Source organism: Rhinatrema bivittatum, chromosome 14 (genome assembly GCF_901001135.1).
Source record: "Rhinatrema bivittatum chromosome 14, aRhiBiv1.1, whole genome shotgun sequence".
In the NCBI taxonomy this organism is placed as follows: Eukaryota; Metazoa; Chordata; class Amphibia; order Gymnophiona; family Rhinatrematidae; genus Rhinatrema; species Rhinatrema bivittatum.
This window is the reverse complement of record NC_042628.1, coordinates 49,402,060-49,463,007: the sequence shown is the minus strand read 5'-3', so window position 1 is coordinate 49,463,007 and position 60,948 is coordinate 49,402,060. Positions and strand designations below refer to the sequence as shown.

At 46.4% G+C, this 60,948-nt stretch overlaps 1 protein-coding gene across 2 annotated transcripts; it reads left to right on the top strand.

The window, feature by feature from the left end:
* The first annotated feature begins 579 nt into the window (after positions 1 to 579).
* On the top strand, positions 580 to 39,566 carry LOC115075976. 2 transcript variants are annotated; one of them, XM_029576986.1, is made up of 7 exons: positions 580 to 983; positions 24,337 to 24,451; positions 32,079 to 32,429; positions 33,079 to 33,285; positions 33,904 to 33,983; positions 34,635 to 34,676; positions 37,756 to 39,566. In XM_029576986.1, exons 2-7 carry the CDS (start codon positions 24,394 to 24,396, stop codon positions 37,801 to 37,803), a joined length of 786 nt encoding a protein of 261 aa, XP_029432846.1. In that variant the 5' UTR covers positions 580 to 983; positions 24,337 to 24,393; the 3' UTR covers positions 37,804 to 39,566. The 2 variants fall into 2 exon arrangements, with proteins under 2 accessions (XP_029432846.1, XP_029432847.1); XM_029576987.1 differs by lacking the exon at positions 34,635 to 34,676.
* The last annotated feature ends 21,382 nt before the right edge of the window (positions 39,567 to 60,948 follow it).

Here is a 60,948-nt window from a genome sequence, read left to right as displayed (position 1 = left end):
GCCGGTCTGGGGACGCCGAAGGAATCCGGCAGGGAGATACCGCGGCAGCCAGCCGTCCTTCAACCCCGGAGGGAGTCGCCACAGATGTAAAGAGGGCGGAGTGAAGGCATCGGGCAGCGACGGTCGCAACAGTGAGCTCATCAGGATACAGCGCTGGGCTTTTCCCGTCGGGCCCTTTAAATTCTTCAGCGTCTGGCACGCACATGCCTAAGGAAGAGCGTGGTGGTACGGAGTCAGCGGCATCTGACCATGAGATAAGTTGGCAGCATGTTGCCGTGAAAAGGAGTGGTGACCTGCTGCAAAGAATGCCGTTGATGTGTCTGGGGGGCCCGGCCGGAGAGGTGAGGGTGGCGGTTCATTGGGTTAGCCCGCGGACTGCCGAACACAACAGGAGGATTTCCTCCATCTTCTCCTGCTCTGTTTTATTTTCAATTTGGAAAGTTTGCTTTTCTTGATTACTTAAAATTCATCTGCATCACAAGTGTGTCATCATCCTCTAAGTTCCTCATCAGGTTGTCAACCACAGAAGAGGAAACAGCAAAGAAATGAGGGGATGAGAGAGAGATTGAGTGAGAGACAGCCCTGTAGCACGTAAGAAGCTTCTCCTTCCAGGAAAACATTTTTCACAGTATTTGATTTCTGTTGGTTGGTGATAAAGACCTCCAGGGATTATTCCCACTAGAACCTTCTCTTCTCCCCGTGAGGAAGCTACATGAGAGTGCATGTTTCCTGTTCAGGAAATGGTCTTTTTTTAATTTAGGAGTAGAGGAGAGCTAGGTTGGTGGCTGGGTGTGTGCCTACTACTGGCACTTCCTGGGCATCTCCCAGCAAAGGAGGAGAAAGAGATTAGGAAGAACCAGAAATTCTACTCCAACGTGTTTGCACAGAGCTGGAATATCCTCTGCAATCCAGGGCTAGGTCAAGCCGTTCCATCACACAGCCCTGGGAGCTGTGACGGAGACAGTCTCAGTGAAAGAACCTCGGTAAGTGCACGCCATGTTTGTGTATTATTTCATGGTCCTTTTGATATAAGCTACATGGACCAAGCAAAGAAGGCATTTATTCTTGGGGAAGGCACCAATTTACCAAAGATTCACATACCACACCGAAAGATGGTAAAGAGGTCAGGCGGAGAGAGTGATCCTAGTGGTCAGCATAATGGAGTGGAGATCCAGCACGGCGGAGTTCAGTCCATGTTTCTCCCACTGACACCGCTTGCTACCTCAGGCAAGTTTAAAGCAATCCATTCTGCAACAAAATCCATGGGGTATGCTTTATCTAAGGACTGTGCCTCGTTTCAAAGCAAAAGTATACCCATTCTTTGTGCTTTGAAACTTACCACAGGTACTTTGTAGCCATGGTCACTTTTATCTGTTTTTTGTGCAGGTGGAATTTAGTGGAGAGTTGAAAATGCGACCGACCTACATGTGTGCTTTTCCTCACACCACATCACACCCCCAATGCCTCTCCAACCAGGAGCATGTCTTCTAAATGTGTCTTAAAGTATATGCACTCTGAGACCCCACACGGGGAGGACACTGGCAGATATATATCCTCGGCTGCCCTTAGGTATACCGCTCTCTTCTCCCTTCAAAAAGAAAGTTATTTGCCTATTCCAATTTCCAAACAGCCAATTTGCACAGGTAAATCGCTTTTTACTCAAGTAAATGGCTCTGAAAATTGCCTTTTTTATGTCCTCTCTATTGCCCCAAGAGCCTATTTAGATTGTAAACTCTTCAGGGCAGGCACTAAGTGTGCTTGTGTGAAATTAATTGTTACTGCCCTGGTTAAGGTGCCATGTAAACATTGAAATAAATAACCAAATGTGCGTATGCTGAAAGGGTCCTGATGTACCTTATGTTTAACCCTGAACCACCTGCACAAGGAGTATTTGCCATCAGCAGTGGCAGCAGCCTCCTGCACTTATTTCACGCTTTTCCGGCCAAAGTGTTCGAGGCGTGCTACAGCAGGCTAATGTTTGCATTCACAGTGCAGTGTGACACAGGATATTGGCAGCCATCCTAATAGCCTTGTTAAGAAAGGCAGAGGGAGCATCAATACATTTAGAGCTCCACAAAATAGCTGGGGAAGGCATAGGACAATGATCGTGGTTCTAATAGCATGGGTGCATTCGTGAGCTAGTGACGGTACAGTTTCATAAACGGATAAAAACACAGTTCCAACATCTCCAGGAGCGGGGGGGGGGGGGGGGGGGGGGGGCATCAGTACATTAAGAGGAAAGAGGTCATCCTCAGGTCAGGAGCAGTAGTCAGCAGGGAGTTTAGATTACAACTAAGGCTGTGGCTGTAAGCTGACTGCTGTTTGAAAGAACCATGTTTTTAATAGTTTTCTGAAAGCTAGTAAGTCTGGGGTTTGTTCTGATATTTGTTGGTAGAGAGCTCCATAGGGTTGGGACTGAACCTCGAAAGCACTGTTCCTTCTATGCTCTGAGGCAGATTTTAAATCTTAGGCCTGATTGTCTGCTTTTAATCCCATTAAGTAACTTCCTTTTTCTTTTTCAATCATTGTCTTACTTTATGAAATGCCCCCAAGTCTCTTGTGCAATATGTTTGTCTTATTAGACTGTAAGCTCTATGAGCAGGGACTGTCTTTTTTTTGTGTGGTTGTCCAGCTCAGCCTATGTTGTGTAGCGCTACAGAATTGTTAAGCAGTAGTACGTGCGGGAGAGAGGAAAATGGAATGGAAAGTAGAAGAAATGATAATGAAAAAAGAAGGAAACAAAGTGGAGAGAACAGGCTGAAAGAGCTTGGGTCCCTAGTGGTGGGCTGGTGGCGGCGGTCAATGGTGGGGCCACAGCAGAAACAGCTTTCAGGACAGGGGCAGGTGACCAATGGGAGAGCACACCTCTCCGGGCCCCAGAGAACATTAGAGAGGTCCTCTTTCTGGTGCTTACGAAGTGTAGTTCCTTGAGGGCTGGAGCAGCTAGCCGGGCTTTTGACAGTGAGACCAGAGGGAAGGAAGGCAGACGTGGGATGAAGTGACTGCTGAGGCAGAGTGGGGACATCGCCTTAGAGGCCTTGCAGGCTGGAGTCAGGATTTTAAATTTCACACCTGCCTCGCCCTACATGTCCCTCAGAAGCTCCTGCCTTCCCTTTCCATGTTCTTGGGGGAGTCCATGACATTACCAACCCCTAAATTCAGCTGTAGCCGGGGTTCCACTTTGCTCCTTTGGAAACAGACTCTGTGGCGGGGATGATAAAAAGGTGACTTCGAGATCACGTGATGTGGTGAGCTGGGAAGGTGGGATTTTTCCAAGCTCTGAGGGCCAGCTCCGACAATCACCAGAAATCCTACGTCTCTCGTGCAGAATCTTTTAATTTGGACATCCTAGATCAAGGGTCATATGTCCATAGGGAACTACATGCCGCGCACTTCACCCATTATCACTACCAAGGGAAATAAAAAAGACAAAGAAAAATCGCGAGGACCCAAGCCCAAGATGGCGCCTACTACTGACTCGGCAAAGGGGAGTCAGAATGCGGCTGCAACACCCGCCGACATTAAAGAGGTAATTCACGCCGCTTTGGATGAAAACTTAGCACACATTGCGACCCAAATTACCGAAGTTAAAAACACACTGGCTGAATTAAGCCTGCGACTTGAGCACCAGAAGGCAGAATACACCTCCTGGAAGACGATTCCCTCGCTAGCATGGGGAAAATGGTGGCGCATGAGAAAATAATAGGGGAACTCCGGGATAAACTGGAAGATTTAGAGAATGGCGCTCAAATATCCGGTTCCTAGGGTTCCCCAAGACATTAGAAGACAGAGAGTTAAAGAATATATTAGAAACTTGGTTTCCCAATGCGCTACAACTTCCGGATTTAAAGGGCTGCGTAACCATTGAAAGGGCTCATCGAACTGGTGCCAAACGTGTGAATCTGAACAAACTGAGGCTTGTCATTGCTAAGTTTTTAAATTATCAACATAAACAAAAAATTTGGCTTGCCTCTCGGAAACAGCCAAAGGTCATTTATGAGACTCACGTGATATGCCTTTTCCAAGATTACTCGGTTCGAGTATCGGAAGCTCGTGTTAGTGTTTGAGGTAGTTGTGGGTGGATCCTTGGGCCGGTAGCAGATGACCACGCCCCCGGGGGAAAATCCCGAGAGGGACCACCGGTCAGGCTCAGAGTATGGAGACAGACACACACTAGTTCTTTTATTAAACAGTATATTGAACCACCAGAGGTGGCAGTAGTGAGCTGAAGTGCCCGGCTGGGCTGTAGTCCTTCAGATACTGGAACAGCGATCCTGGATAACTGAGCTGTAGAGAAACTGAATATAGTGAGTAGGCAGGGTATGCAGAGTTCAGGAACAGAACCTTGATGGTAACACTCACACAATAGTTTCTTGGAAGCAGCCCAGGGTCTGGGAGAAGAGGGCCTCGAGGAGTGAGTACCTGGTTCCAGGGAACGCTCTGAGAGAGGGAAGGTAACTCACTGATGTTGGAGGCAGCGATGACTTCCTGGCAGAAGCAATTCCGGGAACGAGGGCCCTCGAGGAGCGAGTACCAGTTCCAGACTGCAATCTGAAAAGCAAAAGAGAAATGAGGCCCCCGAGGAGCAGGTACCCCTGGTAAGTTTGTGGAGGCAGAGTAGCTTAGGTAGAGTAACCCGTGTACCATAACCTTTGCTAACTCGATTAGTTAGCGATTTCAGAGACCTTATATATCCGGTGCGGATGACGTCACCTCAGGGGGACGTCCCTGAGGTTCGTGCCACTACTGGTACATCAGTCGGGGCCGCACCGCGTGCACGCCCTTACGTTCTGAGGAAACATGGTGGTGTGCAGCGTCTAGGCAGTCTGGGGACGCTAGAGGAGGATGGCAGGAGGACGCCGCGGTGGCCAAACATCCAACAGGCAAAGAGGGAGTCGCCAAAGCGGTAAGTTGGCAAAGTGGAGATGTTGGGCAGCGATGGTTGCAACTGTACCCCCCTTCAAAGGGCGATTTCCTCTGTGGGTACCACGCTGGGGTTTTGAAAGATGCGTGAGGTGAAACTGACGAAGCATCTCTTTGTCCAGAATATTGGTCCGAGGCTCCCAAGAGTTTTCTTCGGGGCCGAAACCTTCCCACTCAGAAGGTATTCAAAACTATTACCTCTTTTACGAACATCCAGGACCTCTTCAACCTTGAATTCTAAGTCGTCTTCTGCATTGATGACAGGAGGATCTTGATGTCTGGAAGAAAAATCGCTGAGTATGAGTGGTTTCAGAAGTGAAACATGGAAAGCGTTATGAATGTTGAGCCCGGGCAGTAGTTTCAGACGGTAGGTGACATTGCCAATACGTTGAAGGACGGGGAATGGTCCCACGTAGCGAAGAGCAAATCGAGCTGAGGGTAGTTTAAGTCTGAGGTGTTTGGTTGAGCCTATGTCACTGCTTGGAGACTGGAGCTTGCGAATGGTGCGCATCATAGTACTTTTTAGCACTGTCACTTGCTTTGATTAGCATGTCCTTTGTCTGAACCCACAGATTATGGATATCATCAGCAGTGGATTGGGCTGCTGGGGACGTCACTGAGAGTTTCAGTGGAAGCAGCAGTGTTGGGGAACGTCCATAAACCACTTCAAATGGTTTATGCTGAATGAGAGTTGTTGGCGAATTCAGCCCATGGAAGCAATTCGGCCCAGTTGTTCTGTTGTGACGTGACAAGGGCTCGAATAAACTGCTTCATTGTATGATTCATCCGTTCCGTCTGGCCATTCGACTGCGGATGGTAGGCTGAAGTGTAGTCTAGAGTGACGTCGAACAACTTGCACAAGGCCTTCCAGAATCGTGCAGTGAATTGGGACCCATGATCAGATATGATGTGTGAAGGTAGGCCATGGAGATGGAATATGTACTTCATGAAGAGCTTTGCAAGCTCCAAGGCTAAAGGTATGCCAAGAAGTGCCAGGAAGTGTGCCATCTTGCTAACTCGATCCACTCTCACCCAGATGGTGTTCATTCCCCCGGAAGTAGGTAAATCGACTACAAAGTCAGTAGCGATGTGCGACCAGGGCCGATCTGGAACTGGCAGTGGTTGCATCTGACCCCACGGTTGTCCAGAAGCAGGTTTGTTCTTAGCACAATTGATGCAGGATGCCACGTAGGAATAGGTATCCTTTTTGATAGTAGGCCACCAATATAGCTCCTGTATCTTGAGCAGGGTACGGCGTTGGCCAGGATGGTCAGCCAGCTTGGAATCATGCGCCCAAAAGAGCAGTTTCTTCCTGAGACTTTTTGGAATGATGGTTTTACCAGCGGGCACAGACTGGGTGAATGCCAAGAGGATTTTCTTTGGGTCAATTATGTGCTGTGGCTCATCAGGCGCATCCTCCGAGTGAAAAGAGTATGGCAGAGCGTCTGCTCTGGTGTTTCTATCTCCAGGGTGAAACTTGAGCACAAAGACGAACCTATTAAAAAATAGGGACCATCTGGCCAGTCTATAATTCAGGCATTGTGTGTGACGGAGATACTCTAGATTTTTGTGATCCGTGAATACAGTTATTTGATGTTGAGCGCCTTCGAGCCAAGGCCGCCATTCCTCAAATGCAAGCTTTATAGCCAAGAGCTCTTTTTCACGGATCCCATAGTTTTTCTCGGCAGGAGAAAATCTTCATGAGAAGAATGAACAGGGACATAAGGCTTTCAAGTCTCCTGTTTGGCTTAACACAGCCCCTACACCCACATCTAAAGCATTAACTTCGATGATAAAGGGCTTATTGGGGTCTGGATGCTGCAAGCATGGTTCTGTGGAGAAGGCAGTCTTCAGTTTCTCGAACGCGGAAATGGCCTCTGCTGACCATTTTGAAGTGTTGGCACCCTTGCGGGTCATTGCAGTTAAGGGTACGGTTAAGGAAGAGTAGTTCTTTATGAAGCTTCGATAATAGTTGGTGAACTCCAGGAATCTCCTTAAAGCCTTCAGGCTGGTAGATTGGGACCAATTCTTGATACTTTCAAGTTTGTGAGAGTCCATTTGGAAGCCTTAGAGTTTGGCGTACAGTCGGTGCTCGTGGAGACGGTGAAGTACTTGTTTAACGTCTGCAATGTGGGCATCTAAATCCTGGGAGAAGATGAGAATATCATCCAGGTAGACCACAACGTTCTTGTACAGCAGATCCCGCAAGATGTCGTTCATCATATTTTTGGAAAATGGCAGGTGAATTGCACAACCCGAACGGCATTACCAGATACTCAAAGTGGCCGTCTCGCGTATTGAAGGCTGTTTTCCATTCATCACCGCTCCGAATGCAAATGAGGTTGTAGGCCCCCTTCAGGTCAAGCTTTGAAAATATCTTGGCCCCTTGCAGCCGGTCAAACAGTTCCGAGATTAACGGCAAAGGGTAACTGTCTTTAATCGTGATTTCGTTTAGACCTCGGTAATAGATACATGGACGTAGGGTACTGTCCTTCTTCCCCGCAAAAAAAAAGCCTGCGCTGGCCAGTGACTTTGATGGTCGGATAAAACCCTTCTGGAGATTTTCTTCAATGTATTCCGATATTGCTTTATTCTCAAGAGCTGAGAGAGGGTACACCCTACCCTTTGGTGGCTCAGTGTTGGGCTTCAGTCTTATGGCACAGTCATAGGGCCTATGTGGAGGGAGAACATCAGCCGCTTCTTTGGAGAATACATCCCCGAAGGATGCATATTGGGGCAGCAGTCCTGGCATCACTGGAGTTGTAGGCATGCACATGATAGGCGAGATCTCCTGAAGACACCTCCCATGACATTCTGGGCCCCAGCAGAAGAGATCCAAGGATGCACAGTCAAATTGGGGTTGGTACACTTGCAACCAGGGTAATCCAAGGACGATAGGGTGCATGGCCTTTTCCAGTACAAAGAAGGAGAGTGATTCCGTATGGAGAGCTCCGGTGCAGAGAGTAGCTGGTACAGTCTGGCAAGTTACGTCACCCGGTAAGGGCTCTCCATGAATGGATAACAGTAGTGAATCTTTCAACTTGATGAGGGGAATCTTCAAGTATTCCACTAGACTTCTGAGAATGAAGTTGCCTCCTGCCCCTGAATCCACCAGGGCAAGAGTCTGAACCGTGACTGGTCCATAAGTCAAAGAGACTGGAAGAGACAGCAGAGGAGAGGATGCGGTATGGCCTAAGAACAGTCCTCCTGCAGGACTTAGGCCCGTCCATTTTCCGGATGAATGGAGCATGTACAGACATTATGGCCGGGCTGACCACAGTGCATGCAAAGGCCACATTTCTTCCGAAGTCTTCTTTCTTTAGAGGTCAAATGTCCATGACCAAGTTGCATCGGTTCATCTTTATCAGCAGTAAGAATTACTGGAACCATCCGAGGTATGGATATAGAACTAGCCTGAGTTCCTTCACCTTGTCCCGGAGCCGATGATCAATCCGAGTGGCCAAGGCTACTAAATCGTCCAGTGAGTTAGGTGTTTCACGAGCAGCCAGCTCGTCCTTTAAACGGGTATCCAGGCCTCTGCAAAAGAATGTTTTGAGACATTTGGGGTCCCAGCGGAGTTCTGCCGTAAGAGTTTTGAACTTGATGGCAAATTCAGCCAATGATCTGCTGCCTTGCTTCAATTCCACCAAAGCAGAACCAGCTACAGCAGTTCGAGCAGGGTCATTGAATATGGATTTAAATATGTCCATAAATCCTTCTATATCCTGCAAAATGGGGTCCTTGTGCTCCACAAGGTAGATGCCCAAGACAAGGCCCTACCATCCAGGTATGAAAGGATGTAGGTGGTCTTGGAAAGAGCTGTAGGAAATAAAGATGGCTGTAAGGCAAAATGCATGTAGCACTGATTTAAGAAGCCCCGGGCCTTCTGAAAAGCGGACTGGAGCCGCCAGTGGTACAGCAGTTTTTAAAGTTACCTCCTCTAACTGACCTTCTTGGTTGGAAGCTGTGCCTTGAACCTTCTGTGTGTGTAGCTGATGAAACGCTGAAATAAGTTTCTCCAAGGCGTCTTGCTGCTCCACAATGCGCTGGGCCAGGCCCAGTATGGCCTGCAAGGCATTGAGCTGTGCAGGATCCATGGAGTTAGCAATCTGTTAGTGTTTGAGGTAGTTGTGGGTGGATCCTTGGGTGGGTAGATCCTTGGGCCGGTAGCAGATGACCACGACCCCGGGGGAAGATCCCGAGAGGGACCGCCGATCAGGCTCAGAGTATGGAGACAGACACACACTAGTTCTTTTATTAAACAGTATATTGAACCACCAAAGGTGGCAGTAGTGAGCTGAAGTGCCCGGCTGGGCTGTAGTCCCTCAGATATGGAACAGCGATCCTGGATAACTGAGCTGTAGAGAAACTGAATATAGTGAGTAGACAGGGTATGCAGAGTTCAGGAACAGAACCTTGATGGTAACACTCACACAATAGTTTCTTGGAAGCAGCCCAGGGTCTGGGAGAAGAGGGCCCTCGAGGAGTGAGTACCTGGTTCCAGGGAATGCTCTGAGAGAGGGAAGGTAACTCACTGATGTTGGAGGCAGCGATGACTTCCTGGCAGAAGTGGTATTCAGTAGCAATTCCGGGAATGAGGGCCCTCGAGGAGTACCAGTTCCAGACTGCAATCTGAAAAGCAAAGAGAAATGAGGCCCCCGAGGAGCGGGTACCCCTGGTAAGTTTGTGGAGGCAGAGTAGTTTAGGTAGAGTAACCCGTGTACCATAACCTTTGCTAACTCGATTAGTTAGCGATTTCAGAGACCTTATATATCCGGTGCGGATGACGTCACCTCAGGGGGACGTCCCTGAGGTTCGTGCCACTGCTGGTACATCAGTCGGGGCCGCTCCGCGTGCGCGCCCTTACGGTCCGAGGAAACATGGTGGTGTGCAGCGTCTAGGCAGTCTGGGGACGCCGGAGGAGGATGGCAGGAGGACGCCGCGGTGGCCAAACATCCAACAGGCAAAGAGGGAGTAGCCAAAGCGGTAAGATGGGCGTAGTGGAAACGTCGGGCAGCGACGGTCGCAACACCCTGGTGTCGCTGGTATTAAAGTTGCTTATTAGTTTCAGAAATGGTTTGTCAGATAGTTTTTTCTTCACTATGAGCTGATGCGAGCGAGAGCTGACAGGTAACAATGGCTAAGTGAGCAGGATTCCTATAAGACTATCCAGGAATATAGGGCCGACATTGATTAATTTCAATTTTTTGCCCCGAGCATGTGGGGGTCTCTTCGACTCAAGTGATGGAAGAACGGTCTCATTATAAAACAGCTTGTATTAGGGTTAAGCAGCAGCCTTAATAATTTATTGGACCTTACGTGGAGAGGAACGGCAAACATATTGAGACCGCTAGGGACATTTTCCTCTCCCGATCCAGAATTAAATTAATGATATGGCCCCATTGAGGGCCTCGGATGGTCATCTACAATCCTACAGGCCCCGGATTATTGGGGTGCCTACAAACAAAGGAAACACTGGTAAAACACCCTGATTTATCCAGATTCTCAGGAGTAGGGAGCCTTGGGACGTGCAAGATTCACTTTTGTCATCAGATTACAGGCAACGGAGTTTGTGATCATCGGATTACAGGCAACGGAGTTTGTGGTGAACCAATGATTTAAGCTGCCACATGCAGGAATATCAGACCATCCGATTCTATTTGATTCTGGGGGAAATGGGTAGCTTACTGAATTTTCTGCATGGGCGAAGCAGCCATAGAACACCCTAATGAGTCCGGCTTCGCTTATTCAATCCTAGATCATTTTTTGCGAAAATAAGATCGTTCCTTGCTGAGCTACTGATGCCCTGTATATGCCAAGAAGTAGGCAGGAGACTGATGGATTATTTAGTTGATATGATCCTGAGACACTATTGAGGAGTTGCATTTTGGACTCACTATATCTGAGAGGAGTGTAAGGACTGGACTATTGTTGTTACATATGACTGTTCCCAAACGTTACCAACTAACTTTGCAGGAGAACAAACTTGACAAAGCTCTAGTTGAAGACATACAAAAGATGGGAAAGACGAGAGAAGTGGTGATTATTGGAGATTTTAATCTGCCGGATGTAGACTGGAGAATCCCTTCTGCGGAATCTAACAGTAGTAGAGAGATAGTGGATGCCCTGCAAGGGGCTCTGTTCAAACAAATGGTAATGGAACCCACGAGGGAGGGAGCTATACTCGACTTAGTTCTCACTAATGGAGATAACGTCTCTAATGTCCAGGTGGGTGCCCACCTCAGCACCAGTGATCATCATACAGTATGGTTTCATATCTCAAATAGGATACGGAGAAGTAGCATGAAGACTCAAGTTTTGCAGTTCAAAAACACGGACTTTGATGAAATGAGGAAGTACCTGGAGGAAGAACTGGAAGGCTGGGAGAACGAGAAAGATTTATTTATTTATTTAAAAGCTTTTCTATACCGTCATTAGTAGTCACATCACAACGGTGTACAATATGATTAAGTCTGTTTGACAATCACATATTCAAATACAAAATAAAATAATCTTAAAACTAGACAATACAAAATCACAAAACAATTAAAACTTATTAAACTACTCTAAAAAGTTAAAATAACCATAAAATGAAGCTTAAAACATATTAAAGATGACTCTAACAGTTGCCTAGTGTGGAACAACAGTGGACCAAACTAAAAGGAGCAATTACCAAGGCAACTAATCTATATGTTAGAAAAGTAAAGAAAAGCAAGAGAAAAATGAGACCTATCTGGTTCTCAAAGGAGGTGGCTGACAAAATAAAAGCTAAAAGAACAGCATTCAAGAAATATAAAGAATCCCAAAGAGAAGAGCACAAGGAAGAATATCTAGTGGAACTGAGGGAGATGAAGAAAGTAATCAAGAAGCGAAAATTCACATGGAAGAAAGGATTGCCAAAGAGGTAAAGCAAGGTGACAAAACATTTTTCAGATACATCAATGAAAGGAGAAAAGTCCAAAGTGGTATACTGAAATTGAAAGGTGAAAAGGATCAATGGGTGGAGACAGATGAAGAAATGGCAGAATTATTAAACGAATACTTCAATTCGGTATTCACTAAAGAAGACCCCGGAGAAGGACCGACACTAGTCAACAAAAAACTGGAGGGAAGCAGAATGGATGAAACTCCATTTACGGAAGAGAATGTATGGGAAGAGCTAGGAAAACTGAAGGTGGACAAAGCCATGGGGCCTGATGAGGTTCATCCCAGGATACTGAGGGAGCTCAGAGCTGTGCTGGCAGCTCCGCTGTGTGACCTGTTCACTAGCTCCCTCGAAACAGGAGTGGTACCGAGTGATTGGAGAAGAGCGACGATGGTCCCGCTTCACAAGAGCGGGAGCAGACGAGGCTGGAAACTACAGGCCGGTTAGCCTCACCTCGGTGGTGGGAAAGATATTGGAGTCACTGCTGAAGGAAAGAATTGTGAACTATCTACAAGCAGCAGAATTGATGGACCAGAGGCAGCATGGTTTCACCAAGGGAAGGTCCTGTCAGACAAATCTGATTGACTTTTTTGATTGGGTGACTAAGTAATTGGATCAAGGAAGAGCACTCAATGTCATCTGCTTGGATTTTAGCAAAGCTTTTGATATGGGCCCGTACAGGAGGCTGGTGAATAAAATGAGAAGCTTAGGAGTGAGTGCCAAGATGGTGGCCTGGATTGCAAACTGGTTGATGGACAGAAGACAATGTGTGACAGTAAATGGAACTTACTCTGAAGAGAGAGCGGTGTTAAGTGGAGTGCCACAAAGATAGGTGTTGGGACCAGTCCTGTTCAATATCTTTGTGAGCGACATTGCAGACGGGATAGAAGGTAAAGGTTGTCTTTTTGCGGATGACACTAAGATCTGCAACAGAGTGGACATGCTGGAAGGAGTGGAGAGTATGAGACGGGATTTAAGAAAGCTGGAAGAGTAGTCGAAGATATGGCAGCTGAGATTCAATGCCAAGAAGTGCAGAGTCATGCATATGGGGTGTAGAAATCCGAAATAACAGTATTCAATGGGGGGGGGGGGGGGAGGGCTGGTGTGCACGGAGCAGGAGAGAGACCTTGGGGTGATAGTGTCTAACGATCTGAAGACGGCGAAAAAATGTGACTAGGCAATAGCTAAAGCAAGAAGGATGCTGGGCTGCATAGAGAGAGGAATATTGAGCAAGAAAAGGGAAGTGTACAGGTCCTTGGTGAGGTCCTTGGTGAGGCCTCACCTAGAGCAGCGGTTCTCAACCGGTGTGTCGCGACACCCAAGTGTGTCGCCAAGCACCCGCTGCTCTTTCTTCCCTGCTGCCGTTGCCGCCGGGCTATCAGCACGTTGAAGCCCAGCGGAACGGCAGCGGTGCAAAAAAAAAAAAAAGCTGTGGCATCCGTGGCTGCCCTTTTCTTCTTCCCGCGCCTGCCCCCCCCCCGTGATCCGGAACAGGAAGTGATACGCGGTGCGCAGGAAGAAGAAAGAGCCGTGCCGCGTGATAAAGTAGCAGCGGCCGCTGCAGCATCGGCCCCCCGAGCAATTGAAGCAGCCGGTAATCGGGAAAGGAGACAACAGCAGGAGCCTCCCGCGGCCGATGGGATTCTTCTTTCTTGGCCTGCGGGGGTTGGAGGAGGCTGCGGCAGCTACCATTTGTGCTCGGGGAGGGGCGGGGAAGAGGAAGTGAGTGAGAGAGAGAAGCAGCCAGCCTGTGTGTGATTGAGAGCATGTGTGTGAGTGAGAGAAACTGGTCAGAGAGCTGATGTATGTGTATATGTGAGAGACAATGAAAGTGACTGCTCAAGGAGATGACTGATGTGTATGTGAAAGTGTGAGACATTAGTCAGGGAGGTGACTGATGTGTGTGTGTGAGAGAGAGAAAAAGCATTGAAGTGAGAAATCTGGGTATGTGAGAAAGCATGGGCGTAAGAAGCCTTGGGGGGGGGGGGGGGTGTGTGAAAGAAAACATGGGAGTGAGAAGCCTGTGTGTGTGTGTGTGTGTGTGTGTGCATGCATGAGAGAGAGACTGGTGTGTGTGAATATGAGAGAAAGAATGTGATTCAGGGAATGAGAAGCCTGTGCAGTGGAGAGCGAGCATGGAAATGAGAGAGAGAGACTGGTGTGTGTGTGTAACAGAGAGAAAGTGATTATGGGAATGAGAAGCCTGTGCATGTGAAGAGAGTGAGCATGGGAGTGAGAAACCTGGGTGTGTGTGAGACACAGCATGTGAGGGAGAAGCCTGCATATCTGAAAGAGAACATGGAGTGGGAAGCCTGTGTGTGTATGCATGAGAGAGATCAGGTGACTGGTGTGTGTGTGTGTGTGAGAAAGAAAGCGATTATGGGAATGAGAAGCCTGTGCATGTGAAGAGTGAGCATCGGCGTGAGAAACCTGGGTGTGTGTGAGACACAGCATGGGAGTGAGAAGCCTGTATATCTGAAAGAGAACATGGAGTGGGAAGCCTCTGTGTGTGTGTGTGTGTGTGTGTGTGTGTGTGTGAGAGAGAGAGAGAGAAAGTGATTATGGGAATGAGAAACCTGTGCATGTGAAGAGTGAGCATGGGAGTGAGAAACCTGGGGGTGTGTGAGACACAGCATGGGAGTGAGAAGCCTGTATATCTGAAAGAACATGGGAGTGGGAAGCCTGTGTGTGTGTATGCATGAGAGAGATCAGGTGACTGGTGTGTGTTTGTGTGTGTGTGTGAGAGAGAAAGAAAGTGATTATGGGAATGAGAAGCCTGTGCATGTGGAGAGAACAAGCATGGGAGTGAGAGACTGGTGAGTGTGTGTGAGACAGAGAAAGTGATTATGAGAGTGAGAAGCCCGTGTATGTAAGTAGAACACGGGAGTGGGAAGCCTGTGTGTGTGTATGGCATGAGAGAAACTGTTCAGGAAGGTGACTGGTGGGTGTTTCAAAGACTGTTTGGGAGATGATTGGTGTGTGAGAGACAGAAACTGGTCATGGGGGCATGACTGGTATGGTGTGTGTGTGAGAGACATGGGCACTAAGGAAGAGGTCCATGAGTATAGAGCTTAGCCTCTACTGCTGCTTCTGCTCTGTGCTACGGCCTGCATGGAAGAGGAGTAGGAGAGCTGCTAGAGGGGGTAAGTAAAGGTGGCTTTTTAAGTTTATTTTTCTTGATTGACTGCCATTTTAATTATTTAATATTATGTGATGTGTCTGCTTTTTTTGAAATATTTTATTAGTGTTTGGAGAATTTTGAATAGTTTTTATGAGTTTTTAATTGATGGATGTTATTCTGTTCATAGCTGTTTTGAAACATTTATTCTGCTTATTAGTATAGTGTTACAATTATTTCTGTTTGGGGATCTATAGCTGCTTGTTAGTTCTGTTTTCCTAATAAGAGGTGTATTGGTGTTTAGGGTCTGATGTAATATTTGTAGTGTTGCCTTTTCATAGATAGGGTTGCTCCTGTTTGAGTGTATTCCATAATACAGGTGTAACTGTATGCAATTAGTTTATGTGCATTACTACAGATCCTGGGAGTATGTTAGGTCGGTTCTGTGTCTGTTACCGAGATGAGATATTTTACTAGCATGTAAGAGTTTTATCAGTCTTATTTGTTGTGTTTTCTCAAGAGGACATGCATTGGTGGTAAACTGCTGTCTTTTCATAAGTAGGGCTATTGAGCCTGGAAGTAGAAGGAGTTTGAGTTGCTGTTACTGAGATGACACCAGAACCAGAATATCTTTTTTGTAGGGTGAGTTGTATGGGGAATGTCATAATTCTGCTTTACATCCATTATTGTGGGTCAGGGGGGTTCCCATGGATGCAAACTGTACTTTTACATCTAGCCCCGTGACGATCATGGGTCAGTGTGTCACGCATGTGAGAACCAACTGTCAGGTGTGTCCCGACAGAAAAAAGGTTGAGAACCACTGACCTAGAGTACTGTGCTCAGTTCTGGAGACCGTATCTCAGAAGGGAAAGAGACAGGATGGAAGCGGTCCAGAGAAGGGCGACCAAAAAGATGGAGGGTCTTCATCGAATGACTTACGAAGAGAGATTGAAGAATCTAAATATGTACACCCTGGAGGAAAGGAGGAGCAGAGATGATATGATACAGACTTTCAGATACTTGAAAGGTTTTAATGATCTAAAGACAATGACAAACCTTTTCCATTGGAATAAAATCAGCAGAATCAGGGGTCACGATTTGAAACTCCAGGGAGGAAGACTCAGAACCAATATCAGGAAGTATTTCTTCACGGAGAGGGTGGTGGATGCCTGGAATGCCCTTCTGGAGGAAGTGGTGAAGACCAAAACTATGAAGGACTTCAAAGTGGCGTGGGATAAATACTGTGGATCCATAAAGTCTAAAGGATGTGAATGAAGAGAGGAGGTATGGGGGTAGTTTGCGGGAATCACGGCTACTACCTGGAGATTAATACCCTTATTCAATAAACATACTCACTGTCAATGCAACTCCAGCATTGCTCTATGCTTCAACGGCAAGAGGAAATGTGGAAAAAAAAGGATTTGCGGCGGTTACTACCCCAAACTAAATAAGTCTGATACTTCATTTCAATGCATATCCAGCATTAAGGATATGAATCGGGCTTCGGACGACTGAAAATATTGTCGATATTTTCAAAATCGTCAGAAATCGGGGGCTCCCCCAAAACGATAGGAAAACCCCACGATATTGATCGTGGGGGTTCTCTTATTGTTTTGGGGGAGGACAGGAAAAACTGGCGCAGCCGATAAACAAAACCGTGATCGGGCCGGACGAAAAAAAAAAACGCGATGTGAATCGGAACCGGAATCCGAGCCAATTCCTGTTCCGATTCACATCTCTATCCCAGCATAGCTCTCTCCTTCAACGGCAGGGGGGAAAGAGGAAAAGAGGATTTATATTCAGGCAACAACCAATAAGGAATGAATTACATAGTCTGGGCAAACAAATAATTATCAGGCCGATACAGTAAAGCGCGGCCGCAGTTACCCTGTTTCTAACCCGCTTTGTACGCACAATTTGTACGCGTATGTCTAACCCGCGATTCAGTAGCCGGTTTTACGTGTCCTTACCGCTTCTTGAAATCGACGCGTATCCCTTTCCGCCCGCGGCATGTTTATGATATGTTAATGATCGGATTAGCTATTAGGGATGTGAATCGTTTTGAACGATTAAAATTATCGTCAGATAATTTTAAAATCGTCCAAAATCGTTAGAGTGCACGATACAATACAAATGCCCCCGATTTATCGTCAGGGGCATTTGTATTGTATCGTTAAATAGGGCGCGGGAAAACCTGCACACCAAAAAACCCCTAAAACCCACCCCTAACCTTTAAAACAAATCCCCCACCCTCCCGAACCCCCCCAAAATGTTTTAAATAACCTGGGGTCCACTATGTCATACAACGGTCGCCCGTATGACATAGTGAGGGCAAAGGTAGAGCCGGCGCCATTTTGAAGATTGGCAATTCGGCCCGCGTGCAGGAGGTCGCTCCTGGACCCCCGCTGGACTTTTGGCAAGTCTTGTGGGGGTCAGGAGGCCCCCCCAAGCTGGCCAAAATTCCCTGGGGGTCCAGCGGGGGTCCGGGGGTGATCTCCTGCACACATGACGTCGGGAGCCAGGAACCAAAATGGCGCCGGCGCTACCTTTGCCCTGTCACATGATAAGGGCAAAGGGCCACCGGCGCCATTTCTCAACGCAGCTGTGGCCAGAGAGAGCTGGAGATCGCGCTGTGACCCCCCCACTGGACCCCAGGTAATTTAAAACATTTTGGGGGGGTTTGGGAGGGTGGGGGATTTATTTTAAAGGTTCGGGGTGGGTTTTAGGGTTTTTTTGGTGTGCCGGTTTTCCCGCCCTCCCCCGATTTACGATTTTTAACGATTTAAAAAAAAAAAAAAACACACACGACGATCAGATTTTCCTCCCCCCCAGCCAAAATCGATCGTTAAGACGATTGATCACATGATTCACACCCCTATTAGCTATCCCCTCCGATACAGTAACGTGTGCCCAGATTATCGCCTTTTTAACCAGCTATTTTTCCACGTCTTTAACCTGCAAATTTACCGCCCACCCTGACCCTGGCGTTAGTGTGGTGTTCAGTCAGCTTCCCGCTGCCTTGAGCTGTATCTTCGCCCTCCCTGGATCCTTCCTTCAACCTTCTCTGCAGGCGACAACGCCCCCCCCTGCGAGGAGAGGGGAGCTGGAGACCCTGAAAGCCTTCCCTTCTCCTCCCCAAGCGTGGTGGAGCAGTTTAGCAGGGAGGTCGCAGGGTCTGTTCATCGACCTTCCCGAGCGCTCAAGGCAGCGGGAGGTCACGGCGTCCGTTCATGTGAAAATACTTAAACCCTGTCCTAAGTGCCTGGCCAGATCCATACAGGAAACCCTATTATTTACTATCTATATTTAAAGTATTTATGCTACTCACCCTCTAGTTCTTTGGAGGGCCACAGGGAGTCCTAGTTGTTGCTGTTCAAGGCTCAAGGCAGCGGGAGGTTGTGGCGTCCGTTCATGGACCTCCCGCTGCCTTGAGCACCTGGCTGGGTGCATAAGCGGCTTGAGCGCCTGGCTGGGCGCATAAGCAGCTTGGGCGCCCAGCCAGGCGCTCAAGGCAGCGGGAGGTCACGGCGTCCGTTCATGGACAGATTCCTGGGAGAGGGAGAGACGAGACGAAGCTAGAGTGTCTCCTTGAACCAGCGAGAAGAGCCGCGACCTCCCACTGCCTTGAGTGCCCGGCCTTCCCGCTGCCTTGAGCACCCTCAGTCAATCCCGTCTCTGCGTCATCGTCGTCCTGTTTGTTCTGAAGGTGGAAAGCAGGGCACGCAAGATTAGACTTGGCATTTTCACGCCACGCCATGAACGGATGCCGCGGCCTTCCCGCTGCCTTGAGCGCCTGGTTGGGCGCCCAAGCCGCTTGGGCACCCAGCCAGGCGCTCAAGGCAGCGGGAAGGTCCATGAACGGATGCCGCGACCTCCCGCTGCCTTGAGCCCGGCCTTCCCGCTGCCTTGACCCTTGAGCAGCAACAACTAGGACTCCCTGTGGCCCTCCAAATAACTAGAGGGTGAGTAGCATAAATACTTTAAATATAGATAGTAAATAATAGGGTTTCCTGTATGGGCTTTCCCACTGCCTTGAGCGCCCGGCTTGACGCCCAAGCCGGACATCCGAGGTCGCGGCTTGGTCGTCCAGCCTGGCGCTCAAGGCAGCAGGGTCTGTAGAAAAGAACTTACCTGGTGGAATGACATTTGAAATGACAGGTACCGGCGCACCCAGGATACTGTATAGGTGCTGTATACCGCTCTATACAGTAAGATGGATTACGCACTCCTACCGCTTCATGGATGCACTTTGGACGCCGCTTGCATTTGTGGCTCATTTGAATACTGTATCGAGCGGTATGTGAACCAAACTGTGCGTGCGACAAATGAGGGTGCGCCCGGCACTGCCGCACTCTTTCTTACGCGTCCTTACTGTATCGGCCTGTATGGGAGTAGCTTGCTTGTTATGGCGGTTACTACCCTGAATCAATTAAGCCTGATACTTCACTGGGAATACATATCCAGCGCAATGCACTGCTTCAACAGCAGGGGGAATAAAGAAAAAAGGAATTATATTCAGGCAACAACAAGGACTGAATGGCACAGGCTGGGTAAACAAATAAGCAAGTTACTCCCAAGCTTATTGCAGCAGTTGCTACCCCTGACCAATTGAGCTGGATGCTTCGCTTGGATGCAGCTCCAGCGCTGCTCTCTACATCGATGGCGGGGGTGTAGGGAAACTGGAACCATGGGATTGCTGATGGGGGCCAAGAGTAACAGATAGGTATGAGGAAAAAAATGTGTGAAAGCTTGCTGTGCAGACTGGATGGGCTGTTTGGTCTTCTTCTGCCGTCGTTTCATTTCATTTCTATAGTTCTTTACACTGTCAGTGAAGACTGCATATATCTGCCGCTAGCTAGAGAGGAGTTTGGCCCTTGCACATAACTCATGTGATTTCACTACCTCAAACTATGAGGATTTGGTTCTGGTTAATAAGGGTTGGGGATTCTAAGAGAAGGGAAAGTAGAGGGGAGGGGGGCTAAAAGAAGATGGGAGGGGGAAATAAGCAAGGGACAGGTAGGGAAATTAGGGGAAGAGGGGGAAGTAATAAGGGGTTATAGGGTTTTTCTTCTCTTGGTCTAAGTGTGGTTTCTGATTCTCTCTTTACTTCTTATCTATCGCCTCCAGAATGTACGATTGCATGCTTTGTTTTGAGAACTATTGTGGGCAACGTGCTTATCCTGTGTCCGAATGACATTTGGAGAGTGGAGATGGTGCACATTGTTATAACCCATATTATGGGAGTGAGGTTAGGCTGGGAGCCTCATTCCTTACGGTAAATCTAGTCGCACACTTGAGTATCCTATTCCTTCTCAGATATGGCTAATTTAATAACTTGGAATGTAAATGGATTAGGATCTCCAGTTAAACGGAAAAACATATTGTCTCATCTTAAGAAATTACAACCGGGTACAGTGGGACTTCAGGAAACTCATCTCACTACATTAGAGAGTGCAAAGCTGAAGCGAGATTGGGTAGGCCTATGTGAGTATTCTGCAGCTAAGGGTTGAAAAGCTGGGGTGGCCATACTTGTTAATAAATCTACCTCCTTTAAAAAAATTAATAGTGTAGTAGATCCTGATGGCCGTTACATTTTCCTGACCGGGGAGTGGAATGGGGCCCCAGTTACTTTATGCAGTCTGTATATGCCCCTAATGATTATTCTCATATGTTTTTTGTCAACCTGTGTAATATATTATTCTGTAATTTGCATGGAACACTTTATCTTATGGGAGACTTCAACTGTGTCCATGATCCTTCCCTTGATAAGAAACCAGCGGTCCATGGTAGGAGAGGGGAAAGAGACTGGGGCATTCGTTTTGTTTGCAAATATTTGGGATTGGTGGACATCTGGCGATCCCTTCACCCAGAAGAACGTGACTATACCCATATCTCCCGTTCACACTCATCCTTATCTAGAATTGATTATATTCTTTTTTTTTATTATTTTATGTTTATAAATTTTACATATCTTAAGATACAATACACAAATGTTATACAGAATATTCAAATAGCAATTGTAACATCCGCAGTTTGTATTAACATTCAATGTATTTTATCTAGTGTTAAAAGTGGACAATGCGAATCTAAAGCTAGAAGTCTCACACAAGGAGTACCCCAAGGATCTGCACTTTCATCAACGCTGTTTAATATTTATCTAACTCCACTATGCCGCCTTCTATCAAAACTGGGTTTCCAACACTTTATTTACGCAGATGATGTGCAGATTCTCATACCTATAAAAAAACTCTCTTTCAAATGCTCTGAACACTTGGAATGCAGCCCTCACTGAACTAAAAAAACTTCTCACCGACAACTTTCTAGCTATCAATACTAACAAGACTGAACTTCTCTTCATATCACCTGCAAACAACTCCACACTGAACACAACAGTCCTATCCCAAGGCTACCCTCCGGCTGCACAGCAAGTCCGCAGCCTTGGCGTTATCTTAGACAACAATTTTACCTTTAAAAAATTAATCGCTGACACTGTTAAAAATGGATTTTGGAAGCTTAACACACTAAAGCGTATCAGACCACTATTACACCCATACGACTTCCGCACAGTACTACAAGCTACAATTCTATCAAAACTTGACTACTGCAACGCTTTGCTATTAGATCTACCAAAAAACACGTTGCAACCATTACAAATGCTTCAAAATGCAGCAGCATGCATCATCAACAACACACACCGTCATGATCACATCACTCCAGTACTTCAATCACTTCATTGGCTACCTGTAGCATCCAGGATCATTTACAAATCGATTACTCTGATTCATAAGACCATCTATAACCAAAACATGCAATGGTTTCCTGAGCACCTGTATCTCGAAAAAACAAACTGTCCAATCAGATCCCAACATCAGGCCAGACTACCGATCCCTTCTCCTAAACTAACCAAACTTACATCCACAAAAAAACGTTCTTTCAGCATGGCAGGAACCAAAATATGGAACAGTATGCCCGCTGATCTGCGCCAAGAACCCTGCCACTGAAAATTTAAACAGAACCTAAAAACATGGCTGTTTAGAAAAGCCTTTCTTTGAAGGATGGGAATCATGCAATTACATACTTCGCTTCTCAACCTACTCCTGATTCCTCTATTCTACCTTGCCTTTCCCTTTCCCACTGACTCCACTTCATCCCTTACTGACTCCCTTCCCCCCCACTATGATTCCGCCTCTCCCTTACCCTCTTTTCCTTACAAATAATTCCCTTTTGTTAATATTGTTACACATATGTATTTGATATGTATACTCCTAGTTTTCTGTTAATTTTAGCACAATGCTTTTTCCACTTACGTTCATTGTAAAGCCTTTGGCTGAATTACTGTTAGCTGTAAACCGAGGCAATGTGCATTACGTGCCGCGGTGTATAAAAAACTACAAATAAATAAATAAAATAAAATAAATGAATAAAATAAATCTAAGAACTGCAATCATAAGATAATTGAGATTTTGCAGAAAAGAAACAAAGAGCAGTCATACACTTTGCAATATAATAATTATGCAACTTGGGCCGGATTTTAAAAGCCCTGCGCGCGCAAATCCAGCCAGATTTATGCGCACAGGGCACTCGTGCACCGGCGCGCCTAGCCCCAGGATGTGCGTAAGTCCCGGGGCTTTGTAAAAGGGGCGGGAGGAGGCGTGTCTGGGGGCGTGTCTGGGGTCAGGGGCGGTTCGGGGCGGGACCGGGGGCATGGCGCCGGCCCGGGGGCGTGGTCGAGGCCTCCGGACCAGCCCCCAGGTCGGGTGATGGCGCACCAGCAGTCCGCTGGCATTCGCAAATTTACGCCTGCTTTCAGCAGGCGTAAATCTACCAACAAAAGTAGGGGGGGGGTTTTGATAGGGCCGGGGGGATGGGTTAGGTAGGGGAAGGTGCGGGGGGTGGAAAGAAAGTTCCCTCCGAGGCCGCTCCGATTTCGGAGCGGCCTCAGAAGGAACAGGCAGCGTGCGCCGGGCTCGGCGCGTGCAAATTGCACAAATGTGCACCCCCTTGCACGCGCCGACCCCGGATTTTATAAGATACGCGCGGCTACGTGCGTATCTTATAAAATCCAGCATACTTTTGTTCGCGCCTGGTGCACGAACAAAAGTACGCGCTCGCCCAAATTTATAAAATCTACCCCCTTGTGTCTTTCCCTGACTAGCTAGTTTCTACCAGCTACTAAATCAATGGGGAATCTAGGAGTGAGAATTCAAATAAGGACGCAGTTGTTCCGGTTGACTAACTACATATTTTGCATCCTGAAATATAATAATACATCGACAGGGAAACCTTAAAAGAAATTTAGCCCCTCTTTGTAGTACCTCTGTTCTCATCTGTAAAAACTCCTTCCTTCTAATTTGTGTATCACAGGCAATATCGGGAAATATCCTGACTGTTCTGACCGTAGAAATTGATATTTTGATATCTAAAATACGATCTAAGAACTTGATCTCTCTCCAATACAAATGAAAAGTGTACTATAAGATTAGCACGTGTACTAATTTATTTATTTATTATTTTTATATACCGACATTCGATCTCAATCGAGATATCACATCGGTTTACATTCAGGTACTGTAGGTATTTCTCTATCCCCAAAGGGCTTACAATCTAAGTTTTGTACCTGAGGCAATGGAGGATAATATTACTAGGGGTGTGAATCGTGTGATCGATCGTCTTAACGATCGATTTTGGCTGTGGGGGGGAGGGAAATCTTATCGTCGTGATTTTTTTTTTTAAATCGTTAAAAATTGTAAATCGGGGGAGGGCAGGAAAACCGGCACACCAAAAAAACCCCTAAAACCCACCCCGAACCTTTAAAACAAATCCCCCACCCTCCCGAACCCCCCCCCAAATGTTTTAAATTACCTGGGGTCCAGTGGGGGGGTCCCGACGCGATCTCCCTCTCTCTGGCCACGACTGCGTTGAGAGAAATGGCGCCAGTGGCCCTTTGCCCTTATCATGTGACAGGGCAAAGGTAGCGCCGGCGCCATTTTGGTTCCTGGTTCCCGACGTCAAGCGTGCAGGAGATCACCCCGGACCCCCGCTGGACCCCCAGGGACTTTTGGCCAGCTTGGGGGGGCCTCCTGATCCCCACAAGACTTGCCAAAATTCCAGCGGGGGTCCGGGAGCGACCTCCTGCGTGCGGGCCATATTGCCAATCTTCAAAATGGCGCCGGCGCTACCTTTGCCCTCACTATGTCATACGGGCGACTAGGGGTAAAGGGGAATATTGGGAGAACTTGGAAAAAATGTTCAATTCATATGTTCAATTCATATGTTGTCAATTTTTTGTTTTATGTTGATGTATTGAACTTCATAAATAAAAATAAAAAAATAAAAATAAAAAAAAGTGACTTCATCTCTTCCTTTGCAGGCAGGGATCCTGCCATAAACGGTCCCCTCTGCGGAGATCTGCAGCGCCTCCCCTGGCATGGAGCTTGTGTTTCACAGCAGGTGTGCTCCTGTACTAGGAGGCATTATCCTTACAGGTAAGAGGCAGAGAGGCCTAGACAGAGAAGCTGAGATGACCTGATGGTCAGCAGATGGCTTATGGAAATGTCATAGCTCGACCTCCACTTGCTGTATGAAAGAGAGAATTCCCCTAACTCTAAGGGTGCAGTGAGCTCAGTGATGGTTCTGTACTCTGGGAGTGCTCTTTGTGTACTCTGGGAGTACATATCTGCTGACAATAGGACAAAAAAAAAATCAGGCTTCTGCTGACAGTACTCTCTCCACTTTTTCCTACATATTTCAGGCTCCTCTGTTTCTTCTGTGCCTTGCCAGAGTGTAAACCAAATATTTTGGTTAATTAGCTCAGAACAGATTGGCGTAAATACCCTTCTTTGAGTTCACACCTAATTCTAGAAATCCTGAAACAACAGCACCTTGTGGTTCTTGAAGGTGATTTCTTTCTGTTTCCAACATGCTATAAATACCATATATTTTTTAGCATAATTTGGAAAACATGCTAGTACCACTCTCGCCTGTGACCAGGTTGATGACTTTGGGCTACTCAGTGCGTCAGCTCTAACTTTAGATTCCCCACCAGTTCATCCAGATGTAACACTTGCAGAAGCCAGGTTTGCAATGTCTCCACCAACGCATCCTCTCCCACACTGTCCGGCAATCCAACAAAACACAGATGATTCCATCGCATTCTATTTTCTAGATCATTGATTTTACCTTCATTCTTCACTGCCATTTTCTCTAGAGCTATTATTGTCTGACCAGTGCCAGGAATGAATCTTTCATTACAGAAATCCTAGCTTCTGCGTCATCTAGCCTTTTCCCGAATTCCGCAGTCATGCTTTTTAAATCAGTAATATTTGAGTTAATAGTGTCCAACTTACACTCAAATGCCATGACTGCCTCCATAGTCGGTGTAGCACTAATGCTTTCATTTAGCGCTTTCAGGCCCAAGCCTTCTCATCCGTCAGCCATTTTGGCATTGGAGGTTTTTCTTTTTCCTATTTTTTTTTTTATTCTGGTTGTCATATCAGTGTTGTTCTTAACAACAACTCTGTCCATGTACCAAACCGATATCGAATTTCACCAGCACAACCGCCAAAGAGCAAAGTATAAATCAGGTGCGTGTATAAAGTATAAAGGGGTGGCATCTGGAACTCCAAGTAAACATAGCTCACCGCTCTCACCGCATCACGTGGCTCCTCCTGATTGATGTGTTTAATAGCCCATACTAGACCCTGTCTTCTTTAAATGTGTCTAACCCCTCTCTGAGACCTGTTATAACATTTGCCTCCACCGCATCCTGTGGCAATTAGTTCCCAAGTTAATTCTGAGCTGAGTGAAGATGTGTTTCCTTCTTCTTGTTTTAAACCTGCCACCTGAATGCCAGCAGATGCCCCTAATTCTTGAAGTGTGGGACTGAGGGCTTAGAAGGCTAATATCTAGAGACACTCCGATTTTCCTGAATGGAAACTGTTGTAAAAGGGACAATTTAGGAGATAATGAGGTGGTCAGAAAAAAAAAAGATATTCAGGGCATGCAGATGGAGACATCACTACTCTTTGTTATGGCCTCTGCTTCCTCATAGACCAGTCCACAAAGGGTGATTCACCCTATTTGCCTTCCAGAGTCCTGCTTCAAGCTGGAATAGCTGCAAACCCAGCGAGATGCTGCAACTCAGCAGCTTCTATTACAATGGGACAGATTTTGTCATATTTTATTTCTCCCCTCATGTCAAAAATACAAAACTAACCCAGAACAAACCATAATAACTTGCCATCAGAAAGATATCTGGAAAAACAAACTGCCTTTTTATCATGCCCAAGTTGCCTTTAAAGGAACAGTACCACTTTTTGTGCCATTTTATTAATGTGATCTGGGAGTTAATTATTAGGATCATTATACGCTCTTCCCTAGATAGTTCCTTTAACACTTCTCTTTTTAAAGACTGAGTGTAATTGCATCCCTTTAACTGAACCAGCAAATCAGTGGTCTTCATAATTTTTTCAGTGGGGGCCACTTTGGATCTGGTGGGGCGGAAGCAGAGTAGAGTTGGGGAGTCAAGTCCTCCTCTAATGTCCTTCAGCCAGCACAGTGTGTATGTATGTAGGAGGGTCTCTCTTTTGGACGATGTTTACTGTGCTTCGGAGCATAAGAAACCAGGGATATTAGTCCAACAAGACCTGCATCCGCTTTTGTTGCGTTGGTTATAAGAGTATGAGACTGGAGGAACCGTATTACAGTGGTGCACCTCCTTAGCCAATAGAAAATAGACGGTCTATAGTTATGGGGAAACTTCGGGTTGGTACAGTGTTCTGGTAGGGGTACCGCAGGGCCTGTTTTGTCCCCGATGTTATTTAATATGTATTGGAGCCCGCTGGGGAATTCTTATCTGTAAATGTTATGCAGATGAAGTGCAATTTTTTATTTTAAGTAATAAACCTGGGTGTCTACAATTGCAGCAAAGTGTGAAAGCGATTCAGGAATGGTTAATGGAGAATGAATTGCTTTTAAATTGTAGCAGAATGAATATCTTACGGTTAGGGAGTCCACAGGTTTTGCCATCAATGACTGTGAATTTTGAAAATTATTTGTTGACGGTGAAAACCGAGTCCCATAATTTAGCTGTTATGTTGGATTCCACATTGACACTGAAGGCTCAGGTTAAGAGAACAGCCCAGATAGCATTTTTAAAATTAAACGTGTTATTCTATGGAGGACTTTAAAATGATTGTCCAGGCACCGGTTCTTAATTATTTAGATAAATCATTTATGCGGGAATCCTATGGGTTGGCTGGCAAATTAAATAAATATGTGCCTAATCGTACATTAAGATCATCCTCCCAAGAATTGCTAAACACACCTTCTGAGCAGGATTATCAGCTCGCCAGAGCAAGAATGAGGGTTTATTCAATCATTGCCCCTATTATGTGGCTGCACCAAGGGCAAGATTACTTACGATTCAGAAAACTGTTAAAAGCTGAATTATTTAAAAAGGCATATAATGGGGAAGTAGATTGAATTCTGAAGAGAAGTGGTGGAAGGTGCAAAATAAATGTGTTTTTTTTATTGTTGTTTTACAATTGTTCAGTTCTCACAGGAACTTCCCGCAAAGAGCATATCTCCCCGATTCTCTACTCCCTACACTGGCTACCAATAGACCCTAGAATAAAATACAAAATACTTTGATTTGTAACCTATTGAATGATGACACCTCCTAATGGCTCAGTTTGCAGCTACGGATTTATAAACCGGCTAGAAGCCTCCGCTCCGTCCATAAAACCCTTCTAGAAGTACCCACCATTAAGACTGCACGTCTAGACATAACCAGAAAGCGAGCATTTTCAGTAGCTGGACCCTTACTCTGGAATTTGATCCCAGACAATCTTAGAAACACCTCCAGTAAGAAAGAATTAAAAAAGAACTTGAAAACTTATCTTTTCGAAAAAGCTTTTCCCAGTAAGACATAACGATTAAGCTCCAACCACTCTTCCTGACTAGCTCACCTTGCCCAGAGACCGCCCTTAATATCTTTATTATATCTACTAGATGCCTATTCTTGGCAATCCAATTGGAACCCAGCTACTATTCCCTCCTATTTTAACTATGTTACCTGTGCTTATAATTTTAATTTAATTTAAACCTTTCAATTTTTTCCTTTTTTAATACGTAATTTTGTCTGCATTCAGTATTTTATTTTGTTTTTACTATGTTTGTCCACCTTTGTAAACTATTTTGACTACTTCCTAGTAAAAAATGGTATATAAAAATTGTTTAAATTAAATAAATAAAGATATATATCTATATTAATATAGATATAAATATATATATAGGGGTAGATTTTCAAAGGTACGCGCGGGCGTACACATGCGCGCGCTACTTGGCGCACACACATGGACGCCCGATTTTATAACATGTGCGTGCAGGAATGTGCATGTTATAATATCAGGGGTCGGCAAGCACAAGGGAGTGCACACTAGTGCATCTTGCGCGCGTGGACCTCTGCGGCCTTCCCCCATTCCCTTTCCCCTAATCTAACCTTCCCACCCCTTCCCCTAACCTTTCCACCCCATAGCCCTATTTTAAACCCCTCTCTCCCCCCACCCAACCTCTATCTTACCTCTTGCGCCTGTCTCCGAGCAAGCACAAGGTGCACACACCGGCAGCCCTGCCGGCACGCGATCCTCCGACACAGCGGCAAATGGTCGCTGTGCCGGAGGCCTCTGGCCCTGCCCCGTCCCCAAACCACCCCTTTTTTGAAGCCCCGGGCCTTAGACATGGCCCGGGGCTTTACGTGCATCGCCGGGCCTTTAAAATCCGGCCCACATTGATTTCATGAACATTATTTTGTAATCTGCGGTAAACAAAATGGATATCATGGCATAAAAGATGTAGTAATAAGTAACATGAATAAATAAATATAGCTTCCACAGCTGTTGCTGTACTCTACCTCCATGTTCCTCTACCCCTCCACCTCCAGCACTCCTCTTTAGTTCCTACCCCTCTTCCCATGCCCACTCTCAAATTTCACTACATCTTTGCCACCATCTAAGAGACTGAAAATTTTTTCAGTCTACAGCTCTGTGATTCCACTCCTCTCTCTGGGGTACTTTTCTTGCTGCTGGCTACGCTTGGATCGACCTCCTCCCCCAATGCTATTCTCTTCCTGCTTCTGGTTATGCCATGTTTCCTGCTCGTCTGACATGGGAAGGAGGGGGCCTTCCAGTTTCCGTGGTCATTGGGATCTGGTTGCTCCTGCTTCCTCTGTCTCTCAGTGCGCTAGTGGGTCAGGTCGGGGGGGGGGGGGGGGGTGCGGAGCTCAGTCTTTGCAGCACAGCGGTCTGCCCCTCTTGTTCCTCTCTGACTCCCAGGCTGAGTGGGGATGATGCTCTTTGCTGCCACAGTTCTACATCTCCTTCTTCACTACCACTAAACTGCTGGGCTAGGCTGGGGCTGGAGCAGGGCCAGGTTTCTTCTTGTTGTCGTGGTCCCTTGCCTTCTCCTGCTCCTCTCCAACTGTGCAGGGAGTAGAGAGGTCTTTAATCATGGAGGGAGAATACACAGTGTAGTTTTTTTCCCCAGTGGCAGTGGACCAATCAGGTGCCACCCTAGGGGCTCAGCCCTTACCTTGAAGAACACTGCAGAATACATTCAGGAGTGAACCTAACTCTTAAACCAGAGTATGTTGGACACAATCTCAAATTTACTGCTACTGCTTTTCTTAATACTTCCATTATGATATCCAGTTTCTGATACCCATCACTACTTTCAATGAGTTGTTTGAGAGGTTAACTCAATGTTTCTCTACAATAAAATCTTGGTTATCTGGAAATAATGTTTAAAATCATGAGAGGTCTAGAACGGGTAGATTTGAATCGGTAATTAACTCTTTCGGATAATAGAAAGACTAGGAGGCACTCCATGAAGTTAGCATGTGGCACATTTAAAACTAATCGGAGAAAGTTCTTTTTTACTCAACGCACAATTAAATTCTGGAATTTGTTGCCAGAGGATGTGGTTAGTGCAGTTAGTATAGCTGTGTTTAAAAAAGGATTGGATAAGTTTTTGGAAGAGAAGTCCATTACCTGCTATTAATTAAGTTGACTTAGAAAATAGCCACTGCTATTACTAGCAACGGTAACATGGAATAGACTTAATTTTTGGGTACTTGCCAGGTTCTTATGGTCTGGATTGGCCACTGTTGGAAACAGGATGCTGGGCTTGATGGACCCTTGATCTGACCCAGTATGGCATATTCTTATGTTCTTATGTTCTAATGTAGTTCTCATTCTCAATATAACTGAGACTATTTTACTCTCTCGAAAAATAATATCTAATATCCCTGAACAATGATTTTTTTTTAGGGTACTTCCATTCCCATTAATCGTTGTACATGCGACTTGGGCATGAAAATAGACACTCCCCTTTCATTCCACCCACAAATACAATCTGTAGGGCAAAATTCCTTTTGAAAATTGTGTCTTCTTCTTACTATAAAGCCATTTCTAAATTCTATGGATTTGCAGACTGTCACTCAGGCTCTTAATCTTAATTCAACTTAATTCACTTTATATCGGACTCCAAAATTCTGCCACACGATTTATCTATAGTTAACCCAGAAATGCTCATATTACTCCAGTTTTAATTCATTTTCATTGGCTGTCCATCTGTTGAATCTTATGCTTGTTTTCAGATCTAGTTATGGTTTACTACCATATTGCTTTCTTGATTTGCCAAGCTATTCTCCCTCATGCACTCTACGTTCTTCTTCTAAACAACATCTTATATTTCCGATTGCAGGGAATGAGCTCCCGAAATCATTAAAAGCAGAAAATGATTATTTATGTTTCAGAAAATCTCTAAAGGCCTATTTATTTTCCAAGGCATTTAGCTTACCATTAGAGGGTATAAACTGATTTTAAGGTTTTTATTTAGGGCAGCGTTCAAATAAATAAATAAATAATCATAGGTCTTTTAAGAAATTCACTATTTTTTAGACTTTTTGTTGCATATAAAAAGAAGTACAGTCCAATGACACATCTTATAAACAGCCATTTATTAAACCCTCTATAGGTCAAAAGACCTACGATTAAAATTTTGAGCTATATTACATTTAAGTAGTTGCTGCAAGACATCTGCATCATTGACTAATTTAAGTAATATACTGTAAGCTCTATAAATCTATGATGGTCTCATTGATATAACTAGGATTTTCAATTTTCTCTGTGTGTATTTTCTATATTATGTGATTTACCACCACAGAATATGAAGGTTCATAGTTTTGTGATGTAAACTAATGGCAATACCTTGCAGTCAGAGATCATGGTTGCTGGTTTCTAGAGAGAGTCCTAGTGTGTGAGTCCCAGCTAAAGCATTGCTGCTTCAATGGCTGGACAAGAGTATTGGGAGAGGATATTGCAATTTGGCTTTGATTGTTTTGATCTGGTCTATGAGGGTTGGGTTGTTTAGTGGATTTTGTTGGATGTTAATCTCTGTCTGGCTGGTGACTGGATTTAGAGCCCAGAAGGCTCATGGCTCCTGGTCTCAGAACCATATGGGAGGGTCTATTAAAATAGGGGGAAAACCCACAGGTAGATGTGAAAGAAAGCTCATGGTGCCGAGACCCCAGCACTGGTTCCAATCAAGCTGGAAGAAGGCGAAAGATTAAATAGAAAATAAATCAATGTTCTCTTGGCCGTCTTCTTTGAACAGTCTAAATTTGCTCAGAAATCAGCAACCTGCCATGACAATGACTTTTTCTCTTTGGTTTATAAATGCATGCTGTATTTCTCTTTTCCATTCTCACTGCAAATGTTTATAAAGGCTTGAACAGTGTATTGCTTATTCTCCTATAGTTGGGGGAGTTATTACATTTCTTATGACTTGCTGAAAAGATGCAGAGGGAGGGATGTGACTGCCTTCCCTCACTTACTCTGCGATATGATGTTTTCTCTTGAAATTTGATTGCGTGTGTCTCTCTCTCTCATCCTCTTTTCTCTCTCTCTCTTCTCTCTATCCCTCTCTGTATCTTTACATACCTCCTTCGAATCCCTCTGTATCTTTCTCTCTCACCCTTTCTCTCTGCATTTCTCCGCTCCTTCCCTATGTCTTTCTCTCCCTTACTCCCTTCTCCCTCTCTCTTTCTCTTAGTTTTGATGAGTCTAGGAATCCAGTCTTCCTTTGGATCAAGCATTACAATTGAACTCAGACCGAAAAACCCAAAAGAAGGAGACACGCTCACACTGACCGTGGCATTTGGAGATTCAATCCAGAGCGTAACGTGGTACAGAGGGTCTCAGAACTCAGAGAACGTTATCCTGGTATATGAGCCTAGTGGAAACTCCCAGACGCCCGGACCTCAGTTTACTGGCCGAGAGAAGGGGCTCCCCAGTGGCTCCTTACAAATCTCAAACATCCTGAGAAACGACAGTGCCAATTACATCATATTAATGGTTGTGCCCGAAAGAAGTCTGAAGGCAGAGATACCTGTGAATGTGTCTGGTGAGTGAGCAGCCTTAATTACCATACTCAGTGCTATATTCACTCCTACAGCAAATTGCCCCATTGTTCTCACACTCGTAGGAGAACTATTACCGTGCAGTCACAGCTATAGAAAACTGCCCTATTGTACTCACATGTGCGGCAAAACTACCCCAAAAACTACTGTACGCACACCCATGACAATACCCCTGCACTGCACTCATATCCACACACAGCAAAACTACCACCACTGGATTCACACACGGAGAAAAATGAACCCCAATGTACTCAAAAAGAGAGGAGAGGGAAAGAGAAGATGATGGTAAAGAGGAAAAGAGGAGAAGAGCAAAAACTGCCCCCAATATACTCACACTCATATCAAATCTATCCCAATTTACACGCACCCACCTCACTGTATCCAAACCCTCAGCAAAACAGACCTCACTGCTCATACCCACAGTGAAACTGCCACCTATTGTACACACATCCTCATCTAAATTGCCTCTTTACAATCACACCTGGAACAATATCTTCCACCACTGTCTTCTCACTGCATCACAGCTGCCTGTTCTAGAAAGGATTGTGTTTCTGCTTCTCTGTCCTGATGTCTTCTGCTTATTTCCTCTGTTGAATGCCTGCATTGTGCGTAATAATTCTTCATTTCCAACAGGAGGGCTTGGACCAAAAGACCCTACACAAGGATATTCAGGAGGAAGTACCCAACAGCCTACACAAGGATACTCAGGAGAAAGTACCCGGATGCCTATCTGGGCTCTCATTCTGGTGATCATTGCGGCCGTTATTGCTGTCACCTTAATAATCATAGCAGCTGTTTTTCTGTACAAGAGATGTGGAGGCAGAAAAATGGTCCAGAAGGGTAACTATCATACACCTTTCCTACTGCACACACCTTTACCTGGATATCCCTCATACTTTCACACACCTCTTTCTGTATATCTCTCACCTTGTCACACACCTTTACCTGGAAATCCCTCATGCTTTCACACACCTCTTTCTGTATATCCCTCAAACTGTCAAACACCTTTACCTCGATATCCCTTGTGCTTTCACACACCTCTATCTGTTTATCTCTCTCGGAAACTGCCACACACACCTTTACCTGGATATCCCTCATGCTTTCACATAGCTCTATCTGTATATCTCTCACGGTAACTGTCACACACCTTTACCTGGATATCCCTTGTGTTTTCACTCATTTCTGCCTGTATATCTCTCAAGGTATCTGTCACACACCTTTTCGCTGTACATCTCTTAAACTGTCACACTTTATTGTATATATGTTAACCCCCTCCTAGTTATTGTCATACCTTTACCACTGAACTGGAATTTCATTCTCTCATTATCTCTGCTGAACCTTCTGGTACAATGTCTGAAATAGTCAGTCTCCCTCCTTCCCAGTCCTTCCCCTCCTTTATCCCTCCCCAATCCACCTTGCTCTGTTTCTCATTAACATTTCCATTATCTGAAATTTCAGGAAACTCTGCCAGTAATGACTTAACAAAAGGGTCGTCATACTATGAAAACGTGAGGCAACGAAATCAGATGCCATACCCTGTGAGTGACACATTAGCAAGTTGGGATAATACTGCAGAGAACATAGCTTGGGAACTCATGAGAATTATTGGGGAGATGTTAGTCTGGGAGCAGTGTGCAAGACCCATGAGGCTATAAAATTGGGAAGGGCTTAGCTTGCTGACAGTGAGTTTGGGACCTATGGGACTGTAGTACTGGGGAGGGCTCAGCTTGGTTATAGTGAATGTGAAACCCATGAGGCTGTGGTATCGTGGAGGACTCAGCTTGGGGCAGTGAGCATACATTAGGTCCCGTAAGGCTATGGTGCTGGGGAGGGCTCAGTTTGGTGGCAATAAGGGTATGATCCATGAGGCTGTAGTACTGGGGAAGGCTCATCAGGATGGCCATGAGTGTGAGATTTATTTATTTGCAGTTTTATATACCGACATTGTTTAGTAACCTCACATCGGTTTACAATTAGATCCATGAGGCTGTAATACTAGGGAAGGTTCTGCTTGGGGAGGCAAGTGTGGGACCCATGAGGATATAGTACTGGGGAGGGCTCAGCTTGGGGGCAAGTGAGTGTGGGACTCGTGAACATATAGTAGTGGAGAAGGCTCATCTTGGGGGCAGTGAGTATGGGATATTTAGAACATTTCGTACAATTATCTGTTTTGCTTTTTTCGCCTACAGGATGTACTCAATAACTCACCAGAAACCGTATCCTCTTACATGGTAATATTTATAATATATCTATCTATGTATCTGTCTCTGTCCCTGTTTCTTCTTCCATCCCTGTAAATTCAAAGAGGAAGCAGTATATAGTGCTGGAAGGGACCGCAAATCCTCAGCTAATCCATTGTCATGGATCCACTGGCCCTAATCCAGCCCAGACAGATATTTGCTGAGTTTAAAAAGAGGTTTGGACATTTCTGGAAGAAAGGTCCAAAAACAATTATTAGCCAGGGATTGAAATGGGGACTAGACCTCTCCATTAAGATCTGCCGGGTACATCGAAGGGACTAAGTTGGAGTAAAGATGCTTAGCTCAATGGACTATGGTCTAATCCAGCATGGATCTTCTTGGGCTCATGATTTGATCTTAAAACCCTCCAACAAGGGAGATTTCACTTGTCTCTGTTACGCTCGGGCTGTGTTCTGGTGTTGTGAACACCACCTTCTGGAGTGACTCCAGGTAGAGAGAGATAGGGATGGCTGGAAAGTCTCTGATGATGGTGACAAGTGGAGCAGAGTAAGGCTGGAAGCAGTGTCAAATTCCAGGCTGGGTCAGGGCAGGCGGCAGGCAACAGTGTCAGAGTCCAGGCTGGGTCAGGGCAGGTGGCAGGCAACAGTGTCAGTGTCCAGGCTGGGTCAGGGCAGGCGGCAGGCAACAGTGTCAGAGTCCAGGCTGGGTCAGGGCAGGTGGCAGGCAACAGTGTCAGAGTCCAGGCTGGGTCAGGGTACCTAGTAGTAAGGCAGAAAGTCCGAAGACCACACACGCACACAGTAGGACAGCGGACCCGAAGGCCTCACTCACATGGCAGAGCAAAGGGCCCGAAGGCCACACACATACAGCAGGACTGGGAGCCCGAAGGCCACACACTCACAGCAGGGCAAAGGGCCCGAAGGCCACACACATACGGCAAGGCAGAGGGCCCGAAGGTCGCACACAGTGCAAGACACGGCAAAGCAGGGTAGAAGGCGCAAAGGCCACACACAGCGCAAGGCAAGACAAAGCAAAGCAGGGTAGAAGGCCCGAAGGCCACACACAGCGCAAGGCAAGGCAAAGCCCAAGGACCACACGCACAGCAAGCAAGGAAGGCTAGAGCAGGGAGCCCAGGTGAGCTCGATGCCGAAGCCCTGAGGGAACTGCCAGGCAGGGATATAAAGGGAAGTCCAGAACATAGAGTGAACAAGGGAGATGGACTGGGCCCGTTAGGAGAGCCAGCTCTAGAAGGACCCCTGGTGGTGAGGCGGTTGCACAGCAGCCATAGCCGTAACAGTCCCAGTGCTTAACTACCCTCCCAAGTGGAAATCTGGACACACCTTGCGTAGGTGCAGCGTCAAAGGTCCTGGCACTTAAGACTCAAAGGGAACGTGCACTCATACTTTCTTTCTGAAAACCACGGGTGCAAAATACCCATGGACATTGCCCCCTGTTTTTCCTACAGGTAGATCTTTCTCTGGGAAACTAATGCGTGTAGGTTTGAAAATGTAATCCAAGCAATGCTGGACAAAGCGTGCTCCTAGGAACACCTCCTGGGAATGAAGCTAACGATGTGTGTGCTGAGAAATGGGCACCGGTACTTTTAGTAGCATGTAGTGACAGCGGTGGTGGTAGGAAGGGGGAGGGAGCGGCCAGCAAGTTTTCCAAACAAGCGATTCTACCTAAGTAAATAGGATTTTACCTATTTAAATGCTTTTGAAAATTGTCCTCCCTGTGTTTAACTTCAGTCTTCATAATTTCTTGTGCTGTTCCTGCTGAAGATGAGAAGACAGAAAGATAGAATAGGTCGGCAGATGAATACTTAGGGCCTGTCTAGTCTGCCCAGTTTACATCCTGTTCCAATGCCAGAGACCTCTTGTTTCCCTATTTCAGCTAGAAATAAAGATCAGCAAATAAGTTGTCAGGGAAACCTTTTCATCGTACTAAGTTAACACAGCTGTGACCAGCTTTCAGGAGGTATCCTCCCTTCCTCACGAGCTGAGCATGAAGTACTTTCTTCCCAACGAGGGATCCTTCCTCCAGGCTTTCCTGAATTCTGCTACTCTCTCCCCCACCTCCACTGAGAGGCCGGTGCATGGCATCCTCCATCCTTCCTGTAAAAAAATATTTCCTAATGTTACCTCTGAGACTATGTCTGTGGAGCCTAGCATGACCTCTTCTTCTGGAACTTATCTCCCACTGAAAAATGTTTCTTATGCATTATTTGTACCATTCAGTATATGGATGTCTCTATCCTATTTCTCCATTTTCTTCTTTTCCTCTGTTTAGGTTTTTAAGTCTCATTTTATAAGGATTTTGGTACAGAGTCTGCACCATGTGGGTAGCTCTTCTCTACTTTGTCTACATCTTTGTCTACATTCTCAAGAAGAGTGCAACACTCCACACCCCCTACACAAGCATCTCGCCCCACCCTCTTCCCTCCCTTAGCACTACCTTCCTCCCACCTATCCCTCTCCTCCCCCCCTCCTCCCTTCTCTCAACCCTCCCTGCTATCCTTAATCATAAATTATCCTCATAAACAAGTCATTTATGTACATATGTTATATACTATATTCTAATGTTCTATGTATTTCTGTTATTTCTGTTATAATTGTTATATTTATTACCATGTTATAATGTAAAATAGGGCTGTTTCCACCCTATTCTTTTAGTTATCTGGAAACTGATGTGATATCTCGATCGAATGTCTGTATATAAAATAAATAAATAAATAAATAAAATAAATAAGAGAACACAGTTCTCCAGACGAAGTCTCACCAATGATCTGTGCAGAGGCATTATCACCTCCTTTCTTCTCCTCTTTATACCTCTCCCCATGTACCCTACCATTCCTCTGCTTCTGACCACTGCCTTGTAACAATGTTTTACAACCTTGAGATCCTTGCATGATCACCTGAAGGAAGAGCTCCCTTTTTTGATTGATGCAAATCAGTATTTCACTACTACTTCTGCGTCCCCTCTCCCATCCCCATTGCATAGTGCTCCCTTGGATTTCCGCATCCTGGAAGCATGATCACCATCTTCTCTATAACTCCTGTTAGTCTGCTGTGATGTGCTCTCTGCTGACTTTGGGTTTTTTTATGTTTAGGATTTGAAATACACAACCAGTTCAATTTATGAAGAACTACAGTGGTGAATCCTTTCCTGCCTCCTATGTCCAGCATCAGAAGAACCTGGAGGGTTGAAAATTATGAGATCTAATTACAGGGACAGTCTGCTGTCTCCATTGATGGGGGATGACCTGATCAGGGTCCTAGATACACGACAGATCACAGTGAGCTGTTACTGTCCCTGAATATGATGATATTCACACAGTGCTGTACCCCCCACACACTCAGCCTGAGAACTCTACCCCAAAACACTCAGCTTGAGAGACATGCACCACAAAACATCCCAGACATCCATCCTAAGAGCCCTTCACTCCAAAACACGCAGTCTCAGTACATTGAAACACTAAAATACTTAGCCTGAGAGCTCTGCACCCTCAATAAACTTAGCCTAAAGGCCCATGATCTTCGATCATACAGCCAGATAAACCTTTACCCTTAAAATACGCAGCCTTAGAGCATTGCTTCTCCAAATATATAATTTAAAGACTCTGCACTCCACAATTTTGAGAGCCATGAAATCTTCAAACTCTTTGCTTGAGAGTCCTTAACCACCCAAACACCCAGTCCAAGAGTTCTGAAAACTTGAGAATTCTACATCTATCTGAGAACCTTGCACCACTAAAAGCTTATTTCCTGAAACACCCCAAAATCCCTATCTGGATAGTTCTACACCTCTAACACACTATGCTTTGCCTTTAAATGTTTGAAGCTATTGGCTCCTGAGTATCTTCACAAATTGTTGCTCACTCACACTCCCATAAGGGAACTTTAATCCTTCCAACAGGTCCTTCTATTCCCTCCACTACTGGTATCAGCTAGACCATCATGCATGAGGCTTTGCACCAAAATTTAGAACAAAATACCACTAGTGCCATGTCTGAAACTTATTACCTTTTAACTTCTGCAAAAATAAATCAAAACCTGTCTGTTGTATTGGATAGGGGTAGTCTTGCAGAAGTCATCTCGATGGATCATGCAAAGGGTTAATTTAGTTTCTTATGAGAGAGAAATAATGTTAGACAGTTATGATTTGTTTATACTGAGTTACAGTTATTGCATGTAGCTTTGTGCTTACATTTACCGAGAAACATACTATGTTGTAGTTCTTGCTTTACAGCTCCATCCCCCCCCCTTTCCTCCCCTAGTATGATCAGAAATTATTAGAGAACGTACAACTTAGGCTCCATACTATGTACAAGGTCAGCATATAGCATACTATGTACAAGGTCAGCATATAGCTTGCTTTGAAAGTAAGATAACACAGACACACAGCACTGCTTAAAGAAATTACAGACTTCTGGGCTGTAAGATTGCCTCGCCCCACACTCTCCCTTGAATGTGGAAGACTTATAAAACAAATTATCAAAAGAACCTGAGTTAGCATTTGATAATATCCACAGTGCTGTTAATACATGGAATGGCAATGTTACTAAAGTTGCAGATGAAATTAGTCGAAATAACTAAAACAATAACAAACCCCGCAAAAGAAAATGCCCCTTGGTATAACGATGAAATAAGACAAACATAAAGGACCATAAGACAGAGTGAAAATAAATGGAGAAAAACACCAAGTCCTCAGACATTAGGGGACCATAGAGCATAGAGAGTATCAACTTGGTGGGGCTGTGGCACTTCGAACTCTAACAGATACCAAGAGCTGGCTTTTCAGAACGGCTTATGACATCACATAATATACAGAAGCAGAGATAATTTGGCTATGATTAGATTATGTTTTATGTCTGATAATATTGTGTTTTTATGTTTTAATTTTTAAAGTTTTAAATGCTTATCTTATGAATGCTTTATTACTGTAAACCACCATGATCATACTTGGAATGAGGGTATATAAATGTTTGTAAATAACTCCTAAAGGTTCTATACCCCAAAACATCTGCTAGCCCTGCACACCCAAAACATGCATTTTTATTGCCCTGCACCCAGAAATACCCAGCTTGATAACCCTAAAACTCCCAAATATCCACATTGAGAAACCTGTTCTCCAAAATATCTGCCTGAGAGCCAGGGTTGGTAACTTTCAAACCACCATGCAGGAATAGCCTGGCCGCAGGCCTATGTGCTCCCACTTTTAAATAGATGCATGCCCAGGCATGCAAATCCCATTTCTACTGCATAGGTCAAGGTATTTTATAATGGACATGCATCATGCCATTGGCACTTTCACCAGTTCGTCCACCAGTTTGCCCAGTTAAGATCTAGGTCCTCCATACTCCCTACTTTGATAGCCTGCCCTCCCTCCAGTTACCCCAGACACTTTAAACCCAGCAGAAATTGCTAATTTATTTTATTATTTAAGTTCCTCCTCCTCCATAGCAGAAGTAAAGTTACGCAGCAGCAGTCCTGGGCACTCCCCAGGGCGCAAAAGTATTGACGCACACATCTCTTGGCCACGCCCCCAAATCATCCTTGCCCTACCCTGACCATGGCCACTCCGCACTCCTTTTGGAAATCAAGTGAGATATGTGCACATATTTGGGTGGCTTTTAAAATCTGGTGGGCGTGCGCAAGCCCGACTTGTGCACACATCTCCAGATTTTGGCGCGCGCTGAACTTTTAATGTTAGTTAGTACTGTTATGAACTGTGCCTGATCTGGAATTAGGCAGCCTTGTAGCAGTTTAATGCGGTTTTTAAAAATGTATCATCTCTGAAAGCTTTTCAGGCCACAACGTGCTCAGCCATCACAGTCTTGGAACATGGCCAGGGTGGATTCAGCCCGGGGCAAGAAGTTGACTAGAGACTGGGTCAGTGTCTCTAGCTCTGCCTTTAGAAGGTGGGCAGTCTATAGACTGTGATGTGCTTCAAATGTTTCTGATCAGAAATTGAAAGATAACCGCAGTCCTCACCGACTAAGTCCTGTCACACTTTTGCTTCTGCTCTAGTCCAAGACAGCGGTTATACACCTTCTCCCCAGCAGATGGCATTCCTGGCATTAAAATCTGAAGCTCATATTTAACATTTTAGGTAATGGGGCTTAGGCAGGCGCCATTGAACTTTAATGTATACGAATCATTTATTTTGCTTGGTTCAATAAAATGTATCACATTAACAGCCTTAGTGCATTGGCACTAATTAATGTCCACACTATAACACGTTAAGCTCAGGCATTAATGTTAGTACTAGGCCCCTCTATGTGTAATTCATTCTTATAAGGCCTCTAACCCGCTTCAGCTCTTGGGATGCACAAGTCTGGGCACACAGTGGTTCTTACAGCATGCACAAGTCTACTTTTTCTTACCTCCATTTGGTTGAAGTCTTTCTGGGACCAGTCTACCATCCCAAAGCTGTAGGAAAGTCCAGGGACGGTAAGCTGATTGATGGCAAGTATCTTATTTTGTGCCGTTAAAGTACTTTTCAGTATTAGTTCCAGCTTTTTGAAGTATTCTTTGCTTATCTTTTCTCTCTGCAGTCAATTGGTCCCTGTTTGGAACTTAGAAAAGCTTCACGCAAAAATGTGTCTTCACTACAAATGAATAAAAACAATCATATCCCTACCCAGCAAGAAAAACTCAAATAAATCCTCTTTAATTGGGACTTTAAGCCTCTCCCCCACTCTCTACCATATACGGCCTTAAATACAATAACTGTGAGCATCATTATTCCTTTTCAGATGTGCAAAGTCTCCCTTCTGACATCAGCATAGAGGTGGGGGGGGGGGGGGGGGGGAGGCAGTGATGAGAATAAGAGGGTTTAGAGGGAACAGGGTGAGACTCATGGGAGCAGCGACAGCCCACAGAGAGGGAGGGAACGAGGGAGAGAAAGCAGGAGGAATAGAATTTTTAGTTACCTCCTGCAGTTTGCCACTCTAAGTAGTCACCTCTGCTTATTGAAGGTTGTGCCAGCCCTGAGTGACTGCTGTGCTACCCATTAAAGCAAGGGTTCTGACCCACTTCGTGGGACCCACCTAGCCAATCGGGTTTTCAGGATATCCACAATGAAAATGCAGGAGATAAATTTACCTACCTTGCCTCCGTTGCATGCAAATCTATCTCCAGCATATTCATTGCGGATGGGAACATTAGACGCCTGAGTTTAACGTGCGATAATGTGGACATTAATTAATGCCGATGCACTAAAAGGCGAATAAAGCCAGGAGATTTGCGCACCAGTTGAGCCAGTGCTCGCAGAGCGGATTTTATAAGCCGCTTCTGTATGCATGGGGCGGGGCATAGGCGTGGTCTGGGCGTGGGCATGTCGGGGAAGACCAAGATATGTGCGCATAAGTACTTGCACGCACAGGTGCGTGCCGGGATCCCCTGCCATGTCACTTTACTACTGCTATGGATGGCGTGTAAGTAATAAAATAAAAATATCTAGGGTAATCAGCGGGGTTTTAAGGGTCGGGGGTTAACGGGGAAAGGGAGACTATTAAACTAGGAGGGGTTGGGAAGTCCTAGCCCTTAAGTGGGCGAACGGGAACGAACTTGGAAAACTACCTATAGCATCAACGTGTCCCTTGTAAAATTCTACCACTTACGCAGCAGACGTGGCATTTGCATGTACATGTGCACATCCATTTAAAATTGTGTGCACATGTACATGCGTCCAGTCTATTTTATAATGTGCATGTGGAGAACCTTTGGTCCCCAACAAGCTGGCCCTAGATCCCAGCCTGGTAGGTAACAGCTAGGAGGGACCGACCATTCCTTGCAGCACCATCCCCTGAGGATGCCTGCAATGGTTCAGTCCTTGTCCAGAAGAGGGGGTCGGAGCCTTAGTGATTGTGCTTAGTCTAGTTTATGTTTTGTTGAGAGAGGAGCTGGTATTTGCTCCTGCGCTGTTTTTGGTTGGGAGACTGCCCGGCGCACCCCTTCCTAAGAGGAGAAAGGACTTTAGTAAGAAGACTTTCCAAATTTGGTTGTGCTTAGGTGAATCCTGTTCCTGCCAGTGAGGCAACCCCCGAAACCACAGGGCAGGAGGGAGAAGACCTGGTTATTCCTTTCCATCTAGTGAGAGGACCACAGCGACTCCTCACCCAGTGGTGAAGTTTTGAGAGTTGCATTTTAGTGAGGAGATTTTTTGTACCAGCTTTCCTCACTGTGTGGCTGGACTGTAAATGACTTGTTGGTACCCAGTAAAGGATATTTCCCCCTAAGAGGGCAAACTACAGAAAGAGTCCAGAGGAGAAGAGTTTTCAGATTAAATTGGAGACCCCAAAAGGATCTCCACCTCTGGGAGAACAGGACACAACTGGGACTCTGTTGGACTACAGGTCCGAGACTTTTTTCGGGATTTAGAGGGCTCCCATCAATAGGTTTCACTTCCCGGCTGGGATCCTTGCCCCACAGACAAGAAAAGGGGGTGAGCTGCTCCCAGAGAGCAGGACTAAGGACACTGGCACAGAGTGAAGAGTGAAGAGGAGAGAGTTGCCCATGTATGACCCAGACTAAATACAGAGGGGCAGATTTTCAAAGGCTACGCGCGTAACCCGAGAAAATCTGCCCCTGCGCGCGCTGAGCCTATTTTGCATAGGCTCGGTGGCGCGTGCAAGCCCTGGGACGCACATATGTCCAGGGGCTTCGAAAAAGGGGCGTTCCGGGGGCGGGGTGCTGGCCCAGGGGTGTTCCAGGGGCGGGACCGAGGCCTCCGGAACAGCCACCATGCCGAGGGATGGCGTGCCGGCAGCTGGCCGGTGCGCACAAGTTACGCCTGCCCAGAGGCAGGCGTAACTTCAACAATAACGGTGGGGGGGGGGGTTAGATAGGGCTGGGGGTGGGTTAGATAGGGGAAGGGAGGGGAAGGTGGGGGGCGGGAGGGAACGGAGGAAGCCTGCGCGGCTCGGCGCGCACAAGTTGCACAATTGTGCACCCCCTTGCGTGTGCTGACCCTGGATCTTATAACATGAGCGCGCTGCAGCGCACGCATGTTATAAAACTGGGCGTAGATTGTTCGTGCCAGGTTGCGCGAACAAATCTACGCCCGCGCGCAGGTTTGAAGATCTGCCCCAGATTTATTTATTTACATTTTTTAATATTCTGCTTTTCGCCACTTCAGAGTGTACATCAAAACGGATGACATTCAGATCACTATCCCCACAGGGATTACAATCACAGCTGTGAAATAAGACAAGTAACTCATCAATTGGATATTTATTTAATTTCTGCAAATCAAAGTAAAGTTTCTTTTGAACATCTACAACATGTCCTGCCTGTTTCTACAGCACTAACATCACCAAAGGGGATAGTATCACACCTCAGAGAGGATTCCCATTCACCGCCTGGGCCTAAAAGGTTAAACCTCCCCCCCCCCCCCCCCCCCCTCCGTAGAAAGAATCCGCTCCTTGTTAAAATTGAGGAAGTGGCAAAAAGGAGATAGCCCCAAGAGAAATTCTTTTGTGTGCCCTTGGACTAGCATATAATCCAAAAAAGGGATACATGCATGCATATACCCGTGTATGCTATAAATGGATGCGTATCTGGACATATGCAGGCAAACGCAAGCATGTGTGCGCCTGTTTAAAAGTTACCATCTAAGTAGCTTCATACATGGAATTGTGGATATCCTGAAAAACCTGACTGGCTAGGTGTGTCCCAGGATTGGGCTGAGAACCCCTGTAACTAATGTACCAAATTGACATCTAATATGGGAAAACAGACCTTTGCTTTATACACCCTCATTGCTCAAACCCTCTACATCTGGCACAAAGCAAGCCAGCCATATTTGATGGAATGTTTTTAGAGTGTGAATGAGTGAGTGTGTGTTGGTTTATATTTTAGGACCATTTCCTAAATCATTTTGAAATTTGAGATAATAAAACTGTATGCTTTTCTCTTACAAATTGTGTGGTTATATATTATAGAGAAAGTGGTTCTATTTCACCCAGTGTGTATACCTGATACAGAGCAAGCCAGGACAGGATGGGTAGGTTACAATGGGAAAAGCAGCACCACATGGTCCACGTAAGGCATTCATCTCTGCCACATCTACCCAGCAAGACTCTGCTCAGGTCATCCCCAGAAGTCCCGTATGTATTCGTACAAGGTCTCTGAAACAACTTGTAGCCCGAGCATATCCAGACACTTGCCTATGATAAAGCCTTCAAAAAAGCTCTAAAATCCTATTTAAAATTGCCTTTAAAGATGTCTCCAACTAGTTACCACTTTAACTCTTTGAACTGTAGCAGATGTGGCATTGTTTTTTTGTTTATGTTTCTTAACCCATATGGTACTTTTTTTTATTTACCTTTATAACTTCGCATGTTATGCTTTATTATTTATTGTTGTTTTTCATCTTTTTAATTTTGTATGTTAAGCTTTGTTATCCGCCTTGCACTGTATAGCATTGTGTGCGGGCTATAAATTTTAATAAATTCAAATTCAAGCTTCGCCACCATATCCTTCACCCACATTGGGAAAGTGACCTATTTATTTATTTATTTAGGCTTGATTTCTGATTATGCAGGGAAACCCATCAAATCGGTTAGAATAATCTGTTTTATTGTTTAATGTAACGCCTTACTTGCGAAAGTTTTGTTTTATGGAAACCGACCTGATTCGATTATGTATATCGAGAAGGTCGGTATATAAAAACTCTAAATAAATAAATAAATAAATAAAAAAAACCCAACATTCAGAAGTAGCCTCCCTCATTTTAACCCTAATGATCACATACGGCTCATAGCTCATTCACTACTAATTTAACTCGCTACTCCCCAATTAAGTATAAAAACAAATAAAAATATACTAATATTAGCACCTCCTGTATGTAATAAAAATGGGGGGAAAAATCCTTAAAATTGTCTTGGAAGTTAAAAAAAACAAGATTTAATTAGTTTCCTGAACTTCAAGTAAGAGACTTTGCTCCGGATCTCCAAACAACCAAAGTAATTGAAGCAGTCTTCCGGGTAAACTCTAATCTTATCTGTGAAGGTGGCAGAATATCTGAAAAGGACGTTAGAGCCTGGGCGGTTACTAACCTGGAGGTACAGTGGGCCAGCCTGTGTTAAACATTTATAGATGAACGGTAGAACTTTGAACTTAATCCTTAGCTCCAATAGAAACCAGTGTGGTTCTTGCAGTAATAGTGTAACATGATCTCTTGCCTGAGCATTCATAAGAATGTCACAAGTTGTATTTTGCAATAGCTGCAGTCGCTGCAATAAGCGTTGAGGTAGGCCATGATGCAAGGAATTACAGCAGCCGAGCCCATTAGTCACTGAAGCATGGGTAGCTGTAACTAACTCCTTTGGAAAAACAGGAGGCAACTTATCTAATTTCACGTAAACTGCAGAGTGTGCCTTGTACCACTGATGAGATCTGCGGTTCCATGGGGACTTGTCTTCTAGTAACTCCAACACTGTGGACTACCTTTTTGACAGAAAGCCTTTCTGCCCTGTTGAGTAACCATGGCACACAGAAAGGACATGACATCTAAAGCCAGAAGAGTGACAGGAGCCACGTACTCTCCATGCCACTTTTACAAAGGTAGCTTTTTAGCGGAGAATATATGGCACATGGGCTTCATATACAGTAGTGTGAAGTTTTCTATACTAGAACTAGACCTTTAAAATATCTCTTGCAGATGTCCTTGTAGATTTACTGCACACAGGAAGGGTAGTTTTATAGCATCGCATATAACTTATATGGCAGCTATATGCGTAAGTTACATCAATTTTCAAAGCAAACCTATGCATATAAATGCTGTCAGAGCAGTGCTGGAAGAGGCCGGGGAGTTCTGGAAGGGTCGGCAGGGTGGGGTGGCTGGTAGAGTATTTCAGTTAGAATATGTGTGTGTGTGTGAACCTCAGGCCACTATGGCTCATAACTTTATTTTGGGGGATGTTTAGAGGGGGGAAATCTGGTAACTATGCCCCAACATTGTTTTAAGTATTTGGGGGTTTGGAGTGAAGGTGGAGCATCGGGCCTGCAGGCCCAGAAGGTTTTGTTTTTTTTCTTTTTTAAATTACCCAGCTCTATTTTCAATAACTTTAACCAAGTATATTCAGAGGCAGAGCTAAAAATTTATCTGAATAACTTTACCCTGTTAACTTTAGTTGTTTTGTTTTTTTTTTAGATTTTATATTCTGCTTTTTGGCACTTCAAGGTGGATTACATTCAGGGACTGTAGGTATTTCTCTATTTCTAGAGGGCTCACAATCTAACAGGGTCATTTTTCAAAATGCGATGGGCCGTTATCGTGTGTGTTAGGGCCTTATCGCACCCGATACTGCCCTAACGCATGCGATGACGACCGCATCGCGACGTTAAAATTAAAATGAGGGAAAGGGCAGGGGCTTCAGCGGGGTTAACAAAGTTTTGGGCCTGGTAGCGCTGTGGGTGATAATGTTTTACACATTATCGCTGGCAGTAGCGCCAAAAATAGCTACAACTTTTGCATGGGCCCTATGGGGGCGATGGTGTGCACCCGGCCACATCGTGGAAGTGCGCTTTCGCCCACGGCGCACACTATGGCCTCCCTGCCATTTTTCTGGCTGCAGCTCTTCATTCAGTTATATTTATATTTATAGCGGAATGAAAAATCTAGGCCTGAGTTTGTACTTGAAGCAACAGAGAGTATAGTGATTTGCCTAAGGTCACAAGAGCTACAGTGGGATTTGAACCTGGTTTTGAGCCTGCTGCTCTAACTAGTACACTATCCCTTTAGCAACAGACTTGTTCTGCTGAAGATCCTTGAAAAGTTATCTGGCTAACTTAAGCTGTATAACTTGTCTGCTCATCTGCCTACTGAATAATATATGGCCCTCTAGGTGCCTAAAATTTTAAGACAATTTTCAAAAACATCTAGTCATCTAATCATGGTGCTGTAATTCCATCACTAGGTGGAAGGTGTATAATAAAAGAAGTTAATTTTTAAAGTATTGATTGCTTTCTGTTGGCCATCCTGTGGCACGAACCCATTTTGTTACCATAGTTTATGCACCTGTAATGATGAATTTCCAAAAAATTAATCATCTAAGTTTTTTGAGATGAAGGATAAGGCAACAGTACAGAAGCATTATTGGGAGCTTTAGCAGAAAGATATTTTCTCAGATATGAAGCATGTTAAATATTTATTTATTTATTTAGTGTTTTTTTATATACCGCGGCACGTTAATAACATCACCTCGGTTCACAATAAACAGTAAATTAGCAACAGGCTTTACAGACAATGTGAAATACAGTGACACATATCATTATAAACAGTAAATAGCAACAGGCTTTACAGACAATATGAACTAATGCGAACATATCATATATCATAACACATCATATATAAATTGAGCACAAAATAAGAACAATTAAGACTTAAACTATGGATTAGCATGATCTAAAGTTAATGGCAGATTTAAATGAACATAATTGTGGGGAAAGCGACCGATAAGGTGAAGTAAAGTTTAACAGCGGTATACAAGCAGTAGGCAGAGATAGATAAGCGAGTTAAAAAAGGATCTTAAAAACATGGATAGGTACAAGGCGTTTCAGTGACGGTTGATTATTGGTAGAAAGCTTGTTCAAACAGCCAGGTTTTGAGATTCTGCTTGAATTTCTTATGGCAGGGTTCCAGACGCAGGTTTGTGGGCATTTTATTCCAGATGTTGGTTCCGGCAATAGTGAATATATTTAAAAACATTCATCTACCATGCTAGCATATAAAATATATCAAACCCTATCAAAATTAATTGTTTATTCCGCACTGCCAGCAACATAAGCTATGTATGTACTAGCGGACCCCTGCCACGCGTTGCAGTGGCAGAGTTAGATTCTTTGCCCTCCCTGCCCCTTCCCCTTGCTCATTTAGCTCAGTCACTCATCCTCTTCCCCCTTGGTCACTCCCCCCCCTTCCCTCCCCTCCCCTGTCCCCACTCCAACTCTGTTCCCTCACACTCACCTCTCCCCTCATTCTTCCTCCCCTGACAGTTACCTCCCTCCTCATTCTCCCTCCCCTCACTGTCACCTCAGTGACTCCCCACCTGGTGAGGGCTGTTTTGTAACCTTTCGGAGATGGTGCACATTTTGTGTATGTGTTTGTGTGTGCCCTCCCCCTTTGTACCCCAAAGTAATCCCCACAGAAACGTTGTGTTTATATAAGCCTCCCCCACCCTCCCTTCCCCCTCCCCAGGCCGGCGAAATAGACTAACCCACAAGAGTTGCAGATTCTCGGAACTGCCCCCCCTGGCCCCCCCCCCCCCGAACATGGTCGCAAGAACATTCCCACGCCCCCCCCCCCCCTTTGCAGGCCCGACGATACCTTTCAAAAATGGTAGTCAGTGGAGCGGGCGTTCATTCCGGCATGGAAGTATTGGTGCCGGGCCCTCGAGGTGGAGCAATGGGAGCGGTCGTCTTGCTCAGATAGTAAGGGCGAAGGTGCGCTGGTTGCCAGTTCAGAAAATGGCATCGACAGGCCCTCGCCCTTACTATGTCACATGGGCTACTGCCGCTATTGGCGTTCCCAAGTGTCCTAGTAAGGGAAAGAGCCGTCAGCGCCATTTTGATTGCTGGCAGCCGACAGCCTTAGTGTATGCGATGTGTCCCGGAGCTGTGTTGCCCCCCCTGCTGGAGCAGCCCGAACTATTCTGCAGTTTTCCATGCGTTCAGAGGTTGAGGGTAGTAAGTAGAAAAGACATGTGCGTGAGGGATGTGAGGATGGTGTTTGTGTGTGAGTTCGTAGGGTGTGGGAATTGCAAACATGTGGCATGTGAGTGGCCTCCCGGTGTAGCATGCTGGTATTTAGTGGGTTTTGATGTTTTTTGAGGGTATGTGAAATTAGTACAATTGGCATGTTACGAGCGCGCGCGGGCACGGTCGTCTCGGGCGGGTGGTGAGCCCTTGGGCCACGGCAGGACCCCAGGAGGAGCCCAAGGCCACACCGTGGGAGGTGAGCTGAGCAGGCATGGTGAGCCAGGCAGGCAGGAACAGAAGCAGGGAGTCCGGCCCTCAGCCGGACCTGCATGCCCATGGTAGCCAACACGGGGAAGTTGACTAATGAACGGTCCTCCGACTGTTCCCGGCCCTTTCGGACCTGCCGCAGGGAACGGCAATGGGCAGCAGGCCGGACAGAGGCGAGGGCAGACAGAGTCCTTAAACAGAAGACATCAAACGGGGCAGAAGCAGGCTGAAGCAAGACGGAGACATCAGGTCAAGGGCTGAAGCTAGACACAGGAAAGGTCCAGGCGAGCAGGAACTCCGATGCTGGGATACTCACATCCGAAGCCCCCTCGGCTGGCAGAAGCTCAAGAGCCCGTGGGACGAATCCCTCCTGTTGGCCACTCCAGGGCCCAACAGGACAGAAGGCTCAGGAACCAGGTCAAGGCAGAGGCAGGTAGACATCCGGACAAGGGCTGAAGCAGACACTGAAGACAAGGCTGGACGGGAACATTGCACTGTCCATCAGGGCGCCCTACTCAGCCCGCCCGTGGGACTGAGTCGCGGACCACCCTGTCCCAGACGCGCCCTACACAGCCTAGGAAGGCTGGTCGCGGACCACGCTGAGAAGGAGGGTGCGGGGAAGACCCAGGCGAACAGGAACTCCGATGCTGGGATACTCACATCCGAAGCCCTTTCGGCTGGCAGGAACAGGAGCAGACAACAGGCACACGTCAAGGCAGACATCAGGAAACACGTCTAGGCAGACATCAGGAAACACGTCTAGGCAGACATCAGGAAACATGGAGGACCTGGACCGGCACGGTTACAGCCAACTGTAAGGCCTGATCAAAGGCCGAAGACAAGCAGAAGTCGGAGTCACGGACCGGAGTCAAGGCAGGCTGAAGACAAGCAGGAGTCAGAGTCACGGACCGGAGTCAAGGCAGGCTGAAGACAAGCAGGAGTCGGAGTCACGGACCGGAGTCAAGGCAGGCTGAAGACAAGCAGGAGTCGGAGTCACGGACCGGAGTCAAGGCAGGCTGAAGACAAGCAGGAGTCGGAGTCACGGACTGGAGTCAAGGCAGGCTGAAGACAAGCAGGAGTCATAGTCACGGAGGACCTGGATCGGGAGAGGCCACAGACAACTGTGTAACCCAATCCGAAGGCCAAGACACAGTGAACAGAAAGTCCTTAAATACTGGAGGTAGAAGGCAACTCCCTGGGAGGAGCTTGCCAGGACCGCCCACCGCTGGTCCTATAACTAGGGTAGAGAGCTGCGGGCCAGCCCCTAGGGAAGGGCGTCGCCCAACAGGAAGTCCAAACACTGAGGCTGCAAGCCACAGGCATGCCTCAGGAGCAGCTAGGCCTCTCAGGCCCTGGAGAAAGTCCTGGATGATGCGCAGGTGAGGCCCTGGCTTCAGAGCGGCCTCTGGAGGAAGGTAAGAGACCTCCTGCAGCGCAGCAGCAGGGGGGATCGCAACATGGCATGTGTGCGGGGGTGTGTGAGGAGGGTGGATTTGTGTCTGCAAAGTGTAAGAGCTTCCGCTTACGTCCACCAGATGTCGCTGTTTTGTGGAACCAAATTTTAAAACTTTTTTACCAGCCCCCGGTGTGACATATATGTAATGTAAGTGTAGAAGATCCTTGCCGTATGTGAGGTGAAACTTGTGTCCAAATTTGAACGCAATCGGTTAAGTGGTTGCTGAGATTAGCGATTTGGTACAAACTATTTAACTATTTAACATTTTTATTTATATAGATGTGACCTCTGTAAGCTGCCCAGAACTTAGGATGGTACGGCCTAGAAATATTTTAAATAAATTTAAATACTCATGGTGTGGAACATTTGTGTAGAAAAAGCAAATACAAAAACTGGGATCTGAATAAAGAAGTATGGTTATTACATGAAGAAAAATTACAAAATACACAAAAATTCTAATATTCAAATAATATTCAAATGGTAACATAAGAGGCTATAGGGAATTAACAAAATACTTGTGGAATATAAAAGTATGTCTTTAAACACCTATACCCCATCCCCGGGTGCTGGCTGCATACCGATGGGCTGGATCTCCAGACTCGCTCAGTTACTTGTCTCTTTCCCCTTGGTCCTTCATTAGTGGGGGAAGGGAATTTCCTTTCAGGGTGACAGCGGTGCCTTTCTATTCTTTTTTCCAGGGGAAAGGTAATGCTTTCTTTCACTTCTATGTGTTGTGTTCCACGGCCGTGGCGCACCACGACCGTGGCCCCCTACTGTCTCCGCGGCGTTCCCTCGCCGCGGGAGCCCCGGGGGAGGGCTCTGATTCAGGTCGTCGCTCCCGTGCGGTCTCCAGGGCTGCTTGCTGCAGGGGGAGCCGTCCTGCACCCCCCCTCGCGGCGTCCAGCAGCATCTCTCCTCCATGGGGGAAAATCCAAGATGGCCGCCACCATCTTTGGGCGCGAGGCCGCGCCTCCTCTACAGATTTAAAGGGACCTAATCCCTTTAACTGGCTTCACCTGTTCCTGATCAGCCTAGGCAGGGGAAGTATAAAGGGAAGCTTCCTCTGCTCATTCAGTGACTTGGCAACGTCCTCCAACGCTGTCTAGTCTGCTTGCTTCGGTGAGTTCCTTGAGCTTTGGATCTTGTTCCTGTTTCGTCTTGGTGTTCCCGGTTCCTGACTTCAGATTGGCTCACGGTGATTCTCTGGTGTTTGACTTCAGATTGGCAAGCGGTGATTCTCTCGTGTGTGACTTCGGACTGGCAGTTGGTGATTCTTCGGTGTGTGACCTCGGACTGGTGAGCGACGACCCTCTGGCACTCGATCCAGGACTCCTTCTAGACTACTGTCTTCAAGGGCCTGCCTAAGTCCCAGCGGCCCGGGTCCCTACGGTCTCCTCCCGGGGGGCCACGGGCTTCCAGGGCGAAGCTCCAGTCAGCCCTTACACCGACTCCCTGACCTCTCAAAGGTCCACCTAAGTCCCAGCGGTCTGGGTCCCTACGGGCTCCTCCTGGGGGGATCACAGACTTCCAGTGGTGATGGCACAGCTCCTCTTTTCGTCTCTTCATCCGCCTCCGCAGTCGTCTCAGTCCTCAGTGCCAAGGGTCAGCTGGTCCCGTCTTCTGCTCTGCCTCACCACCCGACGAGAGAACCTATGGATCCTCCGAAAGGTATACCATCCTCCCATCGGCCAAGGGTTCACAAGCCTGAGCATAACAGATTGCCAAGTCCATGGACCCGGCAGAGGCATCTGCCCGCCAGGCCATTCCGGGAATGACCCAGCACCTGATGGACCAGCAGAAAACCCTGGACGCCCTGGTTTCCTCTGTGTAGAGCTTAACCCAACGTCTTGAGGCATTAGGGCCTATGAATCCTACGCTGCCATCTCCGCCTGGGGCTCAAGGAGCCCGCGCTACTCAGCCACACACCGCCCAGACCTCCAGGGGTGACCTGGGGCATGTAACTCCAACTCAACTCCCGGCACCCTCTCGATACGCCGGAGATGTGAAGTTGTGTCAAGGATTTCTCAGCCAGTGCCAGGTCCTTTTCTCCTTGCTGCCGGCACAGTTTCCGTAGTCCCAGTCTTTTGCTCCGCAGCCTCCACCAATCTTTCAGGCCTGCCGGCCCCCTATGCTTTATACGTGGATGTGTTCTCTAAACAAAAGGCCGAGATTCTCCCGCCTCATCGATCCTTCGATTGTGCCATCAATCTTCTCCCGGGCACTGAGCCTCCTCGAGGATGCACCTACGCCCTCTCGCCTGCAGAGACGCAGGCCATGAATGAGTATATCAGAGAAAACCTGGAGAGGGGCTTCATTCGGAAGTCAAAGTCCCCCGCAGGGGCTGGATTCTTCTTCGTCAGGAAGAAGGATGGAACACTCCGCCCCTGCATTGACTACCGAGGCTTGAACGCTATAACGATCAAGGACCGTTATCCCTTGCCCCTCATCTCTGAACTCTGACCGGCTACAGGGTGCAAGGATCTTTTTCAAGTTGGACCTCCGAGGGGCTTACAACCTTATTCGAATTAAGAAAGGTGATGAATGGAAGACTGCCTTCAATACCCGTGATGGCCACTATGAGTACTTAGTGATGCCGTTCGGGCTTTGTAATGCCCCCGCAGTATTCCAGAATACTATGAATGAGATGCTCCATAACCTCCTGTACCAATGCGTGGTGGTATATTTGGACGGCATCTTGATTTTCTCCGATACCTTGGCCGCTCACCGGCGGCACGTCATCCAAGTCTTACAACGCCTCAGGGAGCATAAGCTGTATGCGAAGCTCGAAAAGTGCCTGTTTGAGCAGGAGTCTCTTCCCTCCTGGGATATATAGTCTCCAGTCAGGGATTCCGCATGGATCCGCAAAAGCTAAGCGCCATTCAGGAATGGCCACAGCCGTCCGGGCTCAAGGCACTCCAAAGGTTTCTGGGCTTCGCAAACTATTACCGCTCTTTTATCCCTCACTATGGCTCCATTGTTGCCCCGATGACAGCCCTGACTCAGAAAGGCACGGATCCCAAAAAGTGGCCTCCGGCAGCTGAGGCCGCCTTTCGTCGCCTCAAGGAGGCATTCATGCAGCAACCATGCCTTCGGCATCCGGATCCGCAATGTCCCTTCTTTATCGAGGTAGACTCATCTTCGGAGGGAGTAGGGGCCATCCTGAGCCAGGCCTCCGAAGGCCATAAGCTACGCCCGTGTGCCTTCCTATCCCACCAGTTCTCACCTGCTGAGTGAAACTATGCCATCGGCGACAAGGAGCTCTTGGCCATCAAGGTGGCCTTAGAAGAGTGGTGCCCATGGCTGGAAGGGGCACACACCAGTTTACGGTCTTCACAGACCATAAGAATTTAGAATACTTGCATCAGGCACAACGGCTCAACCCACGACAAGCCCGGTGGGCCCTGTTCTTCACCCGTTTCAATTTTATTCTCCGATACAGACCAGCTGGGAAAAATATTAAGGCCGACGCCCTATCATGGGTATTTGATTCAACGGAAGGTTCTGAGGAACCACAGTACATCATTGAGCCATCCCGTATCCTCCTGTCGGCTACCACAACCATTCCGCCTGGGAAAACCCTGGTCCCGCCACGCTTACGGAAACAAGTGCTGGCTTGGGCTCACGATTCACGCTGTTCCGGCCACCCAGGGCAATCCCGCATGTTGCAGACCCTGCGCCGGAATTACTGGTGGCCAAAGGTACATAAGGATGTCCGGGCATATGTAGAGTCCTGCCAAACCTGTGCTCGCCACAAGAGGATCTCCGGTTCGACCCCAGGGTTACTTCAACCATTACCCGCGCCTTCTGAACCATGGACCTATGTGGAAACTGACTTTGTGGTGGACCTGCCACTATCCAATGGCAACACGGTAATATGGGTGGTAGTCCACCGCTTTAGCAAGATGGTGCACTTCATGCCTCTGCCAGGATTGCCGTCTGCCCCTCAGCTGGCCCAGCTGAGGGGCAGACGTCCAGCACATCTTCAGGCTTCATGGCCTACCCAAAGGCATCCTGTCTGATCGAGGGCCTCAATTTACCGCCAAATTCTGGAAGGCTCTTTGCCAGAAGTTCGACGTCACCCTAGATTACACGTCCGCTTACCATCCACAAACCAACGGTCTCGCAGAGAGAACTAATCAGACCTTGAAGCAATTTCTTCATCTGTATGTTAATGAAAAACAAGATAATTGGGCTAGCCTGCTACCCTGGGCCGAATTTGCGCTAAATTCCCATATCTCCGCAGCTACGGGATCCTCCCCGTTTCAGATAGTGTATGGGAAGCAGCCACGCCCAGCACTGCCTGTCCCCATCACGGTTGCGTTTCCGACAGCTCAACTCTCTGCCAATGAGTTGCATCGTCTGTGGATATCCACACAACGTGCCCTGATCAAGGCCGGCCAGGCAACTAAGAGATATGCTGACCAGCACAGAAGGCCGTACCAAAAGGTTTGGCTAAGCACGCAGTTCATCCACTTGAAGCTGCCATCATCGCGACTGGCCCCGCGATTCAACAGACCGTTTTCCATCATCTGGCGGGTAGGTGCGGTCTCGTATCAACTTTGTGTCCCTCCGTCTCTCAAGATTCACAACACGTTCCACGTCTCCCTATTGAAGTCTCTGGTATTATCATGGCCTTCCAGCACGCTTCCGACCCAGCAACCTGTTGCCTCTGAAGAGGGCCTCACCTACCAAGTTCGAGAGGTCCTAGATGTGAGGAAACACAGGAAGAAATGGGAGTACCTGATAGCGTGGGAAGGCTTCGGCCCCGAGGAAAACTCCTGGGAACCACTGGCTAATATCCTGGACCTGAATTTGCTGGAGCAGTTCCACAAGGACCATCCAGCCAAACCCAGGCCTCCAGGAAGACGCCCTAAAGAGGGGGGGTACTGTTGTGTTCCGCGGCCATGGCGCACCACGACCACGGCCCCCTACCGTGTCTGCGGCGTTCCCTTGCCGTGGGAGCCCTGGGAGAGGGCTCTGATTCAGGCCATCGCTCCCGCGTGGCCTCCAGGGCTGCTCCCCCCTCGAGGCGTCTCTCCTCCACGGGGGAAAATCCAAGATGGCCACCGCTATCCTTAGGCGCGAGGCCACGCCTCCTCTACAGATTTAAAGGGACCTAATCCCTTTAACTGGCTTCACCTGTTCCTGATCAGCCTAGGCAGGGGAAGTATAAAGGGGAGCTTCCTCTGCTCATTCAGTGACTTGGCAACGTCCTCCAGCGCTGTCTAGTCTGCTTACTTCGGTGAGTTCCTTGAGCTTTGGATCTTGTTCGTTTCGTCTTGGTGTTCCCGGTTCCTGACTTCGGATTGGCTCACGGTGATTTTCTGGTGTTTGACTTCGGATTGGCAAGCGGTGATTCTCTCGTGTGTGACTTCGGACTGGCAAGTGGTGATCCTTCGGTGTGTGACCTCGGACTGGTGAGCGACGATCCTCTGGCACTCGACCCAGGACTCCTTCTAGACTACAGTCTTCAAGGGCCCGCCTAAGTCCCAGCAGCCCGGGTCCCTATGGGCTCCTCCTGGGGGGACCGCAGGCTTCCAGGGCGAAGCTCCAGTCAGCCCTTGCACCGACACCCTGTCCTCTCAAAGGTCCACCTAAGTCCCAGCGGTCTGGGTCCATACGGGCTCCTCCTGGGGGGATCACAGACTTCCAGTGGTGAAGACATCCGCCTCCGCAGTCGTCTCAGTCCTCAGTGCCAAGGGTCAGCTGGTCCCATCTTCTGCTCTGCCTCGCCACCCGACGAGAGAACCTATGGATCCTCCGAAAGGTATACCATCCTCCCGTTGGCCAAGGGTTCACAAGCCTGAGCATAACACTATGGGTGCTGTCCTGCCAAAAACCACACCAGAGACTTTGATTGAGTGTCCAAAATAAATTCTTTACTGATAAGTAATAAAAGTGGATAAAAGGCACAATAAATACTGTTCCCAGCACCTCAGATGGGTATTCTATTTTACTTATTTTTTATTTTATTGAGTATAAATCAGATAAATACAAATAAATAAATACAATTCTCAACACCACAAATGGGTATTCTGTTTTACTTATTTTGTATTTTATTGAATATAAATCAGATAAATACAAATAAATAAATACAGTTCCCAACACCACAGATGGGTATTCTGTTTTCACAGCTCTTTCCTCTATCTGTGCAAGTGTCTCTTCTATCCCAGACCAGGGAAGCACTCACCCTCCAGGGTTTGGCCAGGCAGAGTCCCGAATGGATAGGGAATCCTCAGGTAGAAAGGAAAAAAAAAACCTCCAAGGGTCCGATGCAATACGGTGCGCTCAGCCCAGTGCACTGTTTAACCCGCAGTTGGACGCGGGTTGTGCAGGTGCTACCTAATCCCCTTATGCAATAAGGGGATTAGTGCCTCCACCATGCGCTAATGGATGACATGTAAGCTATTAAATAAAAGGATCGAGCCATTTCTGAGGGGTTTAAAGTGTGTGGGGTAACCGGGAGGGAGTGTTGGCTATCATACTAGGGGGGTTTGGAGAACCTAGCTGTTAACTGGGTGAACTGGTTGACGAACTGGGAAAATAGCAATGGCGTGGGCACGCACCCCTTTTAAAAACTCCCAACTTATGCGGTAGAAGAGGGATTTGCACACCCACTTAAAATTTGGTGCACGCGTGCATATGGCCAGGCTGTTTTATAACACGCACGCATATACACTCGCAAGTTATAAAATGGCCATGTCTCTGGGTGCGGGCCCATGCACATGCTCCAATGTGCACCTGCATGCCAGTTTGAAAGTTACCGTCCCTGTCAAATAAACTGGAACCAGTTAGTGCAGCAGGATTTTTAAATCTTGTAGTTTCTCCAGCTGAGTCCTGAACTTAGCAGGACCTTATAAATTACATAATATTAACTGGATAAATCTGAATATCGGTGCTTATCTCGCTAAGTTAGTCAGATAAGTAACTCCTCCCTGAAACGCCCACTAACTATCTGTCTAACTACTTAGCTGTATAAGTATTTATCTGGTTAAGTGACAGCCACTGAACGGAATATTCAGATATTCAGCCCGAGCACTTAGTTGGATAAGTCCCTACTTATCAGGCCAAGTAGTTTTGAATATTGGCCTCTAAATATCTAACATTTTGAAAATTACATCTGTTTGTAATACCAAGTAGGGTGCATAAAATGGAAACGTTGCTAGGAGTCCAAACTTTTCACTGGTCACTGAGGTTCTTTGAAAACGGTCAAGCAGATGGTATAGTGGGCTCGGCTCAAAGGGTGTTTCTCTACTGGACAGGGAAGTTTCCCCTCTCTGGCAGAATAGATGCCTTCTTAAGCAAACTGGCTTCTTTAGAATAACATCACTTCACATTCACTTCCACCTTGTTAGAGTTCGCTCCTCCAGAGGGGAGGAGTTAGCAATCTGTTATGAATCTGATAGGAACCTCCTCCAGGAGAGGGAGGAGTTAGCAATCTGTAATGAATCAGCTCCCTTGGTGGGAGGAGTTAGCATTCTGTAATGCTCTTCTCCATGAGAGGGAGGAGTTAGCAATCTTGATGTGAATCTACTCTTGTGGAAGGAGGAGTTAGCAATCTGATATGCTCAGTTCCTGTAAAGGGAGTAGATAACAATCTGTAATGAACTATTTCTGAAGACCCCTGATGGAAGGAGTAGCAATCTGTACCAGCGGAGTGCTTGGAGAGGGTACTCAGCTGTAGAGGAAGGTAGATAGGTGAATCCTTGGGCTGATGGCAGATGACAGCGCCCCTAGGAGGATATCCTGAGAGGGACCACCGGCTAGGCTGGGTTATGGAGACAAACACAGATAGTTCTTTTATTAAACAGGCTAGTAGAACCACCAGAGGTGTACCTGGTTCCGGAGACCGTATCTCCGAAGGGACAGAAACAGAATGGAGGCGGTCCAGAGAAGGTCGACCAAAAAGGTGGAGGGTCTTCATCAAATGATTTATGAGAGGAGATTGAAGAATCTAAATATGTACACCCTGGAGGAAAGGAGGAGCAGAGGTGATATGATACAGACTTTCAGATACTTGAAAGGTTTTAATGATCCAAAGACAACAACAAACCTTTTCCGTTGCAAAAAAATCAGCAGAACCAGGGGTCACGATTTAAAACTCCAGGGAGGAAGACTTAGAACCAATGTCAGGAAGTATTTCTTCACGGAGAGGGTGGTGGATGCCTGGAACACCCTTCCTGAGGAGGTGGTGAAGACCAAAACTGTGAAGGATTTCAAAGAGGCGTGGGATAAACACTGTGGATCCATGAAGTATAGAGTATGTGAATGAAGTAAAGAGGCATGGGGGAGGCTTGCGGGAATGACAGCTTCTATCTGGAGATTAATATCCTAATTAAATAAACATTCACACGGTAATGCGACTCCAACATTGCTCTATGCTTCAACGGCAAGAGAAAATGGAAAACAAAAAGGATTTGCATCCACAAAAGAGCAGGGTAGTAGCTTGCTTGATAAGGCAGTTACTACCCCAAATCAAATTAGCCTGATACTTCACTTTCAATGATATCCAGCATAGTTCTCTGCTTCAACGGCAGGGGGAATGATGAAAAGATCTCTGCTTCAACGGTAGGGGAAATGATGTAAAGATGATTTATATTCGGACAACAACCAACAAGGACTGAGTTGCACAGGCTGGATGAACATGCATGGGAGTAGCTTGCTGTGACGGCGGTTACTACCCCTAAACAATTAGTTAGATACTTCACTTAGATGCATCTCCAGCACTGATACTTCACTTAGATGCAGCTCCAGCACTGCTAACTACATCGATGGCGGGGGTGGAAGGGAAATAGATCGATGGCGGGGTGGAAGGGAAATAGAATAAAAAGTCACTTACAAGGGACAAGAGAAACAGATAAGTATGGGAAAAAATTTAAAAAAGTGAAAGCTTGCTGGGCAAACTGGATGGACCATTTGGTCTTCTTCTGCAGTCATTTCTATGTTTCTATGTTTTTATATCCAAGGGAAATGGTCTGCGTTATAAAGAAAAGATTTGAACCATGCTAGTACTGAGCCTGAGAAATCTAAGTCAGTTAGACAGGTGATAAGAATTTTGTGGTCTGTAATGTCACATGCTAATAGGTCTAGGTCATGAACTAATTATAGCAGCTGTCTCTGGTCTTCTATAAAAAGTCCATAAATTAAATGCCTGTTCATCCAGAGTGTGGTTTCATTATATGTAAATCCAGCAACAATTCAAGTTAATTCATTTCAGATCAATTTATCTTCAGGACTATTCTTTAACTCAGGTCCAGGTATACACATAAAGGCAAAGTTCTCTGGGTCAATTTTCAAATAATTTCTCACAGATCACAGCATCCAACCTCTGCAGTATGGCTCAGTAGCCCTAAAGCTGCTGGGATCAACTTCCTTATTCCTAGAAACTTCTTTGCTAGTCCCTGGGATCAATCTGGTTCATCAAGATCAGAATCTCTGGTTCTGCCTGCAGACAGTACAGGATATCTGCTCTTTAATCAGCTTGTTTTTATCACTGCCCTCCAGTGGCTCAGAGAGCAAAGCACTGGCTTTATAACCAGCCATGCCCTCATTTTGGGACCTGCCAATAGCTAATCCTAATCACAGTCCTGATTTTGGTGCAGCCATTAGTGAACCCTTCCACCAGGATATTTTGTAGGACATCTAGTGAAAGCCCCAGTAACTGAAGGATGGCACTAAGGGGTATTCTGGACTAGGAGGCCGTTTATGGAGAATCATATATGACCAATCCAGGAGTATATTCCTTTGAATCTCTAATAAATCTTATGTGTGCATGGCTGAAAGTGTGTATGAGTCGCATGCTAGTGTGACTGGTGCTGTATTTGTGGTTTATTTTTATGTAATGTGCCTTTTGCTTGCATTTCTGTCCTTTGTG

What these genes read in the sequence shown, in the direction of transcription:
- LOC115075976 (XM_029576986.1), top strand. Translation starts at nt 24,394, where the DNA reads ATGGAGCTTGTGTTTCACAGCAGGTGTGCTCCTGTACTAGGAGGCATT. An exon ending in GATACCTGTGAATGTGTCTG is followed by an intron (nt 32,430 to 33,078) that starts GTGAGTGAGCAG and finishes CATTTCCAACAG; the next exon opens with GAGGGCTTGGACCAAAAGAC. An exon ending in AAACCGTATCCTCTTACATG is followed by an intron (nt 34,677 to 37,755) that starts GTAATATTTATA and finishes TTTTATGTTTAG; the next exon opens with GATTTGAAATACACAACCAG.